This window comes from Prorops nasuta, unplaced genomic scaffold, assembly GCF_024137725.1.
Source record: "Prorops nasuta isolate Cenicafe-Biocafe unplaced genomic scaffold, Cenicafe_Pnas_1.2 PNAS00023, whole genome shotgun sequence".
Classification (NCBI taxonomy): Eukaryota; Metazoa; Arthropoda; class Insecta; order Hymenoptera; family Bethylidae; genus Prorops; species Prorops nasuta.
The window spans coordinates 2,087,306-2,159,394 of NW_027116820.1; the positions used below are offsets into that span (position 1 = coordinate 2,087,306).

Genomic DNA, 72,089 nt, shown 5'->3' on the forward strand with positions numbered 1-72,089 from the left:
GTTCCGGCAAATAGAAGTCAACAGGGCTGACCAAAATCTTCAACGAATATTGTGGTCTCCTTTCAGGGACCAAGTTCCCCGCGATTACTGTTTGACAACCGTTACCTACGGCATTGCTTCAGCGCCCTTTCTAGCAATCAGGACTCTGATGCAATTAGCCGACGACGAAAGTCAACGTTTTCCTTTCGGCGCTCATTGCCTTCGTCATCAAACTTATATTGACGACATATTTTCCGGGGCTGACAATATAGAAGACGCTATCGTAGTTCGCGATCAATTGATTGCTATTCTAAGTTCTGCTGGAATCACTCTGGACAAATGGGCTGCAAATAATTCGGATCTTCTTCCAAAAGATTCAGTTGCAGCGTCAGTTTTTAACACAAATAAAACAATAACAGTCGACCAGGCTGCTAAAACATTGGGTCTTTTATGGAAACCCAATTTAGAATCGTTTGTGTTTAATTTTTGAAGTATACATACTCCCACGATGCAGACGACGAAGCGAAATGTGTTATCATGCTTAACTCGATTGTTTGACCCATTAGGATGGCTATCGCCAGTTATTGTAAGGGCTAAGATTTTACTACGAGATCTATGGATCTTAAAGATCGATTGGGATACGCCACTCCCTACAGATATTTTAAACAGATGGCGTCATATTGCAACAGTCTTTCTCGAGTGACAGAAATCTCGGTCGATAGATGGTTAGGACCGATTTCATCCGCTAAGTACGAACTGCATGGGTTCGCAGATGCTTCAATGCGTGCGTATGCCGCAGCTATTTACCTTCGCAGTACTGATAACGAAGGGAAATGTAGGATTTCGCTCATTATAGCCAAATCAAAGGTAGCTCCAGTAAAAACGGTGACAATTCCCAACCTAGAACTATGCGGAGCTGTGTTACTGGTCAAACTCTTTAAATACATTCGCCGACTGGCTCTATTTAAGGATGTTTCCATCACAGTCTGGTCTGATGGCCGGGATACTTTAGCGTTGATACGAAAGCATCCATTGAATTGGAGAATATTCGTTGCTAACCAAGTATCTTACATACAGACGGTGCTGCCTACTGCACTGTGGAAGTACGTCCCTTCCCGTGACAATCCGGCAGATCTTGCTACAAAAGGGATGGATCCTATTGTAATCAAAGAGTTGACAATTTGGTGGCAGGGGCCAAATTGGTTACAGGATTCGAAAGAAAATTGACCGGAGCAGCCAACGAATATCAAACCTTCAGGCAGAACAGTTCATACTTATGTATCCACGCAGACTGAAAACGAAGATACTTTATTAACCAAGTATTCATCTTTGTCTAAGTTTGTGCGAATAGTCGCGTATTGCCGACGTTTCTTTGCGAACTGCAAGTGCTCAAAGGTTAATCAAATGCATCAATTCGGGTTTCTAACTTGTCAAGAATTAGAACAGGCTCGTATAGCTGTAATTCGTTTAGCTCAAGCTGCAGCTTTCCAAGACGAACTGATTTGTTTTAGAACAAAACGCCATATTACTAAACGCAGCGTACTTTATAAATTAAGTCCGTACCTTGACGAACAAGATGTTATCCGCGTGGGCGGGCGACTCACTCACTCGGCGCTACCATTTCCGGCGAAACATCCACTAATACTCCCAAAAACATCAAACATAAGTCAACTTTTCATACAGAACACACATCGATTGGCCCTTCATGCTGGACCTACTCTTACACTAGGCATTCTACTACATCCAGTATAGATCATCGGAGCTCTTGGACTTGAAAAGCGCCACGTTCGTACTTTCATCCGTTGCTTTCGCGTTCGTCCAAGTCGATGCACTCAAAAAATGGGCAATCTGCCTCCAGCTAGAGATACACCGTCCCGTGCATTTAGCAGCGTTGGACTCGATTACGCAGGACCATTCAAAGTAAGATGTTCAAAAGGAAGGGGACAGAAAGCGTATAAAGGCTATATAGCTCTCTTCATCTGTTTTGCGACAAAGGCTATACACCTAGAAGCTGTCGGCGACCTCAGCTCGCAATCTTTCATCTCTGCGTTTCGCCGATTCTCAAGTAGACGAGGTGTTTGTCAACAGCTGTACACTGACAATGGCACCAATTTTCGAGGTGCTGACCGAGAACTTAGGGACATGTTCAGGACCTCTTCAGACTTTTACTGCAAAATCGCCAGTGAATTAGCCGAACAATGAATTAAATGGTAGTTTATACCTCCTAACTCATCGCATTTTGGAGGACTCTGGGAGGCCAGAGTCAAGGCGACAAAACACCATTTGATTCGAGTAATCGGAGATTATACCTTGACGTCCGAAGAATTTGCGACTGTTCTTGCTGAGATAGAAGCTTGTCTAAATTCGCGACCTCTTTGTCCAATGTCTGGAGACATAGAAAATTTGGCGGCTCTTACCCCTTCTCACTTTCTTCTGGGTGGACCTTCAAGTCTCATTCCTGATGTACCGTTCCAAACTGTGCCTGAGAACCGATTAAGTAGATTCCAGCTATTAACTAGAATGCAGCAGCATTTTTGGAAAAGACGGTCTCACGAATATTTACATCATCTTCAGGAGAGATCAAAATGACAGAAACCAAAGGAGAATTTTGCTGTGAGTTAACTCGTAGTGGTGCATGACGATCATTTTCCTCCAGCCAAATGGCAACTTGGACGCATAATCAAGACTAACCCAGGACACGACGGTCGCATCAGGGTGATTACCGTCAAGACTGCCTCCTTCACATTGGATCGACCGATTGTTCGTCTCAGCCCTCTACCAATAGACAAGGACCAGGTTCCAGGATCTACATTTACTCAAGGCGGGCGGCAAGAAATATTATAATTCGTCTGATCGACGAAGGCGGGCGGGATGTCGCGGATTCAAACATTCCTGGTTTGATCACGGCATGTCTGTATCGACATGATCGACCTATCGCGACTTATCGTAGTTCGTTCGTCACGTGATAGACGCGGAGGGAGGGAAAAGAAACCTGGACGACGAGTGGAGGGAACGATCCAGGCATTCCATATTGGACCTTCTTCGATATCGAAGCTCGATTATTGCACCCTATACTAATCGTTTCTTGAAGCGTTGTTAAGTATGTTTGAGTGTGGGCCTCATTTGTGCTTCCTTCGAAGCAGTGTTGTCTTAATTGGTTGAATTTGGTGAGGGTTAAACCTTTGTGTTCATAAACTATAGCAGTATAAATCTATCTTCCGTGGATTGTGAAGGGTTTCCCACCACGTTCGTGGGTTTTTTCCCTCACGTCAAAGGTCAGTAAGGGTTTTTGTCTACCTAGTTCGTAGAAATTTCCCTATTATATTAAAATAAATAAAGATATTTAAATTCTGTGTTACAATAATCCCGATCCTCAATACATCCATTCCCGATATCAAACAAAAACATTTACTACAATTTAGACTTGAATCAAAATTGCGTATAAAAGGAACATATCATATACTTTAAAAGACGCATCAGGTAAATTAATATATAATTTACTATATAGCATTTAAATTTTTATAATGAACAAAACAAATCATTGCAAACCAGTAACAAATTAATTAAAAATATTTTAATACCATTTATTTTTCACATATATAGCTGGACGATGTTTTAAAACACCCTATAGCTGCTGTTCACCTAGTTTGTATGTACCTTTTATTCAGGTAAAATGATTTGCTAAAGCCAGGTAGAAAAGATCGCAGGTATATAGAAAACTATTATCCATATTCTTAAGAGGCCTTCGTAACCCTTTCATTAAAGTCAATGGATATTCATGGTTTAACTACTAATTTAAATATAAGTAAAATTAACAATGATAATTGCTGTAGAAGAAAAGGATCAATAGTTACAATGTCTTACGCTAAATCTTGAAAATTTTGTATTATAATACGGTTTCTAACAATTTCTTAAGAAACTATTAATGTAAGGAGTAAGTAGCAATCATACTGAAGCTGGTCACATCACGGTATATCGAGTTAAACAACATCATCGATTTCGATTGATTAGAGAAGCCGAGATATGAAGAATTTTTCGTTGGGTCGGAGTTTGAAGGCGCGCGGTCTGATTTTCCTCGCTCTCAGCTGCTTCCCCCACCACGCTGCCCGCTGGAACTTGACGCATTTTTCGGTCGATAGCGTACTTTTAAATTATAGTTTTTTTTAAGGAGAACTGCGGATATTTAAATGGCAATTTGGGCCTAAAAAGCTACTGAGTTACAGAGTGCAAAACTGTTTGAAAATGGTTCTACCTTCAATAATTTATCCGTAACCGCACCGAGACTTTAAGCTTGATTATTTCTGAAGCTAAAAGTTCAAATGCAACGAGACTAGTTTCAGATTTTGCGGGATAAAAAAATCTGTCGGCACATACTTTTGAATTTAAAATCAACTTATTATTTTGAGAGTTATAGGCTTAATAAACAATTGCAAATTGCATGGGTTAGGGGAAAAAATCACTGTGCTTTTGTTAGAAACTTTTTTTCATTGAAAATAATTGGTGTTGTTTTTCGAGGATCCAGAGAACCTGGAAAAAAATCAAGACCATGCTGAGAGTAGCCAAACAGAAATTATGCAATTTGCAAAATTGGGCTAATCGCTGTGACAATATTAATTAACTAATGGACTGCGTCGAATCTATTTGCTAGACCGAAAAATCCTTTTCCACACCTATCAAGGATGATTTAGAGTAGTCGTCTATAAAATTTCAACGTCATTTGTGCTCAGCAAGCATTTGAAATCTTATTGTGAAAAACACAGCGATTTTGAAGTTTTTTTTTACGGAAATTACTCCCACGCCTCTGTCATTAGAATTTGGCATATAAAATTAGATGTGTCTTATAGGAAATTTTATTAGGAACAAAAAATTCTCAGTAAAGTTTCTTCCTAGCTCCTATCATTAACGACTTACAAAGCAAAGTTTGGTTGAAAACACTGCATTTTTCACCCTGTCGATCACATTTTGATTTTTCATTTCTAAAGCGGCAGTCACCCAGCGTGCGCAAGCTCAAATATCATTCCTCACCACATTTCGGAGAGATTTAAAAAATTTCTAGCCCTCTACCTCTTACATCCTGCCAAAATGCTAATATGACTAAACTAAATATAATTGTGAGGTAAGTAAGGTAAATGACAACATTTTCTAAATAATATGATCCTTTTTATGTGTATGTCAATTGGCTGCGATTTCAAATTTCGAAAAATCTTATTCATTCTAGCATAATTTATTAGACTCTGCCACCGTAACAGAACAAATTAATTAAATACTAAAAGTTGTAAATAAATATATATGGATCTAATAAACTTTGTTAAACATAAAGATACACTTACATGCACATAATTGAAGTAACATCCGGTTATAAGACAATATGGACAGGCGATTTTAATAGCATTATGAAGCTCTAATTCGAAGTCACATAAGAATTGTAATGGTTCCATGTTTGCCATTATTGTATTTTGTACAAATTGCAAAAGTTATACGTATGTAATTTGGCATTTATTCGCAAAATAACCCATAAAAATGGTACAAAGTATAAAATGTTAATAAATAATTAAATTTAAGTATTTGTTCTTTCTATAAACTTTTAAATCGATGTAATATATTTATTATAACCTTTTCTTCATATTTTCACTATATGTGTTAAAAGCTGTTTGGCGCCGTTAATTTTTGGCTTAGAATCAAATGTTGCATCCGCTGAGAATATTGTACAGCATATTAATTTTGTTACCAATTTTTTATCCGTAAAAATTACGGACATGTTTTTATCATTGTGTTGGTATTGATAAATACAAATCTTGTGCTTTTGTTTATTAATCTTAAATTTTAAGATATTTTCCCATTCTTTATCATTCAAAATACTGTCAATCTGTCATACATGTTTGGGATTTTTTTTATCTTGTCCCTTCTTCAATTGTGTATGGTCCTTTGAACCTTTCCATATGGTAAATTTTCTGCCAAAGAACTATACCTGCATTGTGTACAAAAACTCAAATAAAAAAAAACATGAAACAAGTAAAATCATTTTACTTTGTTGCCACTGCATCATATATATTTTTTGGTGTGTCCAGCCCCATTTTCATTGCTTTGAGTAATTTATACCTAAATTTCGATGTGTCTCTAAAAACCTCTGGTTTTTCGTGATTGCGCGATTTACCATTTGTAAAGTTAAAATTAATCACTCTGGCCGTTCCATAACAATATTTATTATTACATCTCAAGTATCCATATAACGAAGTAAAATTTGTTCACAATTGAAAATTAATATCTTTAATAGTTGGCATAAAAATAGAAGTGCTTATAAATAATACATTTGAACCAATGTTTCAGTATACTTACGTTACAGTATTACCGTCTTTTTTCTTGTAACGGTATTTTTTATAATAAACATATCCATTGGGATATAACATCCAGGGCATTCTCTTTTTATTTTTATCTATGATAATTTATCATAAAAATAATAAAGAGATTATGAAACATGGCTAAACGGTGATGTTTAATTGTTTTGTATTTATTTCGATACCAAAACGACGACATTCGATATCCAAATGATGCGGTAAGTTTTATACATATTTTTGTTAGGGCCGTTGTCACAGACAATTTCAGAATCGTTTAAAAGTCAACATAGCGGGGCAAAATATGAAAAGCAGAAATTTGCGTTGGCAGCACTGAAACCATCCAGGAAATGACGTCATTTTCAAGATATTTTAAATTCAAGTTAGATAAATTTTATCAAGCTAATATTGAAAGAAGAAGTATACATTGTGTATTTTTTCAATGTTTTGTAAAATATTATTAAAATGATATTAATTAATAGAGAATAAATGTACCATTTAAATGATGTAAAGTTACAAAGTAAATAAATGAGAAATATTATTAAAATGGACATGAACATTATTTTTATTTAACAATTTTTAAATTAAAAACGTATTTATATAAAACAATAATAGAATAGTAGTGGCTCTATATTGAAATTTTAAATATATAATTTTATTCAAGAAAACTCCTGTAAATAAAAAGTTTGGTTACTTATAACAATAATTGAAAATTATAATAAACAATACGTATAAACAATTTATAATTTATATTATACCTTTCCTCCTCTAACTTTTTCAGCTTTTTCGCAGCAATAGCTGATTTCAGCTGATAATATCGCTGCTTCTCCCTCTGTGTTTTTATTTTTTCTTCCAGGAACAACTTATATGTAGCTGGAGTATCATTATCAAATTTTATTGCACTAGATGATGCAGCAGCTCCTTTTGTTATTTCAGCTATTGGGGCGCTAATAGGTTTTCGTAATGAGCTTGGCCCCCATCATGTCCCCATGAGACGATGGCTCCTTTCTCCCTTAATGCCTAATACAATATGAAATTGTTTAAATTTTTTATAGTTTGGATGAGAATGAAGATATATTATATATTTACATCGAACGCATGCTGAGGGTCATCTGCATTTTCTGAATCACTGTCCTGCAGTAGTTCGGAAACGGTAGTTCTCCGCTCATTGCTTGTCGTAGGCCTCTTTTTGCCCCTAGGATTGCTTGATTTCGCCTGAGGTATATGATCGCTCCCTAAACAATCAGCAATACCTACAGCCGATTTCCCTATTAAAGAGATCACTTTTTCAAAGACCTCATCGACGGCCGGGGCCTTTGATTTTCCACCGCCTAAAAGGAATTACTTTAATTTAAATAAACATTATTACCATTTTAAATAATATATTACCTGTCTTGTATAGCTCGTTCTTTTGAGCTGCAGCATATTTACGTGCATTACATTTTAATAATTTCCACGACCCTAACAGCAAAAAGTCGGCTTATAGTTGACTATATGCCGACGTTTGAAAAGTTGACTAGCTGATGAAGCTGACTGAAAGTCATCTATAAGTTGACTTTAAGTCGACTATAAGTCAACAATGTCTGACTGTAAGCTGACTTATGAAAGTTGACTTTAAGACGACTTGTGATAGCTGACTTTAAGTCGACTTATACTAGTCGCCTCTAAGCTTACTTATGACAGTTGAATTTTTAGGGTATCATGTGCCGTGTTTGAAAATTCACTGCCAGTACTACAGATACTGAAATTTATACATTTTATGTCTAGCATCTTATAGATATGATAGTACTAATAGTACTGCCAGTGAATTTTATAATATATTAAATTTAAACTGATTACTATATTATTATAAATTTAAATTTATTTTCATTATATATTATATATTATAAACACAAGAATTATTAACTGAATTTGGTAACAGAAACATATATATATATATATATATATTTAAAATCTGGTAAATAATATTAAATTAAGAAGCAACTTAGAATACTGGTTATACAATGTAAAATTGAATAATTTAAACCAGAAGCAGCAGAAGCAGTAGTAGCAGTAATAGCAGTGGTAGCAGTAACAGTAATATACTTGCAATAAATGACGAATCGTCGGATGCGTCGTCTGTAATTGAGGAAAGGGATGACATTTTGTTTCCTTTATTGCAATTTTTATTAAATGGGAGACGATGCCATCGCGTTGATAATTATATTGAAACTCTACATCAATGGACTGATGAAGAATTTAAGGAGCATCTGAGATTAAGACGGCATACAGCTAATGTATTAATACGTATGTATTAAAAATTAATAATTACTATTTGGAAAGTTTTAATTAATAATTAATACATATTTATGTATTGTAGATGAATTGGAATCGTCAGAAGTATTACCACAGCATAATTTTGGGCGAAAAGTTATTACTGCTGAATGGAGTTTCTTGATATATTTATGGTATATGTCTAACACAGAACCACTCCGCACCATTGCTGACAGATTTGATGTCTCAATATCTTCAGTATTCCGTGTTATTAGACGAGTTACGTCATGGTTATTATCTAAATTTGATAATAATATCAAATGGCCAAGCGAAAATAGAATAAATAGCATAAAACGTTGATTTTATAGTAAAAAAGGATTTAACAACTGTATTGGTGCAATAGATGGTTGCCACATCAAAGTTGAAAAACCACCACATAACGGAGAAGACTATTACAATAGAAAAAAATTTTACTCTTTAAATTTGCAAGCTGTTGTGGACTCGAGAATGGTGTTTATAAATATATATTGTGGAGAACCAGGCTCATTACATGATGCACGAGTATTAAGAAAGTTTGCGTTATTTCAACATGCCCAGGAAAGTAAAGATTTATTTCCAAACGATACTTATATTATTGGAGACTCTGCTTACCCTAGTTTGCCATGGTTAGTGCCTCCATTTCTAGATAATGGGCACCTTTCATTACAACAAAAAGAATTTACTTATTTACATTTATCAATCCGAATGGCTGTAGAAAAAGCTTTTGGTGTTCTAAAGGGTAGGTTTAGTCGTATCAAATTTTTCACTGAGTTACGAAATATGCAATTTGTAACAGAGTTGATTGTATGTGCTTGTATTCTACACAATATATGCATCAATGAAGGTGAAGCTGTAGATGATTTATATATGCAAGAAGAAGAGTAGGGAAACTATGAAGAAGAAAATATTATTATACATGAAACTTCTAATAATAATGATCGTAGAGCCATACTATTTCAAGAAATGTCCTTACAGTAAATATTATAGTGCTTTATTACTATTTTATAATATATAACAATTACACACATGGTGTTTTTAAAGCAAATTACTTGATTAATTTAATTCCTTACCTTAAATTAATAAATAATAAACCAGTATGAGCTATGTACGTATTCTGGACTGTTAAATGTTATGAAAAAAATAAATCAATTGTGTCATCTGCCCTAATAAAGACTAAGGTATAAGTTCAGTTTGGTTTCTATATGAATAGACTGATAGTATATATTAAATCAATCTTTATTAAGCTGCATTTATTAGATTTTTAACAGTACATAATTAGTATTACATTCGTATAATTTTTACATAAATTTCTATTTATTTCTATATAAATATATAACATTTGCCTACTATAAAAAATAACGGTAATTCTTTATATTTAAAAAAAAAGACATAACTTTTATTTAAACATAAATCTTTGGAAAATAATATTAATCACAGCTGTTAAAAAGGAATAACTATTTGTATTCCTTTGAGATCTATCATATCTTTAATATCACAAAATGAGTATTTCAATTTAAAAACATTCTTAAAAAATGATGAAAGAAGTAGTGTTTCAGTTATGAAATACATATAAACGTACTTGAAATATGCAGGAATAAAAATTTCTTAAAAAATAAGCTACAGTTTCGGAAGAGAATCTGAATAATTATCCTTTGTAATTTTCAAAATAATCTTATAAGAGATTGCACTTCTCTCTTTCAACGGCTAACTTTTCTTTGTGCCTTTCCATTTTCGATTCATATTTACGTCTTTCAATTTTATCTTTCCAGTCCATTTCTCTTTCTTTTAATATAATTATTTTTTTCTGTAAAATTATTTTTTCATCTTGCTTTCCTAAAATATATTTGTTAACTTTCTCCTGTTCATTATCTTTATGACTCCTATTTTTAAAATAATCGATCCACTGCTCTTCCAAAACAATCTTCTTTCTTGCAACTGAAGAGCTAGTACCAAGTATTGAATGCAATTTCTTTTTCTCCTGTTTTACATTTTGATTTAATTTTTCCGGAGTAGAACTATTTTCAATTTTACGTTTTCTTACTGCTATAGTTTTATTACAACCACTACTAAGGGTATTAATATTATTAGCTCGTAGTACATCATTCTTCAAGTTGGTATAGTCATTTTACTGAAGTATAGCATAGTTTCTACGTTTTGTTTTAACTTCTCATTGCTTAAAAGCTTTTCTGTAGAATTTAATCTCATTGTAGGAAATGTTGACGTTATAATGTGTGTGTGACTGCAGTTAATAATTTCACGATGACCAAATAAATTTTTCATTTGTTCATACCATCTAAAATCTATCCTCCCTCTACCACTTTTGTTATTGTTATCTTCAACTTCCATATAACATTTTATCAATCCATTCATTTTCCAGCGCACTTGATCAGCTTCCATCTAAAAGCAATTTGTATCATTTTTATTAAGTAAGTATAGCAATAACCTAACCCCAGTTTAAAACATTTTTTATATATAATTTTTATAGAAAAATTATTTTACACACACACAGTAACACACTATTTTTAATTAAAACATTTTTTAAAGGTTTACTTACAAAATGTCCGAGTTTTCTCAATTCCATTGAAATATCCCTCCAGACAGCACTACTTTTCCTTTTCTCTATTTCAGTCTTTGCTTCGTATAGAGCTATTAATGCTAAGATTGCACTATCTGTCCAATTAGCAGCTATTGGTAAAAATCAGAACTGATTAAATTATGCTATCTTAATATTTAAAGTAATTATTATTATTAAATCCTAAATTTTCTTACATTTTTTACAATTTTCTGGTTTGTTACAGTCATCCTCGAATGTTGTACTCTCTTCTAAATCATGCGTCCCTATAATTAAATAAAAAGTAATTTTATTTAAAAAATTGAAGATAGCTACAGAGCTTTACACATAGAACTTATTAATAAATGAATATACTACAGACACTAAAGATTAAAATATTATGTTAATGTTATAGGAATGATACTTTTATTAATTTTGTTATATACATATTGACATTATATCATTGTGCAATGCATATACTCCGCTCCAATTATTAAAGGCACTACAGAATACGTAAGAGACTCAATGATATTTTATTCGTATAAAGAGGAAGACACTCATTTAAAAAAAAATATATTTTATTAATAAATTATTTTCAGTATCTAACCTTCTCTAACCAACGCATCGTCTAGAATTTCTATATCTTCATATTCTAAATCAATATCAGTGAATGTATCCATTATTAGTTATTGTTACTAATATGCAAAATATGATGAATTTTAGACAAATAATAATTAATCCTTATCATTTATTACTGACATCGCCACATGTACAATGACCGCCACTAATGGCCTGCAAGATTTTTTTGATGCGTTTAGGAACCATACTTCCCCATGGATTTTTCCCCGCCTGGACTGAGTGACTGGAAAGAGTATAGGCAGAGATGAAACGGGAGATTGCTCATGCGAGGTCCCGAGGCAATCCCTACCGGTAGGCGGCGCTGGTGTTGGCAAACGCGTGTCTCAGGTCCATCTAACCCCTAACGCCATCTATCGGAAGAGACCACGAAGCACGAGCGTTAAGCTTAGAATAGGGTAAAACATATATGCATTGTTGCCAGAAAGCAGAATAAAGAGAGAGCGGAGATATTTTCTCGGACCTCTCTGTCTTTCTCGCTGTTAGCTTCTAGCAGAAGAGTCGAGGCAAAATCTTTCCGTTTCGCTTTGCCGAAAATCTACCAATATTCGATGTCATTTATATTTGCAGGCCAATGCCTTTATACATGATTTTTTCAGCATATTTATTTATCAGCATTGACTTATTTAAATCAATAATAAATTAAGGAAATGCGTATTTGATATATAATAATTATTTTAACTATAATTTCATCGTTATATTTCGCCTATTTCCGTAAAATCTGCATTTCTTTAGTTTATTATTGATTATTGTAAGTCAATGGCAATTTAAAAAAATTTAATCTTAAAAAAAAAAGAAAAGTACCGATCAGGAATCGAACCCGGACCCACGAATCGCCACGCGATTACCTTACCTCTTAGACCACGAGGCTTCTTCAGTGCACCGTAAACAGATAGTCTTTTTAAGGGCTTGAAATCTTCTATTGAACCATATAAATAAACGAAGAACCGACATCTTTATTCATTATTATTCTATCATAATGGTACACAAATTAAAGAATAATTATATAATGTAGATTTTCAAAAGCTTTTCCAATAACCAAGAACGGAAACTGCGAGCGTTGATTATTTATCTTCGTTCTTGGCTATTGGAAAAGCTTTTGAAAACTATTCAAAATATAATTATTCCTTAATTTGTGTACCATTATGACAGAATAATAATGAATAAAGCTGTCGGTTGCTCGTTTATTTATATGGTTTAAAAGAAGATTTCAAGCCCTAAAAAGACTATCTGTTTACGGTGCACTGAAGAAGCCTCGTGGTCTAGGCGGTAAGGTAATAGCGTGGCGATTTGTGGGTCCGGGTTCGATTCCTGAACGGTACTTTTTTTTTTTTTTTTTAAGATTAAATTTTTTTTAATGGCCATTGACTTACAATAATCAATAATAAACTAAAGAAATTCAGATTTTACGGAAATAAGCGAAATATAACGATGAAATTATAGTTAAAATAATTATTATATATCAAATACGCATTTCCTTAATTTATTATTGATTTAAATAAATCAATGCTGATAAATAAATATGCTGAAAAAATCATGTATAAAGGCATTGGCCTGCAAATATAAATGACATCGAATATTGGTAGATTTTCGGCAAAGCGAAACGGAAAGATTTTGCCTCGACTCTTCTGCTAGAAGCTAACAGCGAGAAAGACAGAGAGGTCCGAGAAAATATCTCCGCTCTCTCTTTATTCCGCTTTCTGGCAACAATGCATATATGTTTTACCCTATTCTAAGCTTAACGCTCGTGCTTCGTGGTCTCTTCCGATAGATGGCGTTAGGGGTTAGATGGACCTGAGACACGCGTTTGCCAACACCAGCGCCGCCTACCGGTAGGGATTGCCTCGGGACCTCGCATGAGCAATCTCCCGTTTCATCTCTGGTATAGGATATGTATGATAGGCTATCCTTGTTTAAATGCCTTAAAGAGAAAGAGAGAGCCTTATACCGCGTTCAACCTGGTTTCTCCAGGCCTTCGTTTCTTATTTTCCTATCTCGGACGTCGCCATTGCTATTCTCTCTCTAACTCATAGCTTTCTATCTGCGTCTTTGTCTAAAATAATTCTACGCCACTGGGTGATTTTTTGGTGAGTCTATACCACTGGACCTACCTGTGAGTCTTGTGAGAGTGTGAAAAGTGCAGAAATGTCAGTTTGGCAGCGCGTTTTTTTAATCAAACGAGTGTTAGTATAAATTGTTAAAGAGTTTTAATTTGTTGGAAAATGTTAACCAGTTATAGTGAAGTTATAAAATTTTTAATGACTTTTCTGGATTATCGAAAAAAACAGGTATACAAATTTTTTATACTTCTAAAAACTTACATTAAGTATTAAGGATATATATTAAGTTAATTCTTGTCAAAATTAACTTAATATATAAATGTATGAAACAAATAGATTCATGAATTTAAATAAGAAATACATAATAAAAAATATTATTATAATTTTTTAAATAATATGCAGATCCTAGTGTATTTATTATCATGTATAGTTAATTGGTAAAATTACTGCTAATTATAATGTCTCTTTTTCCTAGGCGTAAAGGTTCTATGGAAGGTCCTACCAGGAGTAAAGTGCATACGTCATAATGATTTCAACCAGAGGAATTAAGCAACGCTAAGGAATGGAACACAGTTTCAGATCACGCAGCATGCTCTCCACATCTATAATATGCCAACCTGTTTTCTTAGATAAGTAATATTACTGATAACCATATATAAAATGTATTCAAACATGATCCTTTGTGGTTTCCCTTATGTTTCGCAGGTCAAATGTTCTAATAAGGCTGATGAGCTGCATCCAATTGGTGAATAAAAATGAGGCCAGGCTATGTGTCAATTCTGCTGGTTCAAATTGGAAATCTCCATGCAGAAGCCAAATGGAAATATTAAAAAAAGATTTGTTATTCAGGTAATATTTAAGAATGATCTAAACGCATCAATATGGCTATTACTGGTAGTCATTTTTCAAACTTGTTTATATCTAAACTAATTTTCTTTGCTGGTTTAGGTCCAGTAAATATTAATAGATTTGGTTTGTCAGTATTTGATCTCAATAACTGTCCTGCATTACAAATGGAGACTAGTAAAGCTGATGAACTGCAACCAAGTGGCGAATAAAAATGAGGCCAGGCTATTTGTAATGCTGCTGCTTCGAATCTGGAATCTCCATGCAGAAACGAAATTAGAAAGATTAAGAAATGATTTGTTATTCAGGTATTATTTAACAATGATCTAAATGCATCAATATGGCTATTACTGGTAGTCATTTCTCAAACTTGTTTATATCTAAACTTATTTTCTTTGCTGTTTTAGGTCCAGTAAATATTAATAGATTTGGCTGTCAGTATTTGGTCTCAATAACTGTCCTGCATTACAAATGGAGACTAGTAAAGCTAATGAACTGCAACCAAGTGGTGAATAAAAATGAGGCCAGGCTGTTTGTAATGCTGCTGCTTCGAATCTGGAATCTCCATGCAGAAACGAAATTGGAAAGATTAAGAAAAGATTTGTTATTCAGGTATTATTTAAAAATGATCTAAATGCATCAATATGGCTAATTTCATTTACAAATTTAAGAAAACTTATCCTCTTTATCTTACACTTTTCAATTTGAAATAAATGATTGATATTCCCTGAATGGATAGTCTCTTTTAATTAATATTATTTGTAAAAACAATTTATTAATATACACTAATAAACAACGATTATTTATAATAAATAAAATTGAAATAATCTTTATACAAGGCATTTTATTTTATTAAAATTACATATAGTTAATACCTTATAAAATAGCAATAATTTCATTTATCAATTAATAATATTTCAATAAACTAATACATTTTACCATAATCTACAAAGCTTTACTTCCCGAACACAATAAATACATTCATTTACTATGATTATAATTATTTTGAGCATGGATGCAAATACATATGCAAAGTAGAATTACCCATAGGAAAGTAAAAATATAGATTTATCTGTGGGATTCATGACAAATGACGACGTTTAAACATAAAAAGGAGAAAAAGTAAGAAGCTAATTAAAATCGTCAGAAAAAGGTATATTGCTCTTGAATCCATTGGAATAAATCTTTTATAATTCACAATATAATATATAAACGTAATCTAAATAAAGAAAAGAAAAATTTTTGAAAGATTAATTCATTATCCTGTACCCTACTTTCTATATATAAAATTTTCTTTCATCTCCGTTTATAATCTAGGACAGTTATTCAAAGCAAATACTGATAGCCAAATCTATTAATATTTACTGGACCTAAAACAGCAAAGAAAATAAGTTTAGATATAAACAAGTTTGAAAAATGACTACCAGTAATAGCCATATTGATGCATTTAGATCATTTTTAAATAATACCTGAATAACAAATCTTTTCTTAATCTTTCCAATTTCGTTTCTGCATGGAGATTCCAGATTCGAAGCAGCAGCATTACAAATAGCCTGGCCTCATTTTTATTCGCCACTTGGTTGCAGTTCATCAGCTTTACTAGTCTCCATTTGTAATGCAGGACAGTTATTGAGATCAAATACTGACAGCCAAATCTATTAATATTTACTGGACCTAAACCAGCAAAGAAAATTAGTTTAGATATGAACAAGTTTGAAAAATGACTACCAGTAATAGCCATATTGATGCATTTAGATCATTCTTAAATATTACCTGAATAACAAATCTTTTTTTAATATTTCCATTTGGCTTCTGCATGGAGATTTCCAATTTGAACCAGCAGAATTGACACATAGCCTGGCCTCATTTTTATTCACCAATTGGATGCAGCTCATCAGCCTTATTAGAACATTTGACCTGCGAAACATAAGGGAAACCACAAAGGATCATGTTTGAATTACATTTTATATATGGTTATCAGTAATATTACTTATCTAAGAAAACAGGTTGGCTTATTATAGATGTGGAGAGCATGCTGCGTGATCTGAAACTGTGTTCCATTCCTTAGCGTTGCTTAATTCCTCTGGTTGAAATCATTATGACGTATGCACTTTACTCCTGGTAGGACCTTCCATAGAACCTTTACGCCTAGGAAAAAGAGACATTATAATTAGCAGTAATTTAACCAATTAACTATACATGATAATAAATACACTAGGATCTGCATATTATTTAAAAAATTATAATAATATTTTTTATTATATATTTCTTATTTAAATTCATGAATCTATTTGTTTCATACATTTATATATTAAGTTAATTTTGACAAGAATTAACTTAATATATATCCTTAATACTTAATGTAAGTTTTTAGAAGTATAAAAAATTTGTATACCTATTTTTTTCGATAATCCAGAAAAGTCATTAAAAATTTTATAACTTCACTATAACTGGTTAACATTTTCCAACAAATTAAAACTCTTTAACAATTTATACTAACACTCGTTTGATTAAAAATCCGCGCTGCCAAACTGACATTTCTTCACTTTTCACACTCTCACAAGACTCACAGATAGGTCCAGTGGTATAGACTCACCAAAAAGTCACCCAGTGGCGTAGAATTATTTTAGACAAAGACGCAGTTAGAAATCTATGAGTTAGAGAGAGAAGAGCAATGGCGACGTCCGAGATAGGAAAATAAGAAACGAAGGCCTGGAGAAACCAGGTTGAATGCGGTATAAGGCTCTCTCTTTCTCTTTAAGGCATTTAAACAAGGATAGCCTATCATACACATCCTATACTCTTTCCAGTCACTCAGTCCAGGCGGGGAAAAATCCATGGAGAAGTATGGTTCCTAAACGCATCAAAAAAATCTTGCAGGCCATTAGTGGCGGTCATTGTACATATAACAAATTTCAAGATTTGAATAACTGTACATACTGCCGCAAAAACAATTTTTTTTATTTTCTTACCAACTTTATAACGCTGCATAACTAGAATTTGTGTTGTAATAGATTCTTCTACCACGATGGGCTGATCGTGATAGTTATCTTCCTATTACCTTCGGCCGTCCTTACATTCGGTACTTTCAGGGCGCCAGTTGGTCGTGTGGGTGACCAACAACCCAGCGTTAACATAGGGGTCTTACCCCGCCATTCCAATCGTATGCATTTTCCAATGGGCTGATTGGTGGTGCATAGAGGACGGTACGGAAGCCTGGTTTGCTCAGTGTGCTAGGTCGTGGAGAGAGGGGAGGGTCCCTTACAGGTAGCCCGAGCCTCGCGACAATAGACACACTCTCCCACCCACCCACTCACACATGTGAGGGGAGGTGAGGAGACGAGAACATTATCGAGATCTTTTCTCATAGGGGACTGTCAGGGTGGTGCATCCCCGCAATGCCCAAGTCCGCGGTGCCATGCGCGTTGCCATGGACTTAGCGGCGGCACCCGGCATGCAGCAGAAACCTACCATACCTGCACAGGTCCCTTATGCATCGATAGCATACAATGTGTTCGTTGCGTAGGGAGCAAGCTCACCTCACGCACTCGGACACACTCATCGGTGAGCCGGTGTGGTGTACGTCCGCCTTGCGCGACGTCCCAGGCCCGACTCACTCTCTTATTTCCCCCTCCTCAGGGGACTAGAGAATTCGCCTTTTCGCAGGAGTCCCTGTGCCCACTTCTCCTCGTCTCAAGCCGCCAAGTTACTTGGCACAGCCCTGCCTTGCTCGCTTGGTCGGCTTGGACTTTTAAGTGGAGCGCCGGTCTTTTCATCCGGTCTTCTGACGGTCCACAGGGAAGTTCCTAGACGGTACTTCCTGTCCACTCGAAAACCTATGCACCGAGTCGGTAATGTAGGGTTTGAAATAACCACTACTAATCGTTAGCTTCTCTTTAATTTCTTTATTAAATCCGGTATCTTGATACGTAACGAGAGAACCTCGTTACAGTGTTAAACCCAAATCAACTCTGCTTTTCATTTGTGTCTACTTGTGTAAAAAATAGTCGTATAAATTCATTGATGGAAAGCACCAGATAACATTTTGTGTGAAATTGTGTCTATTAACTTTATAGATGGAAAGTAACCCGCTGTGATAAACCTTGTGACGAGGCATTGTATTCGTCACAGAAAAATTCGAATATTGTTTGTTACACACTAGTTACGGTAAAGGGGAGGGTGAGGCGCCACCTGCCTGACTCGCGATAATTGCTCGTATTACGCTAAATCGCGGGTCAAAAGCTGATCTATTCGCGCATGCGCCGATCTGATCATCTTGCGTGCTGTGGTCGCCTGAGACACACCATATTTGGGTACCGTCTGGTTAAGACGTGTGTGCAGTCTTTATTTTGATTGTCCTAATGTGTTAATTTGTTTCCCGTGGCATATACGGTAAGGGTATTGCCCTGTAGTCAATTTCCTATTTTTATGAATTGGTGAGTGAATACAACTTGGTAGTAAAGAGGAAGTATAGCTAGAATGCAGTGGGGGGACAACCTAGTAGTGGACTTCTTGCATGGATGCATGCAGCAGCATCCCCCCATTGTCATTCGCAAGTAGCTTTTGCTCCCAGGTAAACTTGGTTTTCTCTTGAGAAGAAGCCAAGCTCCTTACTACCTAATCCGTTGTCTTATCTCGATTTTCGTCCGGCGTAATACGAGACGGTTTCTTGTTTATGATTAAATAATTATTGCGTTTATTACTTCTTCGGGAACGGCTTTAGGAGCAATAGATTAATGTTTAACGGGTCGCGAATCGCGTGGGGGGACCCCCTGTATTCTAGGAATACGTTGTAGGACGGGGTGTAGTCTCTCGTCGGAGAAAGGCGATCCAGAGCCTTCTCGAAGTTTTCCCGACGCGAGCCCGTTCGAATCACCTAGCTCTAGCCGTTTCCCCGTTATTTTAAGTAAAATTTACAAAGCATCTTGGTCCACGCATGAGACGAGTCTCCAGCCGGCCAACCGCGGAGGTATAATCAGAGAATTTCCAGCGAACTGGTGCCCAGAAATAATATCCTCGGAAGAACAAAATTAATTAAATTCAGAAAATGCAAACTAGAATTTATATATAGCTTCATTTTTGTTCGCGGAAATAAAATTGTGATTTTTATATATTAAAAATTGTAACGAGACTTTATTTAATATTTCCTGGCCATAAAACCTCCGTGTGTCTTGTCGTCCGTTTCTGGTCCCTGCCCTCCCCTGGCAAGCCAAGGCCGAATAGAGTTTTGTAAATATTCTTTTTAGGTAATCCCTGGAGTGAGAACACTATTCGAGGCCGAGCCGCGAAACGAGACGTTACAACCTATAGGTCAATCACAATGAAAATTCATCGCAAGTAAGAAAAGAAAATATAAAAAAATTACCCCTTCCAGTAGAGTAGCAATGCGGTTCCGATGACAGGGAGTGGGGGAAGCTGTTTTGTGGTGTTGAAGGGGGATGGGTGTGGATAAGACTCTTAGTATGGTAGTGGTGGGGATGAGGAAGGAAAGGGTCTTATAGTGGGATCGAGTTTGGTTAGGTAGGGGAATTGTTCACCCTATGTCACAGTTGGAAGGTCTTATAGTGGGACCGAATTTGGTTAGGGAGGGGGTATTTTTCACCCTATGGTACCGTTGGTTAGTTATTCTACGGGGACCTAAGTTATCCTACGGGGCCCTAGTTGAGGGAAGGTTTTTTCACCCTTCGAAGTCGCTGGCTAGTTACCTTACGTAGCCTAACTATTTCCGACTCTGCTACACAGATAAACTAGGATGAGTTAATTGCTAGTTCCAGTAGTCACCGCTAGGTGACTGCCTTCCTTAATCTTCTTTCGCGCTAATTGTATTTTAATATTACGTAATTACACACACGGGTGAACTAGTTCAATTTAAAAAAGATGTTTAACTAAAATTATACATTCGCGGTACCACGGGATACGGCTATATAGAAGCTAGCCTTCAAGAGGAGGATGTGGATGAAAAAGGTGGAGGAGGAGGATGAGACATGGAGACTGGATGAGTAACTGATAGTAAAACTTTAGTTATTGAATAAAAAACAGTTTTGAGAATTTTTATAGCCTTCCCTGACTTATATTTTAGCCATTTTTAGCTTTTCAGGTAAGCATATCATACGATCCATCTAACAAGCAGGATAGGTATTAGAAAGGGTAAGAGTTGTCAGTGCACTTCATTTTTTTTGAGGGGGAGGTAAAGCAAAAAAAACATAACTTTTACCTAGACTTTAAGAAACTGTATTGGCACCATTCTAGCGATTGGAGAACTGATGGTAGAGTGTGCAGATATCATCTAGAACGGATATGCTCGAGCACCGGACGTCTGAGATCGTCCATGATTTGTTCAAAACAAACGTCTAGACTAATGTTACTTGATTTATGACCCCTTTAGACCCCCATTTTTTCATATTCTCTCATTTTTTTATATGTCTAGCTATCGAGAGGAATGTGCTCGTAAATTTTCCCGTTTCACTTTTCACTTAAGAAAAGTCTGCAACACGTTTATGCAATTAAAATAATTCTGGAGAACCCACTGGTAACGTGTCATGACTTGTTTAACGCAAATTTTCCCTAGTTCACTTTAGAAAAGTCTACAACATGATGATGCAATTAAAAGAATTCAGGAGAAACCGCTTGTAACGTGTTACGACTTGTTTGACGCAAATTTCGTAGGCGGGCAAGAATACCCAACCACCCAAATATTAACTTCCAATAAGAATGCATCTCATCCCTTTCCCTGAATGCATCTCATCCCTTCCACCATTTTTAAAACCCTTGTTGTTAGCAATCGGGAAATTTCAGTCAGTCAGTTTTCATTAGAAGCTTCAAGGAGTTGAAAGATCCAGTGCAAAGCTATATTCCGAATATTTTCCTTGCTGTACCACAGACTCTCTTATGGATGGTAGGAATTATTCTTTTATTATTATTCTCTTTTCTTGCTATTCTATTTCTATGTTTTTCTTTTCTCAATTTCTATGTTTTTTCACAGAAAAATGGATTTAACCAAGATCAATGCACTTGCAAGTGTAACTTACGAACCTAAGACTTTCGTAAAGCTGAATACTTTTGAGGATAATAAGGAGTATCAAATCACTGAATTAGTGAAAATTAAGACCAAATATGGAGAGAAATTAATAGCGAAGCTGGCTACAGACGAATGGTTTTTCCTACCCTCAAGGATGATGAAATTACAGGAGTCGCCTGAACTAATCAAAGAACTTCAAAATGCTGCATCAGCGAATACATTAAAAATCTTATATGTTGGAGGACGAAACAATAATTTAGAATTTAAAGTTACCCAATAATAATCATAAGATAAATTTTGGAAATGTTTGTAAGGGATGTTTTTAAGGAATGACATCAATAAATGTTTATTATATCTTATTTATTTATTTTTTCTTTATCCCTCACTACATTAGTAAGATACATATAAATCTAGTCTATTAACTTACATTTCTAACAATACTAGTAAGCGGGTTATATTCAACGATTTTATCATGTATAATTAAACAAAACGCAGTAGTATTACTTGGAATATTTCTAGTACAATCAATCTCAATTTTAACGTCAACAGTGCCTGACTTTATAGATTCATTTTGATGCGAACAATCGATGACGAAGAGAGGACCGTATTCCACAAAGTTTTTGTAATTAAGCATTGGTTTTGACTGTTTTTCTCCTGCATAATATGAATGGATAAATTTAACATACATATCATATAGTACAGAATAACGGTTTTTTTCGCTATCACTATCAATTCGGTCATATGGATAAAATTCTGAATTCAGATAGACTTTAACATCACGAACAGAACTGTCATTGAATCTAAGCACCTCCATATGCTGCGTACTCTTCTTATTTTTTCTAAATGCTAGTATAACATATCGAGATTTCTCCAATTGTGTTGCAGCTTTTACGGCCCATGTATGCCTCTGTGTTTCAGGTAGAAGTGGATATTCGTAGAGTTCCCAGGAACGAAAAGCCATGGTTAGACTTTTGTTTTGCTCAATCAAACGTAGAAATTTAAGATTTATATAATCATTCCTTGATACATGAGGAATCCTCCACTGCACTTTTTGCAAATCAATTTTGGAGTTGATGATTTTTCTCGAAGAATGTAGTGAATTTATATCATCACGTGCTCGAATAAGAACGAGTTCATGTCGTGCATTTATTATAACTCTTCTGTAATCTTCACAAAAGCCAACAGCATTTGCAATTGTACACAAAAGTTGAAATGATTCGTAGACTTGTGATCTGTTAGAAACCATCCTGAATGACGTAGACTTGCACTTTCCTCAGCAGTTAAGGAGATGAGATTCTTCATGGAGCTAGTTATACCCACATCTTGCAGCGATCAATCTCAATACCATTCAATTCATAATGAATTTCATCAAACAAGAATGCCATGGAATTACAGTCAAGTCCTACGACATCTTGGGTTGCTGCATCCGGAGCACGGGTTCCAACGTTTATCTTTCCCTCAATGTAGAGATAACTTTCACAGGGTAGAAGAATTAAATCTAGCTGTTGTATAGGAATTCGAATTTCATCAGTATTTCCCAATGAGGCATTTGCATAAGGATTGTATGCATGCATTTCCATTTTAGTGATGCGATTGTCGAACACCGGTTGAGCGGTTACATCTAATGGATCAATTTTTATTTCTAATGTTGAAACTCAGTGATTGTAGAAAGGTGATATTTCTTCTTGTTAATGATGCTCCAACGTTACCTTCGCTCAATGTATTCTGTCCTGCTGCAGCAGTTGGACTGATAGGCTCATCGAGTATCGGTGATCCCACAAAAAACAAGCTTCGCTTGTAAAAAATGGACGGCAAGTACATAAGTCGTATCTAGCATGATTAATATATAATAATATAAAATATTTTAATTAAAAAAAATTGTGAAATCCAAATGTTAGGCAAGTATAAATTTTTACCATGGCGAAAATTGAAATTTGGAAAAAAGTAAATAGCAATACAAAAATTACTTGCCGGGCCAGTTGTGTGCAGTCGTATTAAATAGCCACATTTATAACTTACGAGAAGCAACGCTTATATAGCAAGATAACGACTTACACATGGATATTACGGGCCCGGCAAGTAATTCTTGTATTGCTATTTACTTTTTTCCAAATTTCAATTTTCGCCATGGTAAAAATTTATACTTGCCTAACATTTGGATTTCACTATTTTTTTTAATTAAAATATTTTATATTATTATATATTAATCATGCTAGATACGGCTTATGTACTTGCCGTCCATTTTTTACAAGCGAAGCTTGTTTTTTGTGGGATCTTATAACGTTTTGTAAGAATATAGGAATTAAAACTAATAAATTGTTTTAACTAATTCAATCTTATAAAACATTTTCCAATGTTGTGATCGTTCCATAATGTAACGCTTCAATTCGAGATATTAATTTATTAATCTAATAAGTAAAATACAAAATACTACAATGATGAGTTCTTATCATAATTACACTTTTAGATGCATTTAACATAGGATTCAATGACTGTTTGGATTATATTTTCAACATCTTATAACCAAAATCACCTTAAAGCCTCTCGCTTTCAAAAATTTATTTCTAAATTTACCTTTAAATCCACCTTTTTCTTAGTTGTTGCTCTCACTATCACCTTTGCATTATAACTCTTTCCCTGATAAACTAGTGACATTTATATATTCTTTTCATTAATATAAACTGTAAAATATGTACCAGTTAATGTAATGGAAGCCTATGATTTTTAGGTATACTGCTTTCAGTTTCCTGAAGTTACACATCGTATGCTCTATTACATGTGAAATATTGAAATCCTGAATTACTTTTATATTTACACATCAACATGATTTTATTATAATTTTCATCAACTATGTGATTTCTAATTCCAAAGTTGTATGCCCAAAATCACCTGCAAGTTTTTCCCTCTCAAGGATTTTCTTATGAATTGACTCATTTTTCCACCTTTTTCTTAGCTGTCACTCTCAATATCAACTTTGCATTATGGCACTTTCTCCATCACATTAATGCCATTTATATTTTCCTTTCATTAATATACACTAGGAAATACACCAACTCCTGCAATGGATGCCTCTCTTCTTTAGATATATAGTTTTCAGCTTCCTAAATTTATTCACCGTATGCCCCATCACATGTTAAATATTGCAATCATGAATTCTTTTCATATTTACCGATCTACATGATTTTGTTATAATTTTCACCAAGTATGTGATTTTTAATTCCAAAATTGTATACCCAAAATCATCTACAAGCCCTTCACTTTTAAGGATTTGCTTAGAAATTCATCTCTTTTTCTTAACTGTTACTCCCAATATCAACTATGAATCAGTGCTCTTTTTCAAGCAAAATAGTGCCATTTGTATTTTCTTTTCATCAATATAAACTCGAAAATACACAAATTAATGCAATGGAAGCCTCTATTTTAGATATACTGCTTTCATTTTCCCAAATTTATTCACTGTATGTTCTATCCTTATAACATTTTCTGTGCCAGAGTCCTCAGATGTTCGTTTCGCTAATTTCTATACACTGTTGAAACTGGTCGGACTTCTGGTGCTACAAAATGGAGTAGAAACCATTAATTTTTGGACTGACTTTCAATTGAGAATAAACATTGCATTTTTTCATCCATACCAATGACCAGTATACTGCCTTTGGCCTAGAATACTAGCATAGGTAACAGAGGAAAACAATTAATAGTTATTAACTCAATTTTTCAGAATTTCATCCAATGAGTCTCATCCTTAAATTATGGCTGAGCAATTGATGACGATTTTCTGAATATTGGCTTATTCTTACTTTGCCAATCTTTCCATGCTTTCATCTTTGCCTGTTTCAAGTACCAGAATACAGGAGTGAAAAGCCCAGTTGTTGATTCAACTCCAATAGTCAGTATGTGATCGAACCTTCTTCCTAGGATTTTTAACTCTATTGTACCAAATGTATTTATGTCAAAGCACAAGTATTACCATTTGCTATAAGACACTTCCACAGTGACTGTAAAATACTAAATGATAACACTATGAGTAAGCCTGAAATCAAATTCATCATTTAACAATCTTAATCTTCAAAGAAAATAAATATTTGAAGCAACATGAAGCATCTCAGTTACTTACCAGTATTTGATTTTGCCCCATCTCCATTTTCTTTATTGCTTGTTGACCTAACTTCTGTAATATTTGGTTGTCTTCGCATCTTTTGTAAACATCTACTATCGTATAATTTGTTCAAATCCAAATACTGGTTAACTTGTATTTTACGTAAATGAAGATTCTTTGGAATGTTTCATATCTTTAAAATAAGCATTGCCATAATTTAATCTGAAATATTTGTTCGTATATATATGATATAACCTATCGGATAGTTACAATCAATATCAGTTTAAAGAAAACAAAAAGCAAAACATGCATTTGATTAATGATTTCAATACCTGAAAGTTTAGCATATGATTACCTTAACAATTTCTTTCAATTAATATCCTCCTGATAATGACCGATGCACATTAATGTTGAAAGTATACTTCTCATAGGCACAGAGTTGTAAATATTAATCTTATTTAATCCAGTCAGCTCTATCCTCATCAATGAATATGAAAATGTTCTGTCTTAATTTAATCTGAAAAAGAAATACCACAAAGTACCACAAAGTATGCTACATCCTGTATTGTAAAATATATTGTTATACTTATCTAATTCGCGAATCCTTCAGTTACTGTTAATTGAATTATTTGTAATTGTAGAAATTAACAGATGCAATATCGCAACACGATGAATAACCTCACTGCATTAAATAAAAATAACCTCACATTACAATTTACACAGTTCAATATAGTCGCCGAATTGACAGTTCACAACCATATAGTTTAATCGTTGAGTATATTATGTTGGAAGCGTTGTGAAAATGACATCATTTTTCTTAGCGACCAACTTCAGCCCGAGACATACATTCTGGCTGGAGAAGAAGAAGATTATGAAGGAAACTTTTATTTTCGATATATATATAGCTAACAGAGTATGAGATCTCTGGACTGCGTGAACCGATTTTGATGTTCTTAGGCGCAAATGAAAGCTTTTTCAAAACCATTTTAAAAAAAGCTTTACTTAAATAATTGCAATGGATTATTCACGGAGAAAAATCGGTTTGAAAATTGGGACGCCTCAACTAGCTGTATAAGAGAGTAGTGCCTCGACGGCGGTATAGGCATGACTTTTTCTACTTTTATGTACTTGCCGTCGAGACACTACCGTGTCTCTTGATTAAATTAGCATAAATTTTGATTTTTTAAACATTTCTTTTATGAAATTAAATCCAGTAACTTCTACAAAACCAATCTTTTGACCTTCAATCACTTTTAAAATAAATTCATATTAGTACGGTTGACAAAACATAGAACTTTTCAAAATTAACGGAAAAAATATAATTAGCTTTTATATTAATGATTACAATTATTAACAATTAATCTCAGAACCCTTAAAACAAATTATTATTACTATTTATTAATTACTTTTTTTATTTTTCGCAGGGCCATATCAGAAGAAGACTCCATTCTTTGTAAGTAAAAACGCACATTTTACACTAAAGATATTTTAAAATATAAATTTTAAATAATATATAATTATTTTGCAGATACGGAGAGGGAATTAATTCTGCAGTTGTTGGAGCAGAGGGCAGAGTATAGGCGGATTCAACAACAGCACCATAAAGATATGGAGAACCAGCAGAAGCTGCTGCTGGACCGCCTAGGCCAACTGCAAGAGCAGTTGCGGCAGCAGCACCGCCAGCAGGAGCAGCAGCAGCAAAAGCTGCAAAACTATCAGCTGGAGCTGCAACAGCTAAGGGCGAAGATGGAGCAGTTGCAGCTCCAGCAGCAGCAACAGCAGCAGCAACAGCAGCAGCAACAGCAACAATCACCTCCGCCGCAGCAGCACCAGCAGCACCAGCAGCAGCAGCAACAATCACCTCCGCCGCCTCCCCCGCCGCCGCAGCAGCAGCAGCATCCGCAACAGCAACAACCACCACCTCCGCCGCCGCAGCGACAACCCCCGCGGAAGATGGTGACCCGGCCAGCCGGGGCTGAAAGACCCGGCTATGTTGGTAAGATATGAAGATATTAATTATTAAAAAATGTCAACTTATAAGTCTCAACGAAGAAAAATTTTGGAGGCCGGAATCAATTGTAGTGAAATATTTTTAATTACAGCGATTTGTAATAGTTGTAATATTCAAGACCATGACTAAACGATTTTAATTTTCATTAGCGGACAGAGCCATAAATTTTAATGTTACGATCGACACGTGTTACAATTGATTTCGATCTCCTCACTTTTCATTTAAATAGTTTATTATTTTTACTAAGTAAAGGTTTTGTTTCTTTTTCAGTTCGCCCATACTCTGCCGGACAATCCCGGAGGCAGTTTTTCAGCCGGATCCCGGAAGTGAGGGAGGAAGAGCCCCGGGAACTGGCTCGGCCATATTATTATTAATATTTCTTTTTTAAATAAATATAATTAAATTGAATTAATGATGTTTCTCATTTATATTACCCCTATAACGTTTCCACATATTATACTATATTCATAAATAATTTTGACGTACAGATTAGGTTATAATACATATTTATTTCGAGAAAGTAAACAAGAAATAAATGCATGAAATCTATTACAGAATCATCACAAAGGAATGCAGAAATTACATGGAAGAGTTACATGTTTCAACGCTACATACAGGGAGGTTCTCTAACGGCGGCATATAGGATATTCGTGTTAGTTGACTATAGCGCTCAGGATGATGGTTTCTGAGAACGCTGATTGGTCAATATTGCGTAGTACCAACAGATAATAGGCCGTTACCAATAGTTGGATACGAAAAATGAGATTCATCGGCCATTTTGGTGTGTAGAAATGTTTACATGCTAATCTTAGCAGAAAGAGGTGTAAAATGGAAAATTGTCAAATAGTGAGGTTACTAAAGTAAAAATTGAAAATAATGAATGGAAAGTACGAATATTCTTCATTTTCATTCAAAGTATTCAATTTTTACTTTAGTAACGACTACATTTGACATTTTTCCATTTTACACCTCTTTCTGCTACGATCAGCATGTAAACATTTCTACACACCAAAATGGCCGATGAATCTCATTTTTCGTATCCAACTATTGGTAACGGCCTATTATCTGTTGGTACTACGCAATATTGACCAATCAGCGTTCTCAGAAACCATCATCCTGAGCGCTATAGTCAACTAACACGAATCTCCTATATGCCGCCGTTAGAGAACCTCCCTGTATGTAGCGTTGAAACATGTAACTCTTCCATGTAATTTCTGCATTCCTTTGTGATGATTCTGTAATAGAATTCATGCATTTATTTCTTGTTTACTTTCTCGAAATAAATATGTATTATAACCTAATCTGTACGTCAAAATTATTTATGAATATAGGATAATATGTGGAAACGTTATAGGGGTAATATAAATGAGAAACATCATTAATTCAATTTAATTATATTTATTTAAAAAAGAAATATTAATAATAATAAAATACTCGCTCGGCATATGGCCGAGCGAGTTCCCGGGGCTCTTCCTCCCTCACTTCCGGGACCCGGCTGAAAAACTGCCTCCGGGATTGTCCGGCAGAGTATGGGCGAACTGAAAAAGAAACAAAACCTTTACTTAGTAAAAATAATAAACTATTTAAATGAAAAGTGAGGAGATCGAAATCAGTTGTAACACGTGTCGATCGTAACATTAAAATTTATGGCTCTGTCCGCTAATGAAAATTAAAATCGTTTAGTCATGGTCTTGAATATTACAACTATTACAAATCGCTGTAATTAAAAATGTTTCACTACAATTGATTCCGGCCTCCAAAATTTTTCTTCGGTAAGACTTATAAGTTCACAATTTTTAATAATTAATATCTTCATATCTTACCAACATAGCCGGGTCTTTCAGCCCGGGCTGGCCGGGTCACCATCTTCCGCGGGGGTTGTCGCTGCGGCGGCGGGGGAGGCGGCGGAGGTGATTGTTGCTGCTGCTGCTAGTGCTGCTGCTGGTGCTGGTGCTGCTGGTGCTGCTGCGGCGGAGGTGATTGTTGCTGTTGCTGCTGCTGGAGCTGCAACTGCTCCATCTTCGCCCTTAGCTGTTGCAGCTCCAGCTGATAGTTTTGCAGCTTTTGCTGCTGCTGCTCCTGCTGGCGGTGCTGCTAGCGCAACTGCTCTTGCAGTTGGCCTAGGCGGTCCAGCAGCAGCTTCTGCTGGTTCTCCATATCTTTATGGTGCTGTTGTTGAATCCGCCTATCCTCTGCCCTCTGCTCCAACAACTGCAGAATTAATTCCCTCTCCGTATCTGCAAAATAATTATATATTATTTAAAAATTATATTTTAAAATATCTTTAGTGTAAAATGTGCGTTTTTACTTACAAAGAATGGAATCTTCTTTCGATATGGCCCTGCGAAAAATAAAAAAAGTAATTAATAAATAGTAATAATAATTTGTTTTAAGGGTTCTGAGATTAATTGTTAATAATTGTAATCATTAATATAAAAGCTAATTATATTTTTTCCGTTAATTTTGAAAAGTTCTATGTTTTGTCAACCGTACTAATATGAATTTATTTTAAAAGTGATTGAAGGTCAAAAGATTGGTTTTGTAGAAGTTACTGGATTTAATTTCATAAAAGAAATGTTTAAAAAATCAAAATTTATGCTAATTTAATCAAGAGACACGGTAGTGTCTCGACGGCAAGTACATAAAAGTAGAAAAAGTCATGCCTATACCGCCGTCGAGGCACTACTCTCTTATACAGCTAGTTGATGCGTCCCAATTTTCAAACCGATTTTTCTCCGTGAATAATCCATTGCAATTATTTAAGTAAAGCTTTTTTTAAAATGGTTTTGAAAAAGCTTTCATTTGCGCCTAAGAACATCAAAATCGGTTCACGCAGTCCAGAGATCTCATACTCTGTTAGCTATATATATATCGAAAATAAAATTTTCCTTCATAATCTTCTTCTTCTCCAGCCAGAATGTATGTCTCGGGCTGAAGTTGGTCGCTAAGAAAAATGTCGTCATTTTCACAACGCTTCCAACATAATATACTCAACGATCAAACTATATGGTTGTGAACTGTGTAAATTAATGTGAGGTTATTTTTATTTAATGCAGTGAGGTTATTCATCGTGTTGCGATATTGCATCTGTTAATTTCTACAATTACAAATAATTCAATTAACAGTAACTGAAGGATTCGCGAATTAGATAAGTATAACAATATATTTTACAATACAGGATGTAGCATACTTTGTGGTACTTTGTGGTATTTCTTTTTCAGATTAAATTAAGACAGAACATTTTCATATTCATTGATGAGGATAGAGCTGACTGGATTAAATAAGATTAATATTTACAACTCTGTGCCTATGAGAAGTATACTTTCAACATTAATGTGCATCGGTCATTATCAGGAGGATATTAATTGAAAGAAATTGTTAAGGTAATCATATGCTAAACTTTCAGGTATTGAAATCATTAATCAAATGCATGTTTTGCTTTTTGTTTTCTTTAAACTGATATTGATTGTAACTATCCGATAGGTTATATCATATATATACGAACAAATATTTCAGATTAAATTATGGCAATGCTTATTTTAAAGATATGAAACATTCCAAAGAATCTTCATTTACGTAAAATACAAGTTAACCAGTATTTGGATTTGAACAAATTATACGATAGTAGATGTTTACAAAAGATGCGAAGACAACCAAATATTACAGAAGTTAGGTCAACAAGCAATAAAGAAAATGGAGATGGGGCAAAATCAAATACTGGTAAGTAACTGAGATGCTTCATGTTGCTTCAAATATTTATTTTCTTTGAAGATTAAGATTGTTAAATGATGAATTTGATTTCAGGCTTACTCATAGTGTTATCATTTAGTATTTTACAGTCACTGTGGAAGTGTCTTATAGCAAATGGTAATACTTGTGCTTTGACATAAATACATTTGGTACAATAGAGTTAAAAATCCTAGGAAGAAGGTTCGATCACATACTGACTATTGGAGTTGAATCAACAACTGGGCTTTTCACTCCTGTATTCTGGTACTTGAAACAGGCAAAGATGAAAGCATGGAAAGATTGGCAAAGTAAGAATAAGCCAATATTCAGAAAATCGTCATCAATTGCTCAGCCATAATTTAAGGATGAGACTCATTGGATGAAATTCTGAAAAATTGAGTTAATAACTATTAATTGTTTTCCTCTGTTACCTATGCTAGTATTCTAGGCCAAAGGCAGTATACTGGTCATTGGTATGGATGAAAAAATGCAATGTTTATTCTCAATTGAAAGTCAGTCCAAAAATTAATGGTTTCTACTCCATTTTGTAGCACCAGAAGTCCGACCAGTTTCAACAGTGTATAGAAATTAGCGAAACGAACATCTGAGGACTCTGGCACAGAAAATGTTATAAGGATAGAACATACAGTGAATAAATTTGGGAAAATGAAAGCAGTATATCTAAAATAGAGGCTTCCATTGCATTAATTTGTGTATTTTCGAGTTTATATTGATGAAAAGAAAATACAAATGGCACTATTTTGCTTGAAAAAGAGCCCTGATTCATAGTTGATATTGGGAGTAACAGTTAAGAAAAAGAGATGAATTTCTAAGCAAATCCTTAAAAGTGAAGGGCTTGTAGATGATTTTGGGTATACAATTTTGGAATTAAAAATCACATACTTGGTGAAAATTATAACAAAATCATGTAGATCTGTAAATATGAAAAGAATTCATGATTGCAATATTTAACATGTGATGGGGCATACGGTGAATAAATTTAGGAAGCTGAAAACTATATATCTAAAGAAGAGAGGCATCCATTGCAGGAGTTGGTGTATTTCCTAGTGTATATTAATGAAAGGAAAATATAAATGGCATTAATGTGATGGAGAAAGTGCCATAATGCAAAGTTGATATTGAGAGTGACAGCTAAGAAAAAGGTGGAAAAATGAGTCAATTCATAAGAAAATCCTTGAGAGGGAAAAACTTGCAGGTGATTTTGGGCATACAACTTTGGAATTAGAAATCACATAGTTGATGAAAATTATAATAAAATCATGTAGATGTGTAAATATAAAAGTAATTCAGGATTTCAATATTTCACATGTAATAGAGCATACGATGTGTAACTTCAGGAAACTGAAAGCAGTATACCTAAAAATCATAGGCTTCCATTACATTAACTGGTACATATTTTACAGTTTATATTAATGAAAAGAATATATAAATGTCACTAGTTTATCAGGGAAAGAGTTATAATGCAAAGGTGATAGTGAGAGCAACAACTAAGAAAAAGGTGGATTTAGAGGTAAATTTAGAAGCAAATCTTTGAAAGCGAAGAGCTTTAAGGTGATTTTGGGTATAAAATGTTTGAAATATAATTCAAACAGTCATTGAATACTATGTTTAAAGCCTCTAAAAGTGTAATTATGATAAGAATCCATCATTGTAATATTTTGTATTTTATTTAATAGATTAATAAATTAACATTATGAACTAAAGGTTTGCATTATGGATTTATGAGGACATTGGAAAATGTTATGTTATATTGAATTAGATAAAACAATTGTTTAGTTTTAATTCCTATATTCTTACAAAACGTTATAAGATCCCACAAAAAACAAGCTTCGCTTGTAAAAAAATGACGGCAAGTACATAAGTCGTCTCCAGCATGATTAATACAGTAATATAAAATAATTTAATTTAAAAAAATAGTGAAATCCTAATGTTAGGCAAGCATAAATTTTTACCATGGCGAAAATTGAAATTTGGAAAAAAGTAAATAGTAACACAAAAATTACTTGCCCGGCCCGTTGTATCCAATCGTATTAAATAGCCGCATTTTCAACTTACGAGAAGCAACACTTATATTGCAAGATAGCGACTTACACATGAATATTACGGGCCCGGCAAGTAATTTTTGTATTACTATTTACTTTTTTCCAAATTTCAATTTTCGCCATGGTAAAAATTTATACTTGCCTAACATTAGGATTTCACTATTTTTTTAAATTAAATTTTTTTATATTACTGTATTAATCATGCTGGAGACGACTTATGTACTTGCCGTCATTTTTTTACAAGCGAAGCTTGTTTTTTGTGGGATAATAAACATAATTCATGGATAAATAAAGATAATATTTTGTAAAAACAATATTTATTAATAAAATTATTCAATTTAAATATAATTAATTTATTCTATAATGACCCCATGGTAGAGTCGCTTTCCGTTGCGTAATCGAATAAACATTGTGCAATTTTGAGCGAATTAAATTTTGATTGCGGACTTGTACAGTAAAATTTATTAAACAGTCCTTATAGTCCTCGAAGGTTATGTTTCTAGCAACAACGTAAGTCTTAATATCTTTAGCTTTTTTGATCATTTTATTTTGTACTTTAAATGTGTACATTTTTGATCTCAGTCCAATAAACTCTGTCATTATCTGCCCATTATTCTCAACTTTCATCAGCCCAGGGACTTTTTTATTTACTAGAGGTAAATTGTACTGATTGTTGGGAGAATAATCGCTTGTATCGAATCTAGCAAGATTCTCCCTCATAATAGTGTAAATATCATCACACTCAATGCTGTATATTAGACTATCCGTATCGGTATATAACGCTTTACATTTGCTACCGAACGTAGGAAACATATAATCATAATGAAAATCATATAAACATGTTTTCGAAATATGAAGAATGCTCATACCTACGTATATAGGCTTATCGAATTTAGCTGCTAATTTTGTTAATTCAATTGTGACCAAATTCTCACTGAATATAGTGCGACTGTGAAAATTAGGCTTAGCAATCATTGCTTCAGCACCATATCTTCCCTCCCACCTACTCACGAGTCTCACATCAACTCTATGTCTAACATTCTCCATAGTCTTACCGAACACCGCATTGTTCATTAATTTGAAAAGGTTTTTCTCAAACTCATTTTTAGATGCTGCACGCAAACTAGTGTTCAGATCGATATATTTACGTAACCAGGTGGACTGCTGAAATCCTAAAACGCAATGAATGTGTTTTAAGACAACACCATTACGCATGCATTGCTGTAAAGCACGATAGTGTATAACATAGCCCTCCTTATTTTCTAAAGTTGCAAGTAGCTTCTTCTGACGTGTACCCGGTGGTGCATCACGTACGGGACAAAATGGAAGGTCGGAATGTTTATCGTGAAGCATGCTTGGATACTCTAAGTCAACCTCTAAAATATAACCCTCGGGTGAATCTATCGGTATATTAGAGATATCCAAATTATTAACATTTTCAATCCAGCGAAATCCGTGAGTAGGTAGCGGTTGAGACATTGCCCACCCATACAAATTATTTACATCGTAGTACATTAAATACTTAGAAGGTTCCTCGGGATTGTAGTTTTGCATGTACCGATTGTTAGTCTTTTCATAGCGGTGCGAGCAATGGCTTAAACCACCACGTATGCCCCGTTCTACGAAAAGCAGCATTTCTACGTCAGTGAAAAGTTCTAATCTTATTCCTGTATGTTTGAGCATTGCATCCCAAGTGAAGCCTGGGAGTGTATAATAATGAGCAGGATCCAAATTATAAGTTTGCATGCAGCTATCACGAAAATTTTCGAAAACGTCAGCCAACAATAGTACATCAGTTTTCAAATAGAGATCGCTATACTCCCTAAGTGTTCGTATTTGAAATTTGATCCATACCTCCTTAGCGTGATTATACGCACCCTCACTAATATCACTATCGGATAATCTATTATAGAATATCTCGCGTGGAGGTAAAGCAGTTTCTTCCAGACGGTTCAGACTATCTATGTAATCGTGAGGAAAAATACCTTTCCTTGTCAGATGGTTAAATTGTTCTATGTTTAAATATGAGAATTCTGACTCTAAATTTGTTAACTGTGATCTCGTTAAATATGAACTCAATTTGTCTAAACTAGATGCCATAAATTTGAAAGAATCGATAAACCTTAGTTGTATATTATATTTACGGATGAATTTAGTGAATGAAATATACTTCTCCTTATGCACAGGTAACAAGTGTACTGAACCTTCATACAAGTTAGCGATTGTACCGAAAATAAAATGTGCATCATAACCTGATAAATTATGAAAAATTACTGGTATTACATGTGAATCTTTAAAGTTTAAATTACAATTATTATGAGCAGGTCCCCTTTATTTACCAGTTAAATGATCATGATCGCGAACACGTATTTGATCTGGAAGAAACTGCTTTTTACATATATGACAGTTGGGTTCAGTATAATGCCTTGAATTTTCACTGTTCGAGATCGGGAGGAGCAACAATGCTGAGAAAATTGATTCCACATTTTTGCTATATCTCCCTGTCTCTATTGCGTTCACAGGGGACGGCTAGACCAACAGCGTGTAGCCGCTCCACCTGTCTCTCTCTATCTCGCACCGCGGCGCGCTTGCGCTTCTACAGGCCCTGGCGCGTCGCGGCCGCGGCACAGCTTGCGCGCCTGACCACTAGGTGGCCAGCGCCACGAGCAGCTCTCTCGCTGGCAAGTTTCATGCCGCGGAATTATATAGATGGGTCCTTGATAAGGACCCATCGCACCTCTGCCTTGCTCAACAGCCTGCCTAATCAGCAGCAACCGCAGCAACAGAAGCAGCTTTTCTTGCCTCCACGGCCCACTTTTTGACGCCTCCACGGCAGCGCCTCCACTTGGCCATCAAGAACGCCTCCACCGGCGAACTCATTGGGTACCATACTTTGGTAAGTATCACCCAACCACCCACCGCCTACCAAGAGGGGACTACCCCTCTGCGGCAATATCCTCCCTCCTCAGGGAGATTTCTCCGGGGACTTCCCGGGAGAAGTTATCCCTCTCCTTCCCCTCCACACTGCATCCGAGGACTACCTCGGACCCAGTGTTCCGACCCTCAAGTCCAGGGCTCTCCAAAGAGTCGGGTAACGGGAGGGGTAGAATTCACCCTAGGGGTTGGGGTGGCTCGGAGCCACTATAGCTCTGGGAGAAGGAGGCCGAGGGGTAAGGGGACTTCCCCTTCCCTAAAACCACTTCTCCTACTTCGCTTCCTCCCGTGGCTGGGGATTTTACTGAGGAATACCCCAGGGAAAATTGCCCAGTCCGGGAGCTTCTAAGTCCGCGTTCCTTTCTGGGGATCCAAGGAATCTTCATCTACCGAAATTCCCTAAAAGTTGACGAGAGCAAATTCCCTAGCAGGTCGATAATTAGTCTAGCGGTTCTTGTAAATATATATTGTAAATTTTGTATATTTTTATTTATTCAAATAAAAACTCCTTTTATCTCTTATCTTGGCTTTGAATACTTTATTCTAGAATAAGACCTTCCCTTCTGACCACAGGTTCGGAGCCAACTTGGGACATTGTTTCGCACATTCACTAATACTTAGTTTATGCATAGGTATTACTGTTTTCAGTTTTTCACTCGCTATACCAGCCATTTTATCAAGCTCATGTCCAAACCATTCAATACAATCAAGTCCTCGATATGATTTATAATTAGAAAGCGTTGAATCACGAACGCTTTTAAAATAATAACCTATACTATAAGGTATGTGTTTTTGATAAATACCAATATCGTCATCTGTTTGCTCAACTTTTTCAAGCAAGCATTCAATGTCAGCGTATATAACAAATGGCGCCCTCTCACTGTTCTTCATGTTATTGAAGGAAACCCAACGGTCCTTGTCAGGTATCACAATTCTGATGTTTTTATTGAGTTGCGCACAATCACGTTCATGCGATTTTAGTTTCTCATCATTGTGGAAATAGTGTAAGCAACTATAGGAGGGAAAAAGTAATATTAGAATATAGAAGCAGTAATTATATATATACAAGAAGTGTAATACAAGGACCAATTCAGAGGTGTAACAGTACATATCGAGACATCTGTAACATATAAGGTCCGACCACATAATTCTTTTTACATATAGTTTAATAAAAGGACCGGTCCTAATTTGTTTCTATATGCATTGGGTTAAAAATGGGGATCAATTTTTTCCGAGATTAAATTGGAAATAGAAGGACTGGGTCCCATTATTCATAGATATATACCGTTAAGTATAGGACCAACTTCTAATGCACAAAGGTATACAGCAGGACCGTTGTAAAATTAAAAGTTTTGTTGTGCATTATGGCTCGCATAGCGTAAAAAGTATGATTCGTTATTGAAAAAGACTGCTAAAAAATCACTCATCAATTTCCGCACCAGGCACGATTATCTCGTGCGAAAAGCTTGTAGTCTACTTTTTCCACATTTTTGCTACTTTGGGTAGATATGAACAAATTGTAGGACAGACCAACAGAGAGCTTTCAGCAGTTCCAATCCATCCAACGTAAATAATTTTAAAAATCCACTCGCAACGATCTACTTGTGTTTCTTACAGATCATAACGACCAACAGAAACAATCATTTCATGCACTGAAAGTATAATTGATTTGGATCCCATATATACCATTATACATGGATATTTTGTTATTTAGGGTAAATTAGCAGGTCCAATTTCTAATGTAGAAAGTTATATGACAGGCCCATTGTAAAATGAAAAGTTCTGCCGTGCAATGAGGCTCAAATTACGTAAAAAGTATGACTTGGTATTCAAAAAAACTGCTCAAAAATCATTCCTCAATTTCCACACCAGGCACGAGCTACATGTGTTTCTTACAGATCATAACAGCCAACAGAAACAATCGTTTCAAGCGCTGATATTATAAATGATTTGGATCCCATATATACCATTGTACATGGATATTTTGTTATCGAGGGTAAATTAGCAGGTCCAATTTCCAACGTAGAAAGGTATATAACAGGCCCGTTGTAAAATGCAAAGTTTTGTCGTGCAGCGAGGCTCAAATTATGTAAAGAGTATGATTCGTTATTGAAAAAGACTGCTAAAAAATCACTCATCAATTTCCGCACCAGGCACGATTATCTCGTGCGAAAAACTTGTAGTCTACTTTTTCCACATTTTTGCTACTTTGGGTAGATATGAACAAATTGTAGGATAGACCAACAGAGAGCTTTCAGCAGTTCCAATCCATCCAACGTAAATAAGTTTAAAAATCCACTCGCAACGATCTACTTGTGTTTCTTACAGATCATAACGACCAACAGAAACAATTATTTCATGCATTAAAAGTATAATTGATTTGGATCCCATATATACCATTACACATGGATATTTTGTTATTTAGGGTAAATTAGCAGGTCCAATTTCTAATGTACAGAGGTATATGGCAGGTCGTAGTTTGTTTAAGGGCTGTGGTATTCATTGTGATCCTTAAATGAAACTAGAAGATATATTCATTTCTTGATTCTATATAATCCGTGTGCTTTTTCGAATCTTAAAACATTTTATTGACGCTTTTTTTATTGGAACATAGCTTTTAAAGAATGTTTTTGTATATTTTTATAAATGGCACTTTGGATTCGTTCTATGGCATCTCCTTTGAATATATAGCTATGTGCTAAATATTATTCCATTAAATGATCTTATTTTCTATTCGCAATAATCGTTAGGCAAGGGTTATTTTTTTTTAATTACGTATTATCGTATAAATTATTATCTGAAAATTGATATCGAAGTAAATAGTTACTAATGTGGATTACTATGGAACAAAATAATTTTTGTATGTAATTAACTTTATTTAAAGGAAATACAAAACTGTTTAGTTAAAATATAAATAATAAATATAGCTTTTTAATATTATTTAATATTAATTTTAATTTTGTTTTTTAATTTGGTTGTATACCCATGTTTTAATTGTTGCAAAATTCTTTGGAATAAATCTGGATATTCTTCTTTTAGTTGTTTGATCTCTTTAAATGATGGCAATGTTTTTTCCTGTATATGGGTAGCGAATACTTTGGCGGCTATCTCTTTTTCTTTTGGTGTCCATTTTTGCCGGATGCATTTGCCGTAAGGTGATGCTATTTATGACAGGAAAATTAAAATAGTGTTAGAATTTTCGTTATATGCTTATGTTTTTTCATTCTTATTAATTATATTTTATGGTTTCGTAGTTCAACAAATTTGATTTTTAACTTACTGGATCTCTTTTTCCCCTTCTTTCGCTGCTTCTTATATTTATTTGAGCTGACATAGGAGTCATCTGTATTTTGATTAGCTCTCTCAACGGATTTATCAATTTCATCTAGGGTACCATCATTTTGCTCTGTGTTTATGTCCGAGTTAAAACTATTTGGTTCAGCTGAAATTAAAAGAAGCGCGATTAAAATATTTTTTCAATATGTAATTATATATAAACAAATAAATACTGACCTTGTGTTTTGTTTTGATTAAGGTTATCATCTGACTCATTATTATCACTTTCATCTGAGTTTTCATTACCTCCATGTACAGCTTCTAGCAACTTCGAAATATGTAATATTTGTCTGCTTAGAACAGGTTGTCGATAGTACTCCTTATGTATTTTTTCGGCGTGATCCATAAAGCTGGCTATATCCGATATTTCGTCATCGTTTAATTTCAATGTAGAACATACCGTGGCAAAGTGTTTCCTTAAATTAGTTCCACGAATTGTCTCGGGATTAGTAATCCCACAGCTTTCAGAAAATTTCACCAGAAGGTTATAAGCTCTTAAATATCGATAGTCGCCCTTTAACACTCCAGGAGTACCGAACAAGTAAGGATTTTTCTCATTTACACCTGCTTCTTTACGGTATAATAATATTAATTTTACGTATTTATATGTGGTAGCTCGATGCAGCAATACTGGTACTGACGACCCCAATTTCCCACGGATTGTAAAATGTACGTATTTCTTTGCTTCTTCTTTTTGCTCTTGATTAAGTTTTTGATATGAGTCGCCGATGGTATTTTCATTTAGTTGGTTACAATTCTTAAAATCTTCTACAAACGCTCGCTCGATTTCTCCTGCACGACGTTTATTGAATAACTGAATTGAGAGCAGTGAACATTCAGTCAAAGTTTTCCAAGGTTTATAGGAAAATTTAGCTTGCAATGCATCATAAGCAGTTTTTGTTTGTTTTGATATATAATGAATTAATTTCTTAATATCATTTCGGGACGGTAAAATCTTTTTGCTTTGTCGTCTTCTCTTAAATTGTGTTTCCGTCGCTACTCTCGCAATCGACGATGAGTAATCTTCATTCAATAATTTCAAAAATGACTCTGCTTTTTCTAATTTAGCTTTATCATCTCTTTGTATATAAATTGTTATAGCTCGTTTACAAATTTGTTTTAGTAGTGTTCCTAATGAGGTAGCTAATGATGGCGTCTTAAAATCGGTTCGATTTTAATTTAAACCGGCTAGTGACTGAATTGCTTGAATGCAAAACTCAGAATTACATGGGTACAATACAGAAAAGAAATCATCGATATTACTATTCAATTTTTTCATTTCAATTAGAAAGCGACCCAACTGCCGCAGTTTCTGTCTTATCATATCGAAAAAATGCGGGTCTTTGTACTTATCACATAATTTGTTTCCAAATTGTATGCATAATTCGTCGTAGCGTATGCATTTTGATATGTCATCATCCCTTATAGTAGGGAAAACGCGTTTTTTTAGAGTATGGCAAGCAGCATCGTGAATACGACCTGTGATCTGTCTAGATTTAGAGAGTAGATTTTTACTGGTTTTCGTATTTGTCTGTTTACACCTCTTATAATGATGACGAAGAGCTGATTTGGAATAAGTTCCAGCACAACTCGGACAAACGTAAAAATCAGTAGCCAGTTTTTTGTACTTTTCGTTTGGTCGTCTCATTACTTTGAGCTCACCAGTATTAACGTTTGAGTTTATGTTGAAAAAGAATTGACCCTTTTTGCGAATTTTCGATATGATTTCTTTACGTTCTAAACGCCCTTTTGGTATAAGTAATAATGTTTTAATTTCAGGAACATCGGCATGTCTTCTTATTAAGTGGCGGCTTAATTTGGTCTGTTCAGAATGGCAATAAATTCAAAAATCTTTTTTCACTTTAAATTCAGTTGTTTGAACAGCCATGAATTCATCGTTGGGAACTAAACTTTTCGAAACATTCAACGAATTTGAGAGCTCTAAAGTTGAGTTTTTATAGCTCTTATTGATAATTGAAGATTTAAGACATTTATTATTATCAGAACTACAATTTTCTTTGTTCTCTGTATCAGAAGTATCTGATGGATTGTATGTACAATCACTATCCGCTTTTGACGATTTTTCTTCAAAATCAAAAATTTCTGTAAGAAAAGATATATACAGAAATTGTATGTCATATTAATAATTCATAGAATATTGCTTAATCTTGTATTATTACCGTCATTACATATTTTAGACAAAGAAAATTGTGATGGATATGATATGTCATTTTCGCTAATTTTTTGGTAATCTTTTGATATTAATAAATCTTCAATTATGGTAGGTATACCTCTGTAAATTAATTATGTCAGATATATTGAAAAGGTATAAATACTTTTAAGAATAAAGGTATTAAATTAAACAATGATTACTACCGAACATTATTCGATAATCGGTCTAATGATATGCTTTCATTGTTTACGCCTGCAACTAAATTATCAAAATTATTCCACAAATTAGAATTAGTAATAACTTTATGTAAATCTGAAATAAGAAAATTACAAGTTACAACAAGGACATGTCAGAAATTAATAATGCTATTACCCGTATCTCCTTCAGGTACGTTTGTACACCCATCCTTTTGAGATATTTCCATTGCTATATCATATTTATCCTTTATTTGAAATACTTCATTGCAGTCACTGGTTACAATTTCATAATTTTCCTCTAAAAAAAAGAGTTTATTTTGAAATATTTAAAGACATAAAGTTACTAACATGTAAAACAATAGCCCAATTAGTTATGTTAAAGAAGCTAATAAATAGGTTGTGTGTGTGTGTGTGTGTCAGTGGATCGATATTAATTGTTTTAAATTATATCAAATCATTTATACTTATAGGACTTAAAAAGTCGAGTAGTGTAGAAATTAAAATTAGAGAAATCTTAATACCTGGAACAACTAAAACATTAATTACGCCCTGAACAGCATTTATATCCCCTAATACTGTATCACTGCTCAATATAATATCTGTCAACTTATCACTTATATCTTTAGGTGGATCTACCAAAACTGATTCTGAAAAAGGTTAATTTCATAAGAACACATAATGGAATCAAATTTATTTGTTGTGCAAATTATTGCACAAAAATTAAATCGAAGGAGACTATATTTCTAAGAGCTGATATGAATTTAAGAGCCAATATTGCACAGGCAGCGGTAATATTTATAATGATATCAAAAACCTAATTCTCCAACATACAGTAATAAACGTTAATACTAGAAATAATCATCAAAAGCTTATAGTTAAGAAATGAAAACATTCAAATAATGGATTCAATACTTCTAATCAATTATTTGAATATTCTTGTTTCTTACCTAGTAACTTTCGCTAATTAATTCTATTATCCATACTCAGTACTATATTTTGGAAGGAAAAGATCTATTTTTCCAAGAATTGAATTGACTACATTTATAAGAGAGAGAGTACAAGCAATTTTTCTACCTTTAACTCCTTTAGATGTTTGCGTACAATTGCTATTGCTAATTGACTTCTCTAATTCCACCGATGAGTCAAAATTTTCTGTCAAATGGTCCTCATTAGTACATTCATTACTTTTAATTGTACACTTTTGTTCTGGAAAAAAGCAATTTTAATTTGTACCAACATTTACAAAAGAGAAGTGATAAAGAAAATAGTATAATATACATACCAGTAGTGGTTTTCATTTTCTTTTTACTTTTGTTTTTTCCTTTCGCTTTCTTCCTTTTTATTGATTCTTTCTGTTGCTTTTCATCGTTGGAATGATTTTTCTCATCTGCATCTGAGCATGTTACATTAATGAAAGAATAAGTACTGCGCCACAATGACTATATATATTTTATGTTCTCTTTCGTAGATTTTTTATATTTTTAACAAAAGTATTCTATATAATTAATTTCAGACTCTGACATTTTAATATTATCACTTACATTTGTTATGCTTTTTAATGTTCCCCTGTTCCAATTTCAACCTCATCTTTTCCAATGTTTTATAATTATCTGTAATAAATTATGATTTATGAAATTACTGTGGTGTATATAAAAATATAGAATACCTCATTCTAATGCAGTTCTATCTGTTCTGTTCTCATACAACACATTTATTTTAAATCAGTTAATTTTATTTCACGCAATTATTACATTTTTTTAACATTAAAATGAAGCATATTTATTGCAGCTTTACGTACCATTATAACTAATAACTTGGCCATCATACCGGTTTCCATCTTTGTATTTTATTGACGATCTATTTTTCTTCTGTAATATATCACTGTTTTTACACACGTAATGCACATTGTCGGAGAACAAAACTAATGCGTACATGTTAAAATAATTTAGTTTATAGATAGGAATAATATTATACCAATTTTTAATGCAATGATTGTGTGCTAAAGAGGACAAAAGTATCTGGCATTATTCTGCCGGACACCGGTAAACGTACTGTTACGTAGTGTAGCAATTGTTGCAAGTTTGAACGCGTTAAGACCCCAGTAGTGGTAGCTAGGGGGTTCCTGTGACACGGTGGTGAGGGGAGTGCGGGTGTGCGGGGGGGAAGTGTCTTGGGTTTTCCTGTGACACGGTGGTGAGGGGAGTGCGGGTGGGCGGGGGAAGTGTCTTGGGTTCCTGTGACATGGAGGTGAGGGGGGTGCGGGTGTGCGGAGGAAATGCTTTGGCTATGGGGAGTGAGAGAGAGAGAGAGAGAGAGAGATCCCTCTCACCCTCTCTTTCTCTCTTAGAGTCTCTCACCCCTCTCCCATCAGCCTAGGGCCCGGATGGTTAATTATCCTACGGGTCCACTAGTTCTCTAAGGCTTACCCCCTCTCCCATGTCACTAGGGTCCGGATGGTTAGTTATCCTACGGGTCCACTAGTTCCCTAAGGGTTACCCCTCTCCCATCACCCTAGGGCCCGGATGGTTAGTTATCCTGACAGTTACCCAGAGAACTTTTTTTTGTATTTTAGTTGGTGGAGGAAAAAGTTTCTTTTTTCTCCACTAGGTGGCGATCACGAAAATTACTGGGGCAGCTACACCGCTAGGGGTCCTAAGCATCTTACGGACTGCCATTTTTGATTTCTTAGTCCTGCCCTCGGAGGGTCTTTTCTCCCTCCACATACTTATCCTAGACCCTCCCACTATTTTCCTACTATGGACCCGCCATTTAACTTGATTTCACATTTAACCATTTTTCTTCCCTCTCAACCTACCTCTACACCATTGAAGGGTCTTTTTCCCTCCACATACCCATTCTATTCCCTCCTACTATTTTCCTCCTTGGGTCCTTCTTTTAATTTCACATTATACCTTTTTTGAACCTTGGGTACAGATTCCTTTTTTCTTATACAAGCTGTCGATAAATATAAAGTGAAAAAATATGCAGTATCAAGTGATTATTAATTTAGCGTATAGACAGAATTCTCCAGTAATTCATATAATTACAAGAATAATAGATGAAATTATGCAAAATTTATCACAAGCGGTAAATGAAGAAACAATCGAGACGCATGGAATGGAGTATGAAAATAGTAAGTTATTATGAATGAGATTGCATCATACATTTTTCTAAAATCTGATGATTTTTTACAGTAACACGCTGTATACAACTGTTGATGAGAGGTATCAGAATGATTGAGATAGAGGCAGGGATAATTCCGCAGGAAGAGGAGGAGGAGGAGGATGAGGAGGAGACAACGATGGAGGTAGCAAGGGCAGAAGAATAGCTTGATATTTTAAAATATTATATGTTAAAACTCTTTTTAGTTATATATATATATATATATATATATATTGAATAAAAGTATTATATGTTAAATCTTTTGAATATTGAATAAAAATTACTGTAAGCATATTATAAATGAATAGATTATTCATTACATCTTCCTGTAAGCATGCTCTACATGTTACATAGTTAACAGACATTATTTTTCCTTTTGCGAAACAATGGGGAGTGAAATTCTAGGGACCACCCAATGTTCCTCCTATGAGCTTTCCCAGGGCTCTCTAAAACTGACCCGATACCTTCTGTCCATATTTTACCCTCTCAACCAGTCTCTAGCTATTTTTTGTCGAGACTTTTCTCACAAACAGGTCAGATAAATGAGCCCACGTGCTAAACAGAGTCACAGTTGTGAAGTAAGATTGTCAAGAAGCCATTGATGCGCTCGATACTTTCTGACCATATTTTACCCTCTAAACCAGCCTCTAGCTATTTTTTCGTGACTTTTCCTCCCTCAAGCAGACCAGACAAATCATTCAGCCTCTAGCTATTTTTTTCTCAAGACTTTTCTCACAAGCAGAGCAGACAAATGATCCCACGTGCTAAACAGAGTCACAGTGTGACGTAAGATTGTCGAAAAGCAATTGATGCGCTCGTAAATTTTAAGCTGCACTCAGGATATGTCCTTAAGATGCTAGTATTCCCAACCCAAGTAATAATGGACGTATATTTCACGACTCGTTTCTAAATAATGAAAAGTTTATATTTTAAACTGTCATTACTTTATCTGAGGAACGTGACTATCTGCACCATCTAGTACGTGTTATGACACGTTTGAATTAAATATATTTGTTTTAGATGACGGTTATTTGATCTGAAGAACGTGTATCTCACGACTTGCTTTTAAACAATGAAAAGTTTATATTCTAGACTGATGTCACTTTATATAAGGAACGTGTATATAATTAAATGGATTTATTTATTTTAATTAACAACTACTTGATCTAAAGAATACATGTATCAACAGGTTTAAAATAATGAATTCTCTTTGAAATCTACAATCATGAGTGAGTAACCCATCAAAAATGTCGTTCGCCTGCAACAGTCCCTCCACTCTCAATTTCCAATAAGCGTGTATATCTTATCCCTTCCTACGATATTATTCAAAGCCACCCAAGTTTCGTTTGCCTGCAACACTTCCCCTACTCTCAATTTCCAAGTGTGTATATCTTATTCCCTCCTAGGATATTATTCAAAGTCACCCACGCTAGCAATTAGGAAATTTCATTCAGTCTCGATTAGAAGCGTGAAGCAGTCGAAAGTTCAAGTCTGTAACGCTGCAGTCATAATATTTTATTGTGGTGTAATAGCAGTATTGAAGCTTCAAGCAGTGCAAAGTACCAGTTTCACGTTGCAGATAGAATATTTTTTTATTGTCACGTAATTGTCGTAGATAATCTTTAGAAGGTAAGAATTATTTTTTCTTTTTTACGTTATTCTCTATTCTTAATATTATTTTATTATTATAGAAATGGATTTAACTAAGATTAATGAACTCGCAACTGTAGAACCAAAAACTTTTATAAAACTGAATACTTTGGAGATTGGGGGGTCATACCGAATAACTGAATTATCGAAAATTAAAACCAAATATGGGGAGAGAATAATAGCAAAGCTGCTTACGAAGGAATGGTTCTTCTTGCCTGCGAGGATGATGGCATTACTGGAAGAACCAGAACAATTCAAGAATTTTCAAGATGCAGCTTCAAATCAAATATTAACATTCACGTATCATGGTGGAAATTACAATAATATGACATTTGCAATTGTTAGTCAAATTTCAAAAGATTAATTTAGAAAACATTTGTAAGGAATAATTTAAACACAAATAAATGATTATTATATCTTATTTATTATTTTTTTCCTTCATTATAATGATAAGCTTAACTATAGTCTATTAGCGATTAACATACATTTCTAACTATTAGCGATTAACTTACATAACTAACTATTAACGATTAACTTACATTTCTAACAATACTTGTAAGCGGGTTATATTCAACAATTTTATCATGTATAATTAAACAATACGCAGTAGTATTACTTGCAATATTTTTAGAACAATCGATCTCTATTTTAACGTCAACTGTGCCAGATTTAATAGATTCGTTTTGATGCGAACAATCAATGACAAAGAGAGGGCCATATTCTAAGAAATTGTTGTAATCAAGCATTGGTTTCGACGGTTTTTCTCCAGCATAATAGGATTGGATAAATTTAACATACATATCATATAGTACAGAAAATCGTGATTTTTCAGTATCAGTATCAAGTCGATCATACGGATAAAATTCAGAATTAAGATAGACTTTAATATCACGAACAAAACTATCATCGAAGTCAAGCACCTTCATATGCTGCGTATTCTTCTTATTTGTTCTAAATGCTAGAATAACGTATCGAGGCTTCTCCAATTGTGTTGCAGCTTTTACAGCCCACGTATGCCTCTGTGTTTCTGGTAGAAGCGGGTATTCGTAGAGTTCCCAGGATCGAAAAGCCATGGTGAGGCTTTTGTTTTGGTCGATAATACGTAGAAATTGAAGTTTTGTGTATTCATTCAATGATATATGAGGAATTCTCCATTGCACTTTTTGAACATCAATTTTGGAGTCGGTGATTTTCGTTGAAGAATATATCGAATTCGTATCATTACGCGCTCGAATGAGAACGAGCTCATGACGTGCATTTATTATGACTCTTCTATAGTCTTCACAAAAACCCAACAGCATTTTCAGTGGTACGCAAAAATTAAAATATTTCGTAGGCTTATAATCTGATAGAAACCATCCTGAATGGTGTAGACTCGTATTCTCCTCCCCAGTCAGAGAAATGAGATTCTTCATGGAACTAGTAATACCCACATTCTTACTGCGGTCAATCTCAATACCATTCAATTCATAGCGAATTTCATCGAACAAGAATGCCATGGAATTGCAGTCAAGTCCCACTGTATCTTGAACTGTTGCACCCTGAGCACGAGTGCCCTCGATTAATTTTCCCTCTATGTATAGGTAACTCTCACATGGTAGAAGAATTAAATCTTGCTGTTGTATTGGAATTCGAATTTCGTCACTATTTCCCAATGATGCATTTGCATACGGATTGTAAGCATGTATTTCCATTTTAGTAATGCGATTGTCGTACACAGGTTGTGCGGTTACGTCCAACAGGTCCATTTTTATTTCTGACCTTGAAACCCAGTGATTGAAGAAAGGTTATATTTTTTCTTGTTAGCGGTCTTCTAACGTAATCCCCACCCAATGTATCTGCTCCTGCAGCAACCGTTGGACTGATGATAGGCTCATCTGGTATCGGTGATTTATAAGTATTCTTGTAAATTAGCATTTTCTAATGTGTAATCGAATTGTAATTTCTTCCCCACCGAAATTTACTAGACGGTTTTCCTGATCGAGAATGCGCAAAGTAAGACGGTCAATTACTTTCACAATGACTGGCAAGTAAATGACGTTTTTCGGTGTTTCCGAGATTTTATAGCCTGGTGGCACGCTTGGAAAAAATTCATGTATAACATGTTGAGGTTTGCCGTTTGTATATGCACCAGCAGTAATATTACATTCAATTCGTAAAATATTCACCCTTATAATGTTTACGGGCTGGTCTGATTCGGCTAGAGTGTTCGGCTGAATAATTCGATCTGACGAAAAACCCAATAAAGAGCCTATATTATTAGGTTTTGTAAAATCGATCAGATATTTACACTTTATTTCACTTTTCAACGTATTATTATTAGCACGTAGAATAATGACATCTTCATTATCCGCCTCATGCATCAATGTACGCAAAAGATCATTTATAGCACTCAATTCATAACAACCTGTAGGTATAGTCAGATCTTCAGTATCGTAGTAAAACTTATTGTTCGACTCATCAACATTAGCGATTGAATTGAAGCTCTGAAAGTCTACGAGACCAAGTTCATATTGCTCCTCCCGAACATTGATCGGTGGGAAAAAATCTGCCTCTAATATGGACTCGCGGTCAGACAGCGTAACCGTTAAAGACATTGTTCACGTAGAAACTTGACACACAACTGACCGCATATGCTTGTATCATACGATTGATATTGATCGTGGTTGTAGTAGATTATAGCAGAAGGACCAAAATAATCTAAAAGTTCAATTGGAGGTTTCAAATTTCCAAAGGAGTCGAAATACTTTACGTAATTATTACGTTTAACGTAGGCAACCCAATTTGTACCAGAACCTTTATCTTCATCAAGATTCACGATTGCACACTCATTGCATAGTACGGTTTGCGGTAGAGATGTGCGCATAAAAACTCCTCGAAAATGTGGTATATCCTGACATGCATGTAATAATTGAATATTACTAGTAGCTCCAGATTTCGGGAGGTTGCTTATTTTTTTTTTTTTGCGAGGTTTTTTTCCTCCTTTTCAAACCCTCTCCCCTTCGTCCGTAAGGGGTTAGGTATAAACCATGTCCACGCCTGCCTTCTATTACACGATTGTGACGCTGTATCTCTTCCAATTGTCTCTTGGATGCTTTCGCATCGTTTACAGCTTTTGTTATACCTGCTGCGCCCCCAGCTAATGCGCCCACTGCACTCAACAGTGGGAGCAGAGGTAATAAACCCCCCCGTTTTTTTTGTTGAGTAAATTGCTTTTTCCTCAATAAACCTCCTCGTTTCTTCGGTACACGAATTTTTCTTTTCTTCATGCTTCTTCCATGCACTTGTAGGCCTAAGCCAAGTTTTCGTTTTACATTCATGGATGCCCAGACTGCTGCTGCAGCTGCTCGTTCACGTAAAGATGAGTCACTAGCAGTGATACGTTTTCGTGCACGCTGTGCAAGAACTTTATCAGCCTGGTGACGTGGTGGCAGATCCTTATATATTGAATATGCGATATCGTGTTCACGACAGGCTTCGTCTAGAGGATTTATACCAGGATCACCACGTGCTAACCGTTCTCGAAGTCGAGTACCTGGTCCGCAATAATTGTAGCCAGGTATGTGTACTTCGAACGGTAATTTATTCAGTATTTTATTGAAAAAAGTTCCACAACCGTAGCTTACCATGTGGAACTTTCTTTCTGTTTCTCACACAGAGTTTGCTGACAAGCCCAGCAATCTTTTATTGAAGGGAGCGGTCCATCAATGTGATCTGTATTAGGTAGATTATGATGTTTAAAACACCAGCGATATTGTTGTACTTCAGGATCTGCACGAATATGTTCAGGCAATTTATTCCAAACCTCTTGAATACTACGCGGAAAGTACTTTAAAAGTAAAATTTTCGGTATGTATTCAAACTGCTCAGCGGTTAATACCTCCAAACATGACACATCTAACACTAATAACGGCATGATGAGAACTGATCAAACAATTCATTTCATTCCTATAAATAGGTTGTATGACCACAGAGTTTTCAGTCATGGACTTCGTAAAGCAGCCGCTCGGTATTCGTGTTTCTAATATAGATTACCGAACAACCGATAAATGCATGAGACGTCACGGACCTCTACTCCCATCAACCATACGCTGTATAGTTTGTGGCCCTTCAAATTGTGGAAAAACAAATGTATTGCTGAGCCTTATAGAAAGCCCTCAGGGTGTGAGATTTGAAAACCTATACGTTTATTCAAAATCGTTGCAGCAACCAAAATATCGATACTTGGAGCGACTATTATCGGACAATGAAGAAATTAGTTATTTCCAATTTTCTAATAATAGTGAGGTTATAAAAGTAGCTGAAGCACTACCAAATTCAATTTTCATATTTGATGATGTTGCAACCGATAAGCAAGACAATATAAGAGACTACTTCTCCATGGGTAGACATTCTAAGATTGATTGCTTTTATCTTTGTCAGACTTATGCAAGGATACCAAAACATCTAATACGTGATAACGCAAATTTTTTAATTATTTTTAAACAAGATGGAACTAACCTAAAACATATATATAACGAACATGTAAATACAGATATGGCGTTTGAAAAATTTTATGAATTGTGTTCAAATTGTTGGAAGCGTGATTATGGATTTTTAGTAATTGATAAAGACAGTGCAATGCAAAATGGACGATATCGAAAGGATTTCAATAAATATGCTGTGATTAAAGAGTGATGTTAATGGTCAAAAATGTTAGTTTAACCTTGAACGTTGAACAAGTCTATATATTGAATAGAGAATAGCTTTACAAAATGAAGGAGAAAAAGCTTCTAAAGAAGATTGCTGAGGCAAGTGAAGTAATTCGTCAAAAATATCGCGCACTCAAATCAGACAGAGTAATGATGGAAGACAGTTTAAATGAAACTTTTAAACCAATAGTTGAACCATTAAAGAAGCTCACCGAAAATAATCAAGCAATTTTCGTTGCACCGAAACATGAGATGAAAATGGAACCTATAAAGAGATCTCTCTCACACGAGGAATCTTTCATAATTCCGATGAAACGAAGAAAGTCTTATCTCACATCGACTCCACAGCGGAAAGATTTCATACGCAGCTCCAGAATTAACGTTCAAGGTCATTCATCGGATGATGAGCAGGAATATCCACAGTCGCACGAAACACAGTACCTTTCTCTGGAAGATGATGAAGAGGAGGAGGAGGAGGAGGGGGAGGGGGAGGAGGAGGAGGAGAAGGTGAAGAAGAATAATGAATATGGCACGCAAGATTTAGCGAGACAAATAGAATTACCTGTGCATACATCCATCGAGGATGTAAAAGATGCTAATCGAAGTACGATAAAGTCTGGTTCAATTGCATCCAAATATATAGAATTGTTGACGAATAATGCTAAGGATAAAATTGACAGTAATTTTGGAGTTAAGTTAGATAAAGTGACGAATAAAATGTGGCTTGCGAAATGTGCTTTTAATGTTGATGATTACAGTAATTTTATTATTATCGATAAGGAGTATTATCCTGGCACGAAAGGTCTATTTGAATTGATCTTCATGAAAGAACCTGAAGATTATACTAAAGATGATTTAGACACATATAAAAGTATTCTTTCTCAAACTAATGTGCACAGAGCAGATAACATTAGTACAGGAAAGCTTCGTGGGAATAAGGGACATAAATGGAAGAAAATAATTAGTGAATTATTTCCACCGAAGACAAAACTTGTACAAGGCAAGGGATATATGCGTGTTAATAATAATCCCGTGAGCTATGTACATTGGAACGATCCAAACGAACTGGTCGAGCGATTAAAACTATTAATTGCATCATCTGCTGCTGGTCATACGAATCACCATAATGAGATACAGTCAATAATTGAGGAGCTCCATGAAGAAGGTATCATCTTATAAAAGAGATTGCAGTTTCAAGATTTTCTCAGTTCAACGTACTACTTCACTATGACAATAAATAAATTTGGAGCTGGTTTCAATACTGGTAAAGTGAGAAATTATTTTCACAAAATTGATGATGATACGTTAAAGTTTGATAAATATAAGAATGCATTTAATGCCAAGAAGAAAATAATTTCAAACTTGGGATCTGATGTTACTGATGAGACAAGTGCGGTGAATATCAGTGTTCTGATGAGTAATTTGACACCACTGCGTGATAGCTTTACAAAAGAAATGAATGAATATAGTGTGAAGCTGAATGAATATGCATTAAAATGTGAAATTCTTGAGGAAAAAATGACAAATCTGTTGAAAAAACGTATCGACGAAATTGATGAAAGAATCGAAAAATTGAATGATAAAATCGATCATAATAGTTACAAATTGGCAGGATCTAAATAAGAGAAGAAAGCGTTATTCTATATAAAAGAGATTGCAGTTTCAAGATTTTCTCAGTTCCACGTACTACTTCACTATGACAATAAATAAATTTGGAGCTGGTTTCAATACCGGTAAAGTGAGAAATTATTTCCACAAAATTGATAATGATACGTTAAAGTTTGATAAACAAAAGAATGCATTTAATGCCAAGAAGAAAATAATTTCAAACTTAGAATGTGATGTTACGGATGAGACAAGTGCGGTGAATATGGCTGCTCTGTTACGTAATTCGATGACTGTACGTGATAGCTTAATGAGAGAATTGTTTGAATACAGTGAGAAGCAACTCACTATTACCTAAAATGTAACATTCTTGAGGAAAAATTTACAACTCTAATGAAAAAAATCGATGAAATTGATGAAATTGGTATAAGAATCGATAAATTGGTTGATAAAGTCGATCATAATGATTATAAATTGGATCGAAAAGACAAGGAATTACGAAATGATATGATTGTTGGATTGAAAATTGTTGTAGAATATTTCTCTAATCAGCTGGCAAAAAAAGATTTTGCAAATGAGAAGAATAGAGAAGACGATATAAATTATGCCTTGAAGAAACTTATACTACCGCCAGTGCTTGATGACCTGCTGTAAACATAACACGTAGTGGAATAATTATGAGTAGTGAGGAGAAGAAGCAATTGGTAGAAGAGTTGCATGTGCCTGCCAGACGGAACTTTTTACGTAGACGGGTAATAATACGAGGCTTCGATGACCTCTGGCAAGCAGACCTGGTAGACATGAGAAACTATGCAGACGCAGGCTACCACTACATTCTCACAGTTATTGATGCATTGTCGAAATATGGCTGGGCAATAGCCCTGAAAACCAAGTCAGGCAAGGAAGTGACAGCTGCATTGCTGAAAATCCTGAAGAGTGGGAGATGTCCGAAAAATCTACAGACCGACGATGGCAAGGAATTTTATAATAGTGATTTCCAATCGCTTATGAAAAAGCATGGAATAAATCATTACTCAACATACAGTGTATTGAAAGCAACCATAGTCGAGCGTTGGAATCGAACGTTGAAGACAGAAATGTGGAAAGGATTTACGTTGAATGGAAATTACAAGTGGAGAGCTATGCTACAACAACTGGTTGACAAATACAATTCAAGAAAACATCGTACTATAGGAATGCGTCCAGCCGATGTGAAACCTGAACATGCTAATAAGCTCTTAGCAACAGTATTCAGTAATATAAAGATCGTTGGTCGTGCCAAGTTCAAAGTCGGTGATTTTGTACGAATCAGTAAATATAAGAATGTATTTGCAAAAGGCTACACACCAAATTGGACAACTGAAATATTTGAAATTATAAAAGTGCAGAAAACAAATCCTGTTACATATTTACTAAGGGATTCTAGTGGTACAGATATATATGGTGGATTCTACGAACATGAACTTTTAAAAACTGCTAATCCTAATGTATATCTAGTTGAGAAGGTATTACGTAAGAAGGGGGACAAAGTCTTTGTAAAGTGGTTAGGATTCAATAATACACATAATTCATGGATAAATAAAAACAATATTTTGTAACATACAATTTATTAATAAAGAAGCAATTATTTAATCTTCATTTAAATCTACTTCACTTAATTCTATTTCATTTATCCTATAATGACCCCATGGTAGAGTTGATACAGTACCTTGTACAATATAGCGCTTATCATCATGTGGACTGAGAGCAATTTTTTGCTGTACAATTGAATAAACATTATGCAATTTTGAACGAATTAAATTTTGATTATGGATATGAACAGTAAAATTTTGTAAGCAGTCTCTATAATCTTCAAACGTTATTTTTCTAGCGATAACGCAACTCTTAACGCCCTTAGCTTTTTTAAAAATTTTATCTTGTATTTTAAATGTATACATTTTCGATCTCAGCCCAATAAACTCAGTCATAATTCTCCCGTTATTCTCATCTTTCATCAAACCAGGCACTTTTTTATTTACTAGAGGTAAATTATACTGGTTATTAGGCGAATAATCACTAGTATCGAATCTTGAAAGATTTTCTCTCATGATCGTGTAAATGTCATCGCATTCGATACTGTATATCAAACTATCTGTATCGGTATACAATGCTCTACATTTACTACCAAACGTTGGAAGCATATATTCATAATGGAATTCGTATAAACATGTTTTTGAAATATCTAGAATACTCATACCTACATATATAGGTTTATCAAATTTCGCCGTTAATTTTTTTAATTCTACCGCAACCAAATTTTCGTTGAATATGGCGCTACTGTGAAAATTTGGTTGGGATATCAATGCTTCTGCTCCATATCTTCCTTCCCACTTACTAACTAGCCTCACATCAACTCTATTTCTTACATTTTCCATCGTCTTACCGAACACTGCATTGTTCATTAGTTTGAAAAGATTTTTCTCAAACTCATTTTTAGATGCAGCTCGCAAACGTGTGTTTAAGTCTATATATTTGTTTAGCCAGGCAGATTGCTGGAATCTTAATCCGCGATGGATACGTTTCAGTACCATTCCATGACGAATACATTGTTGTAAAGCCCGATAATGTATAACATAACGCTCCTTATTTTCGACAGTTGCAAGTAGCTTCTTCTGTCGTGCTCCGGGCGGAGCCTCACGTACCGGACAAAATGGCAAGTCAGAGTGATTATCATGAAGTACGCTTGGATACTCCAAGTCTACCTCTAAAATAAAACCCTCAGATGAATCTATAGGTATGCTAGAGATATCAAAGTTGTTAGTATCTTCAATCCAGCGAAATCCATGAGTAGGTAGAGCTTGACACATTGCCCATCCGTATAGATTATTTACATCATAGTACATTAAATATTTGCTTGGTTTTGTTGAGTCATAATCATTCATATACCGATTGTTTGCTTTTTCATAGCGGTGAGAGCACTGACTCAAACCACCACGTAATCCGCGTTCTACGAAAAGCAACATTTCAACATCAGTGAAAAGTTCCAATTTTATTCTAGTATATTTAAGCATTGCATCCCAAGTGAAGCCTGGGAGTGTAAAATAATGTGCAGGATCCAAATTATAATTTTCCATGCAGCTATCGCGAAAATTTTCAAAAACGTCTGTCAGTAATAATACGTCAGTTTTTAAATAGAGATCGCTGTACTCCCCAAGTGTTTGTATTTGAAAATTGATCCATACCTCCTTAGCATGATTATATGCCTCTTCACTAATATCACTGTCAGTTAATTTGTTATAGAATAACTTGCGAGGCGGTAAAGCATTTTCTTCCAGACGATTCAGATTATCTACGTAATCATAAGGAAAAATACCTTTTCTTGTTAGTAGATTAAATTGTTCCGTATTTAAATTCGAAAATTCTGACTCTAAGTTTTGCAATTGAGATCTCTCCAAGTATGAGCTCAATTTGTCTAAACTTGATGCAAGAAATTTAAATGAATCAATAAATCTGAGCTGAATATTATATTTCCGTATGTATTTTGTAAATGAAATATACTTTTCCTTATGTACAGGTAGCAGGTATACTGAACCCTCATACATGTTTGCGATCGCATTGAAGATGAAATGTGCATCGTAATTAGATAAATTATGAAAAATTACTGGAATAACGTGCGAATCTTTATAGTTTAAATTACAATTGTTGTGAGAGGGTCCTCTATATTTACCTGTTAAATGATCATGATCGCGAACACGTATTTGATTTGGAAGAAATGGCTTTTTACATATATGACAGTCAGGATCATTGTTATGACGAAAATTTTCGCTAATACTTAGCGTTCTCATAGGCACTACAGTCTTTAGTTTTTCGCTCGCTATGCTAGCAATTTTATCGAGTTCTCGCACAAACCATTCTATACACTCGAGTCCACGATATGATTTATAGGTTGAGAGCGATGAATCACGAACGCTTTTAAAATAATATCCTACACTAAAGGGTAAATGTTTTTGATAAATACTACTATTACCGCTCGTTTCATTCACTTTCTCTAATAAACATTCAATGTCTGCATATACGACGAATGGGGTCCTCTCATTGTTCTTGTCATTTTTAAAGGACACCCAACGGTCCTCTTCAGGTAGCAGTATACGGACGTTTATATTGAGCTGACTGCAATCACGTTTATGAGATTGAAGTTTATCCTCATTGAAGAAATAGTGTAAACATCTAAGAGAAAAATCATATTAGTATATAAACATTAAATAAAATTATATTAAAATATAAACAGTATAACATACCGATTACAAATAAGATGAGATTGTTTTTTTCGAGTCAGTTGTTTCTTTAGCAAGCGAGAAAGATTCGTGATACATAAAAAATGTGCTGCACCTTGATGTTCGAGAAGAAGAAGATTCGCATGTCTCGATTTCTCACATTTTGTGAGTTGAAGAGGTGCAATAATTTTATTCTCCTGCCCTTCTTGCTCATCCACCATGGTGAAAACATTAATCGACACATCATTATCTTCTTCAAATTTAGGTATCTGCCTTAATGTGGTTGGAAATGTTATACTTCTGACGTTGAAAACAGATTTAAAATGGGGGTATGAAGATTGTCGTTGTGGGTTTTTAGTTGAAATAGTCGGATAGAGTGCAGCCGTTACAGCCCATGCAAAACATGTATTATCATCACTCTGTATGTTTATCACTGCATGTTTGTTCTTAATATATTTTGGAAGGTCGATTCCACAGCCTGCATGTAGTGGATTATAGTGATTAATATTCACAATTAAATTTAATATTTTTTCCAAAGCCCACCCACTATCACGCTCTTGAAATTCACCTAATTTTGTTAAAATTTTATCTATGACGTTTGTTTTATACCAATCACTAAAAGTATCAGTCTTGAATAAAATCACATTTTTTGTGGAAATATGTTTGATATCACTAATTTCCTTGCAAATAAATTGTCCGTTGAATACCATATTTATCTTAACAGCGCTTACTTTACTGAATACTTTGTTCATGTAGGATTGCAGCATTTCTGATGCTGCCAATAGAAATTCATGTGGTTCGATATAATTAGTGTTTACTATCATACCACTACACATTCGACTTTTAAATGATGAATCAAGATCTTTCCAAATAAGCTTTTCCGCATTAATGCCCGCTCCAATTGAATTTTTATTTTTCGCCGCATGGAGAAGTAACTTTCGAATACATTTTATTTCTGCAAGATTTTTCTGTATAGCATCTGGAGTTGCATTCCGGTTGGATTCTCTCAAATCTCGAATATAATCACGACACTTGCAAACCCACTCGCGATAATCATGCTGAGTTCTTAAATCGGGATTCTTAAGAGCGTGATTTGAAGAATAACTTTTTTCTCTTGCTGCTCTGATTAATCGACACTGTATCTGAGCAATTTCCGTAAATATTTTCTGCCTTGCTCCTATACGTGCATTGCGACTAGCAACTCTCAATTTTTTAATGTAATCGCGACAATCACGTACCCACTCACGATATTCATCCTGGCTACTTAAAACTCTATTTAGAAGCGACATCGTACTTCTTTCCGTTTAAATGATCAGCGTGAAACTAATGAAAAATCTTAGATGGAGAACCCTTCAAATAATCAGTCTCCGAGACACTTCAGTAACATAAATACTTTACGGATCAGGTTTCGCGTTGAAGTAAAAAGAATGCATTCAAGTTTAAAATATACATATATTCTAGATTTTTGATTCATACATATATTTCATATAATATACATTTCTCAGTGCGCATATACCTTCATGATTCATGCAAATAGGAAGTTGTGAATTATATAAACCATCTTCTAAATTATAATTTCCCCACACATATTCATCTACATTACTAATTTCTAAATCACAAATACTCTTTAACCAATTTAACTTTTCCACCCCTTTTACAAAAACCGTATCCTCATATACATATTTTTTTATAATATCTTTATATTTATAATATGGTGAAAAACCATCCATCCAATTTAAGCCATGATGATTGAAAAAGATTGAACTGAAAAAGAAATTCCTTATTCATTGAAAATAATAATTCGTTGTTTTTTATAAAATATACTTACTCTGTTTTCTTTCTCTCCTCTTCACTTAACCAAGTATGTGGAAAGGGGGGTGAAAATAAAATATGATGCACTTTTAGTTCTTGTAAAACTGCAAATTCTTTAACTATAAATGTCTTATCCATTAAATGGAATCCTTGAAAATCGACGAACGTTGGGATCATCATGTTAGCGTTTTTAATACTAAATTTATTACACTTTGCCGTTATTTTAAATATATTCTTTTTTTGTTTCTCTAAAGTTTTCCCCTTCTCTTCAAACCAAGTATTTCAATTCTCCCACTATCCTTAACTATTCACTCTTTGGACCAATGGTGTATCTAAGAGTGTCTGGTTAGTCACCTCCCACCACAGATCAAATTTTTCACATCCCTTACAGCATTTAAAAAATCTTGAGAAGCGTGTAGGGTAGTCTTCAGTTCAGTTTAAGCCACAGAATCTTCAGCTCAGTTTTAGTCACAGAATCTTCAGGTACTCTGACATTATGCATCATTTAAGAGATATCACGCACATAATAGATGTGGATGGATTTATCGTTAATAAGAAGATAGTGTACAAAGAAGTGGCTATTAAAAATATATACTCTAACTTAACACATTATGGTGCGTTTAAAGTTTGTGGATCAATGAACACTTTAAGTATTGCTGACCGGAAAACTGCATCTTTTGTGTTTAATAATGTGCACGGAATTGCATATGGAAATACGGGAAATGAAAGATATTCACAAAATGAAATATATGATTTTCTAAAAATCATTGAATGTGACAGTGTGCAACCAGTGGTTGCATATAAAGGTGGACACTTCGAACGTGACTTATTAAATATAATGAATATTAATAATGTCAATTTAGAAAATTTTAATTGTCCAAAATTCGATTGCTTAATTGAATATATAAAAACAGACATTATTCCTTGTGAGCTGCATAAAATTAAAATTACGCGAAAAACACAAAAGCCTATCCACTGTGTGAAACAGGAGGTAGATGTTTTCGCAAAGTGGGTGCGGAAACAAATAAAAGGTAAATATTAAAAATTAAGTTCGCAATTTACTTGATATTAATAAATTTTTTTATGTTTCAGAAGCTGTTATTAGCTGAATGGGCTAAATATTATTGTATATTCGTTTTTATATAAGTTTCAATTGTATTAGTTTTTTATATAAGTTTCATGTTCGTTTTTAATTATATGATAAATGTTATTTAATAGTCTCTTTCTTTTCCCCTACTCCTATTTCCCTTAATTTAATCCGTAAAAGAAAAAAGAAAAAAGAAAAAAATGAAAAAAGCACTTTATAATTGTTACTAACACATAAAAGAAAAAAATCTACCTAGTGCTCATTGTTTAAGGAAAAATGTGAAATCAAGTTAAATGGCGGGTCTATAGTAGGAAAATAGTGGGAGGGTCTAGGATAAGTATGTGGAGGGAGAAAAGACCCTCCGAGGGCAGGACTAAGAAATCAAAAATGGCAGTCCGTAAGATGCTTAGGACCCCTAGCGGTGTAGCTGCCCCAGTAATTTTCGTGATCGCCACCTAGTGGAGAAAAAAGAAACTTTTTCCTCCACCAACTAAAATACAAAAAAAAGTTATCTGGGTAACTGTCAGGATAACTAACCATCCGGGCCCTAGGGTGATGGGAGAGGGGTAACCCTTAGGGAACTAGTGGACCCGTAGGATAACTAACCATCCGGACCCTAGTGACATGGGAGAGGGGGTAAGCCTTAGAGAACTAGTGGACCCGTAGGATAATTAACCATCCGGGCCCTAGGCTGATGGGAGAGGGGTGAGAGACTCTAAGAGAGAAAGAGAGGGTGAGAGGGATCTCTCTCTCTCTCTCTCACTCCCCATAGCCAAAGCATTTCCTCCGCACACCCGCACCCTCCTCATCACCCAATAAACCCTAGCTCTTAAGAAGACACTTCCCCCCGCACACCCGCACCCCCCTCACCACCATGTCACAGGAACCCAAGACACTTCCCCCGCACCCGCACTCCCCTCACCACCGTGTCACAGGAACCCCCTAGCTACCACTACTCTCGTATTTCTCGAATCCCGTATCACTATATTTTATACCATGCACCATATTGACCAAATACCACACAGTTTTTTTGTCTTTCTCACTAAGGTTTTGCATACTGTCACGCAAACGAAAAGATGCGTAGGAAATTTGGTTACTTTTTAAATCAATTATAGCTATATCTTTATATTTAAGTTCTTTTTTATAAACTAAGAAAGCTTCTATATCCATTATGTGAGTTATTCTATGCATTGTTGCGCTCGTGCTATTCTCGATGAAGAAAAAAACTGAAATGAGACATTCGAAGAAATATCTCCGTAGAGAGAAAGTCTTTATCGTTTCTTTAAAATATAAAGTTACATTCGATAAGGAGTCCATTCTTTCTTAATCTCCGTAAGATATTTTTTTTTTTTTTTTCCGAAGAAACTAATAATGGGAAAAAAATAAAGTTACATTCGATAAGGAGTCCATTCTTAGAAAATATCCCCTCCTAAAAAAAAAAACATTAAATTTTAATATTTTCTTAAATGCAACAAAAAAAAAGATCGTTCAGTATTGCATCGAGCGACTGACGACGACGATAATGACACCGACATTCGTTGATTTTCAAGGTTTTGTATTGACCGACAAGAGTTTTATAGTTAAAGAATTTGCGGTGTTGCGTGATAATGAAGTGTATCACAATGTATTTTCACCACCATTTCAAGAAGCTTGGTTGAGCGATCTCGAAAGAGAACAGAATGAGTAAGTTTTTTTTTTTTTTTTTTTGAATGTAATGTTTTGTATATAATTTTTTTTTTTTTTTAAAGTTGGCTTTATTTTAATCGACATGGATTCAATTGGACCGACGGTCATTCACCTTATTACAAGCATAAAGATGTAATAAGAAAGTATGTAACGTCGTACGATGAAGATTGGATTTTCGTGAAAGGACGGGAGAAATATGATTGGTTGAGAAAAATTTGCAACTTAGAAAATATATACAATGCGAAGGAGTGTGAGTGGGGTAAATTTAGTCTTGGATGGAGTAAAAATTTCGAACCACCGTTACCCAAGTGTATGAATCATTATGGTATATGTTCACTGCAAAATATTTACTTTATGAAATCTGTATATGATCAATATATAAAGGAATAAAAGACTTCTGAAAAAAAAACAATGTATATCAATGTCAGTATGCATCTCGGACGAAACAATGGGATGTGTAGATACCCCTACTTCCATTCTCTATTCGATATATATAAGCGTTACTCTTCGGGAGAGACGCATTCGCAATTATTAATTTATTGTTGTTGTTCACCGTATGACAGAGTCATTTCTTTAAGAAAAAACATAAAATGTCGACTGAATTGCGAAGAAAATTTTTTACAATTAATAGTGCGAATGAGTACGATGCGTGGGTACTGGAATGTCGCGAGCATATTCGACGATTGAGCAACGCGGATCGAGCTTTACCCGTTGGAACGCGTCAGAAGAATTTTGCCGAAATCGCGTGTATAAAGTGTCTGTTGCTACGAGCGCAGAGGGAATTGAATTATATTAAATCAGGGGCTGGTTGTAGCAATGACGTACAAGGACTTACGTGGGAGGAGCTTGATTCGGCGTTTCGAAGTCGAATATGCAGCGGCATGGTAGTTAATAGTAATTATATAGAGCCTAAGGATTTTTTAGTAGACGCGGAAGTATTAGTGCGTACGCGTATAGATAAGGTATTTGTTAGTGCAAATAGTGTTAAGGTTAATTGTGTATTTAACGGACAATTCATCTCTAAGGACCAGAGTGATGATAAAAACATTAGTACGACTAATGCTACATTGTATAAGACTGATAATTTTAGTGATTGGTATAGGAAAAACATTTTAGACGTTATAATGAAAAAATTAAGTGAATTTCAAGAGCGTGATAGTGGATGGGCTTTGCACAAAATTCATTATTTAATAGTTAACATTAATCGTTTTAACCCGTTGCACGCGGGTTGTAGAATTAATATACCATCCGCTATCACGAGTAGGAAAGCTCTGATAAATTTAGAAACCAGTGATAATGCATGTTTCGCGTGGTCCGTGACGGCGGCACTCTATCCGGCAAAACCTACGGCTAATCCAAAGCGCACGTCCTCTTATCCACATTTTCGGACGGTTTTAGACGTCGGTAGCCTAACCTTTCCGACTACGCTAAAACAGATTCCGAAATTCGAGACGGATAATGACGTGTCGGTGAACATCTTCACCTTGGAGAATGAAGAGCAAAATAGCGACGCAAAAATCGTACCGCTTCAGGTGACGAAGAAGAAGAGATCGAGGCATGCTAATCTTCTTCTCGTCAACGATGAACAGGGGGCAGGACATTTCATGTGCATAAGGAATCTGTCGAGATTGGTGCGAAGTCAATTCATCAAGAGCAAAAATGCGCATTATATATGCGATCGGTATGTATTAATAATGATACAAATATAACTGCATATGTTTTATTTATTTATTTATTTTTTTTTTAGATGTCTCCACTACTTTCGCACAGTGGAGAGGCTGGAGTCGCATGAGCAGGATTGCTCGCAGCTCAACGATAATCTCCGATTGATGTTACCGAGAGAGTCCGAGGATCGCTGGGTTTCCTTCAAGAACATCAAAAATGGGGAACGAGTGCCATTCGTCGTATACGCGGATCTGGAGTGCATATTATCAAAAGTTGAACAATCGAACAGTAGTGATATTTATCAGAAGCATGAACCTATGAGTGTAGGCTATTATTTAAAAAGTGCTCGCGATGCGTCACTCTCGAAATACGATGCTCATCGGGGTGCCGACTGCATGGAATGGTTCGTACGCGAGCTCGAGGTCATTGCGCGCATCGCGAGCGAGAAACTGGACACTATCGTACCCATGCATAATCTTAGTATTAGCGAACGATCGCGTCACTATAATGATCCCAATTGTCATATATGCAAAAAGCCGTTTCTTCCGAATCAACTACGAATTCGCGATCACGATCATCTGAACGGCAGATACAGAGGACCGGCTCACAATAATTGTAATTTAAATTTCAAAGATTCGCATGTCATTCCAGTCATTTTCCACAATTTTTCCGGCTATGATTCACATTTCATTTTCGAGACGATCGCTAATTTGTACGAGGGATCGGTATATCTGCTGCCTGTGCATAAGGAAAAATACATTTCATTCACCAAATATCTGCGAAATTATAATATACGGCTGAGATTTATCGATTCGTTCAAATTCATGGCCTCCAGTTTGGACAAATTGAGCTCGTACTTGGCGGAATCTCAGCTGACAAATTTGAGGTCACAATTTTCGGAATTGAGCGTCGAACAGTCGAATTTGCTTACGAGGAAAGGTATTTTTCCTTACGACTATATAGATAGCGCGGCTAGATTGGAAGAGACGGCTTTACCACCGCGACAGTCGTTTCGCAACAGACTGACCGACAGCGATATCAGCGAGGAAGCATACAATCATGCCGTAGAGGTATGGACCAAATTCCACATGCGCACACTTGGGGAGTACAGTGACCTGTACCTGAAGACCGATGTCCTATTGTTGACCGATGTTTTCGAAAGTTTTCGCGATAGTTGCATGCTAAATTATGAGTTGGATCCAGCCCATTATTATACGCTACCGGGCTTCACCTGGGACGCGATGTTGAAGCATACGGGAATCAGGCTGGAGCTTTTCACGGACGTGGATATGTTGCTGTTCGTGGAGCGCGGTATACGCGGTGGTTTGAGTCAGTGCTCCCATCGTTACGAGAGGGGCAACAATCGGTATATGCGGGACTACGATCCGGCGGAACCGTCGAAATATCTCATGTATTACGACGTAAACAATCTGTATGGGTGGGCAATGTGTCAGCCGCTGCCCACCCATGGATTCCAATGGATCGAGGACGCTGCCAATCTCGATGTCTCCGCTATACCCACGGATCATCCCGAGGGTTATATTTTGGAGGTCGATTTGGAGTATCCACGCGAGCTTCACGACAAACACGCGGACCTACCGTTCTGCATGGTGCGCGAGAAGCCGCCGGGCGCGAGCCAGGAGAAGCTGCTGGCCACTTTAAACGATAAGACCCGTTACGTAATACATTATCGCGCTCTGCAACAATGTATGCGTAATGGACTCGTACTGAAGCGTATACATCGCGGTTTAAAGTTTCAGCAGTCCACCTGGCTACGCGATTACATCGAGCTGAACACGCGTTTGCGCACCGCGTCCACCAACGAATTTGAGAGGAATCTCTTCAAGTTGATGAACAACGCGGTTTTCGGTAAAACAATGGAGAACGTGAGGAATAGAGTTGACGTGAGTCTCGCAACCAAGTGGGAGGGAAGATACGGGGCGGAAAGCCTGATTTCCAAACCGAATTTTCACAGTCTCGCGATTTTCAACGAGAATTTGGTCGCGATTCAATTGTCGAAATTGTCCGCGAAATTTGATAAACCCATTTACGTGGGAATGAGTATTTTAGATATTTCAAAAATTTGCTTGTATGAATTTCACTATGACTATATGCTTCCTACATTCGGCGGTAAATGTAGAGCGATGTATACCGACACGGACAGTCTGATATACAGTGTCGAGTGCGACGACGTTTACTCGGTCATGAAACGCGATCTCGCGCGATTCGACACCAGCGATTATCCTGACGATAATCGGTATGACTTGCCACGCGTCAACAAAAAGATACCCGGTCTGATGAAGGACGAGAACAATGGTCGTGTCATGACCGAGTTCGTAGGACTGAGGGCAAAAATGTATACTTTCAAGGTGCAGGACTGTGCGAGAATTACCAAAAAAGCCAAAGGTGTCAAAGGTTACGTTATCGATAGAAATATAACATTTGACGACTACAAGGATTGCTTGGATAATTTCACCGTACAGTCTCGCAGTCAAAATTTGATTCGATCGAGGCTGCACCAGGTTTTCTCGATCAGTCAGAGAAAGGTCGCCCTCAGTCCGTACGACGACAAGCGTTTCGTTACACCCGGCACCGCGGCGACTCTACCCTGGGGACATTATAGTCTAAAATAATTTGTTTATTTATTTATTCTATATTTTGATACATCTTAATAAAAGTTATTATAAAACATTGCTCTTATTTATCCAGGAATTGTGCGTCCTGTCGAATCCCAGCCACTTAACGAACACTTTATCGCCCTTTCTACGCAATACTCTCTCCACCAGATACACATCGGGATTGATGGTTTTCGAAAGCTCGTATTCGTAAAATCCACCCAACAGTTCCGTACCCCTGGAATCCTTGAGGAGATACGTAGCGGGATTGGTCCTCTGCACTTTCGCCACCTCGAATATTTCGGTAGTCCAATTAGGCGTGTAGCCTTTGGCGAACATCTGCTTGTATTTACTGATTCGTACGAAATCACCGACTTTGAACTTGGCACGACCTGCGACCTTGATGTGGCTGTATACTGTCTTGAGTAGCTTATCTGCATGCTCGGGTTTCACATCCACGGGACGCATTCCCGTGGTACGATGCTTTCGCGCATTGTACGCGTCCACCAACTCTTGCAGCATAGCGCGCCACTTGTAATTACCGTTCAACGTAAATCGTTTCCACATTTCCGTCTTCAACGTACGATTCCAGCGCTCGACTATCGACGCTTTCATCACGCTGTAGGTCGAGTAGTGATTTATCCCGCGTTTCTTCATCAACGCCCGAAAGTCACTGTTGTAAAACTCCTTGCCGTTGTCGGTCTGTAAATTTTTCGGACATCTGCCGTTCTTCAGTAGGATTCTCGTCATTGCCGTCGTCACTTCTCCGCCGCTCTTGGTCTTCAATGCCACCGCCCAAGCGTATTTCGAGAGGGGATCGATTACAGTGAGAATGTACTGGTGACCCGCATCGACGTAATTGCGCATATCAACAAGATCGGCCTGCCAGAGATCGTCGAAGCCGCGCACGATGACTCTTCTGCGTGGAAAATTTATCCTCGCCGGTGCGTGGAGCTCCTCCACCAACTGTATCTTTTCTTTGCTCATTTTTTTTTTTTTTTTTTTCAAAAAATAGACAGATTCTTAGAAATTCCTAATGAAAAGTGTTGCTAAGTATTGCTCTTTCCAGATCTCTTTTACTCACTTTATCATCCAATTTTTCACAAATTGTTTGAAAAATTTGGTCCATCTTTTTCTCAAATTGTTCATTATGTTTATTCAATGCCATTGTCAGATATTGCTTGAATTCAAGCAGTAAATGCTCTAAATTTGGTTCGTGTTTCCTACTCTCACCATCCAGTCCAATTCCAAATTTATTTATCGACATTTCAAAAATCAGTCTCCTGTTCCTCGTTATTATTATTCCTCTTTTTGATGGCTCGTAATGTCGAGAGTATACAGTCTACGATGTATGTTAAACAAATGCAAATTTCACAGCAGCAGGAGTCAGACATTTTTTTTTTTTTTTACCTCGTACTACCGAAAGACGTTGATATTACACTGAGGTAAGAGTGTAACGTGCAACTTTCTTTATACGATGAGATCCTCGTCGCGCAACTCCTCGATTATCGACTGTATCTCGTTGTGATGACTCGTATTACCGGCAGCCACCGACGCGATCAAAAGTCTCAAACGTTCGATCAATTCATTCGGATCGTTCCAATGTACGTAGTTGATTGGTCCCTCGGTGACACGCATAAGACCTTTACCCTTTTTTTTCGATGATGCTGATGACGGTTTACTTGCGCTCGACGGTTTACTTGCGCCCGACGGTTTACTTGCGCCCGATGTTGACGCGTCAGAAGTTGACGATTTTCTTGCGCGTGATGTTGATGGTAACCGATAAGGCGGTAAAATAGGTTTTCCCAATAGCAATGGTTTCATAATTTCTGTATATTTAGCACCTCTATTACCTTTGATTTGTTTTAGACTATCGTTTAACAGTTTATGCGATTTAGTTTGATTGAGAATACTCTTGTATTGTTCCAAATCGTCGGGTTTTATAATGGCTCGATTGGGTTCTCTCATGAAAATTAGTTCATAAGTACCCATTGTACCGGTGTATAACGTCTTATCGAGAATAATATCTCCCTCATGACTTATTTCAAATTTACATTTACCAAGCGTCAGTTGATCATCTTCATAACGAGGTCCAAAAGCACGATCAATCAAGTTATCCCTATCAGTCAGAAGTAATTTAATATACTTGCCAGGGATCGGATGTAATTGAATATGTTGAAAGACATGTTGAAACAAGCCTGGTTCCTGTTTTTCATCAACATTTAATTTTTCTAGCAAACTTTTTTTTGAATCGGGCGACGGTTGATCGGTTATAGAAGACTCGTCGTCGTCGTCGGTCATGAAATCCAATGGATTCGTAATAGTTTCACTAATATTACTACTACTAAGATTCTTTGCTCGTTTATGCGGTGTCGATGTGAAGTAGGCTCCCCTCTTCAATTTATCGTTGTATTTGACAAACGAACTATTATTATTATTTGTGTTATCCTCCGTTTGCGAAACGAGTTTCTTCAATGGATCGACTATCGGCTTGAATGTCTCGTTCGAACTGCTCTCCATTATCGCCTTCTCCGATTTCAAGGCACGATGCTTGTCGCGAATGACCTCGCTCGTCTTGGCGATCCTCTTCAGAAGCGATTTTTCATCCATCGCGATGCTGTATAAAACAGCTTTCCCCCGAATTGAACGGTTTTTAACCGACCTGTTGCGATGCTGTATTCTCCCCGAACCGACACGGGTTTTAACCGACCTGACACGGTGATCCGAACAGCCTGCGCTCCAGTATCAAACTGACAATCAAGGCCGTGATCGTGAAACCTTACCGGCATGATTATCGACATTCACAAGGCCGAAACCTTACCGGCAAGGTCGAAACCTTACCGGCCTGACAAGACCGTTCACTCGATCGTGGCGTACTCGTTGAAACCTTTGCGATAACGACCGTTCCTCAGAGAGCTATCCTTGTCTATTACTAGGAAACTGTAATCGCGACTCCAACAGGTAGAACACAATGTGAGAAATTTCTCATACGACATATCACTGTTGACGTGATCGTTGAAAATATGCTTCAGATTAGTTCCATCCTGCTTAAATATTATTAGCAAGTTTGCGTTATCTCGTATCAGATGCTTCGGTATTTTCGCATAAGTCTGACAGAGGTAGAAACAATCGATGTTGGAATGTCTACCCATGCAAAAGTAGTCCCTTATATTGTCCTGCTTGTCGTTGGCCACATCGTCGAATATGAAAATGGAATTCGGCTTTGCATCCGCGACGTTCACAACCTCGCAATTGTTGGAAAATTGAAAGTAACCGATTTCCTCCGTTTCCTGCAGAAGCTGCTCCAGATATCGATACTTCGGTTGCTGGAGCGATTTCGAGTAGACGTACAGGTTCTCGAATCTCACACCGTGCGGACTCTCTATGAGGCTCAGCAGCACGTTTGTCTTACCGCAATTCGACGGACCGCAAACTATGCAGCGTATCGTAGATGGTAATAGCGATCCGTGACGTTTTTTTTTTATTTGCGCGGTAGCATTGTGAGCATCCAAATTTGTCACGCGAATAGTCGGCACGTGCTTCACGAAATGCATCCTCGCTATTGACCTTCGGCAACAGCCGTATCGTTCATTTATATTTCGCGAATTACGGAACTATTCGGTCAGTTGCCATTACGATGGCGTTCATGCTAGTCGTCGTCGATTCTCTGCATAACTTGACGAATCATCAGCTCGAACACATACCGAAGATCGTATTGCTCGAGTACTTTCCAGACAGTATCGCGAGTGTGTGGGAAAGATTACCTCGGCACATTCGCGCGGACTCGGATGTGCAGCAATATCAATATTGTTTGCAACACTACAATCTACCTGATACCACTCACCACGACGGACCACCGAGACGGATAAAAGACTGTTACGTTTGTCAGCAAGAGAAGCAGTTGCTCTAAATGTCTGGATCGTTCTTCAATAAAGTCTTGAAAATATTGCCATTTGAGCTGCACGTGCCCGGTTACAATTATTGCGGACCCGGCACTCGACTTCGCGAAAGATTGGAGCGCGGCGATCGTGGTATAAATCCGCTGGACGAGGCCTGCCTCGATCACGACTTAGCATATTGGCACAACGAGGATCTACCGGAGCGTCATCAGGCCGATAAAGTGCTAGCGAGGAGAGCGCGTGAACGTATTAACGCAAGAGACGCGACCTTGGGTGAACGCGCGGTCGCCGCAGCCGTATGGGCATCGATGAATGCTAAGCGTAAACTTGGCTTGGGATTACATAATAATATTGTTGCGATGAAGAAAGCAGTAGCGGCTAAAAAAAAGAACAACAACAAGAAAAAAATTGGTATTACGAGGAAGAGAAGAATTCGAATGCCGAGGAAACGGGGTGGTATAATACCTATACTTCCACTACTAGGTGCAGTCGGAGCATTGGCAGGTGGAGCATCGGGTATAGCGAGTGCTGTAAACCGTGCAAAAGCTGAGAGAGAACGATTGCGGGAAATGCAACGTCACAATCGCGCGAGGGAAGCGTCGCGCGAGAGAGGCCGAGGTCTTTATCTGAAACCGTACAAGCGAGTCGTCGGAGAGGGTATCCGTGGAAAAAAAAAAACAAAAAAAAAACAACAAAAAAACGGTCGAGGAAGAAAATGAATGAGGGAAAATTTCGTCGTCGTCGCGATGCTCTCCCGGGTTCAGGTCCTACTAGTAACGTACAATTGGCAGTCATCTGCCGACGCATACCATACTTACGTGGAGTCTTTATGCGCACATCTCTGCCGCTAGACGGACCGCGGTGCAACGAGTGCGCGATCGTGAATCTCGACGATCAATGCGGTCCTGGTACCCACTGGGTAGCCTACGTCAAGCGTAACGACATCGTCCTATACTTTGATTCCTTCGGAAATTTGAAACCGCCGAAAGAATGTGTGCGTTACTTTGGCCCTAACGTTACAATCTACTACAATCATGATCGATATCAATCGTACGATAAAAGCAATTGCGGTCAGTTGTGCGTGAAATTCCTGCGAGAACAGATACTTTGAAACAAAAATGTCTTTCACCGTGACATTATCGGATCGTAAATCAGTATTAAATTCAGATTTCTTCCCCCCCCCCCCCCCCCATCAATCTGCAAGACGATCGCTACGAGATCGGTCTCGTGGACATGCAAACGTTCAACTCGATAGCCAATGTGGACGAGACGAATAATAAGTTTTACTACGATAACGATAAGGTACTGACGATACCCAGAGGCTGTTACGAGTTGAGTGCCATAAATGAATTTTTCCAGTCTGAAATTTCTGCGAGACATGAAATTAAAGACAACATTGACAGCGTCATTCTTCTACGAGCGAATAACAATACACTGAAGAGTGAAATATTCTGTAAATATTCGATTGACTTTGGAAAACCGAATAACATTGGCTCGCTACTGGGCTTCTCGTCGAATCGCGTGATCGAGCCGAACGTCCAGGCTGAATCCGACGATACCGTGGACATTGTGAAAACAAATATTCTACGCATCGAGTGCAACATTGCGGGTGGTGCGTACACCAACGGTAGACCACGACACATTATTCACGAGTTCTTTCCCAGCGTACCACCGGGCTATAAAATCTCGGAGGCACCGAAAACCGTCATTT

At 36.0% G+C, this 72,089-nt stretch overlaps 2 protein-coding genes and 1 pseudogene across 2 annotated transcripts in view; all 3 read left to right on the plus strand.

Annotated features, from left to right (window-relative positions):
* Positions 1-469, plus strand: part of LOC136781542 (uncharacterized) — a 1,447-nt gene extending 978 nt beyond the window's left edge. The window contains exon 2 of the mRNA XM_066740428.1: positions 1-469. This exon is cut by the window's left edge and continues 187 nt beyond it. Coding sequence (XP_066596525.1) covers positions 1-469 — 469 coding nt within the window.
* A 7,518-nt stretch (positions 470-7,987) lies between these two features.
* On the plus strand, positions 7,988-9,488 carry LOC136781565 (uncharacterized; annotated as a pseudogene).
* A 6,298-nt stretch (positions 9,489-15,786) lies between these two features.
* LOC136781566 (mediator of RNA polymerase II transcription subunit 15-like) lies at positions 15,787-30,109 on the plus strand. Its single transcript, XM_066740457.1, has 5 exons — positions 15,787-15,818; positions 27,235-27,263; positions 27,339-27,806; positions 28,377-28,473; positions 29,653-30,109. The coding sequence occupies exons 1-5, from the start codon at positions 15,787-15,789 to the stop codon at positions 30,107-30,109; spliced, it is 1,083 nt and encodes a 360-aa protein (XP_066596554.1).
* The last annotated feature ends 41,980 nt before the right edge of the window (positions 30,110-72,089 follow it).

Bases quoted from the DNA above. Each gene is read 5' to 3' on its own strand.
- LOC136781566 (XM_066740457.1), top strand. From the start codon at position 15,787: ATGACGACGTTTAAACATAAAAAGGAGAAAAA. The intron at 27,264-27,338 runs GTAAGTAAAAAC...ATTATTTTGCAG, and splicing joins AGAAGAAGACTCCATTCTTT to ATACGGAGAGGGAATTAATT. The intron at 27,807-28,376 runs GTAAGATATGAA...AATCTATTACAG, and splicing joins TGAAAGACCCGGCTATGTTG to AATCATCACAAAGGAATGCA.